We start from the raw sequence: 72089 nt of genomic DNA, 5'->3' as shown, positions 1-72089 counted from the left end.
GTCAGTTGAGACTGACTTTAGAGTTGAGATAGAGTCAATCCAATCCAAACCACATGGCTGAGACTTAAGATAAAAAAAAAAAAGAAAATGATGAGGATGCTGGAGACACAACCAGCACCACAGAACCACTACAGGTATCATCAAATAATGAAAATGAGAAATTAATAACTAGCAGTAATATTTCCTGAGTATTAATCATGTACCATGCACTACCCATAAATTATATTTTACGTTCACAACAGCTATAAGAGGTACTGTAATTATCCCCATTTTACAAATCAGGAAACAGAGGCATGAGATGTTTAAATAACTTACTCAAAGTTACACAGGTAGTAAGTAAGTATATTATTCTGAAGGCAGTGAGGACTGTCATGATCAAATTTATTTTAGAAATATCATTCTGGCAATAGCATGGAGAAAGGATTAGAAGAATAAGAGTGGATGCAGGGAGGTCAGTTGTCAAGATAAGTGGCAATGAGGACCTGAACCAGGGCATGGGCAGCAGGGAAGGCAAGTAGTAACTGGTGTGAGAAATATCAAGGAAGTTGAATCCGTGGACTTGGTAACTGTGTGTGGAAGGACAATATAGGAATCAATGATGAGTCCCAGACCTCCAATTTGAATGACTCAACGGATTCATTGCCATTAACTGAAATTGTAATAATAGCTTACATTTATAGAAGTGCTTACTTTGTACCAAGCACTTCCAGGGACTTGCTCATTTAATCTTCACAACGTCCTTATAATGCTACAAGACAAACGACCGCAAAATCTCAGTAGCACTCACCAATAAACCTTTATTTAGCCAATATGTATCTGTGAGCGGGGAATGGAGGTGAGCTAAGGTACAACTGAGGAAGTCTGACTCTGTCACACATGTATTTCATCTTCATCTTGTAACCAGCAGGTGAAAGAGAACTTCCTAAGCAGATAACAACATTTATTGCCAAGATGTATTTAATCTAAGATAGTGTGATATTGATTTATGGATAGAAAAATAAACCAATGGAATTTTTTTCCAAAAAAGAGTTGGTGAAGGAATGAAGAAATGGAAACTTTGTCATTGTTATGGGCCGCATAAACCAATACAACCAGTTTAAAGAACAATTTGGCAATATCTAGTAAAGTTAAAGATGTCCATAACCTATGACCCACCGATTCCACTCTTGAGTAGAAAGAGCAGAATGCCAATATACAGAAATCTGATACATGAGGTGGAAGTATGGATCAGTGGGGAAAGGATGGACTCGTCAATAAATGGCACTAATACATTACACATAGAAAGTTGGAGTTAGATCTGCATCATACACTAAAATAAAAATAGATTTCAAATGGATAAAATATCTAAAATTATCTTTATGAGAATGTCTTATGACACTGAGATAGAGAATGACTTATTACAAAGTCACAAATCATTAAAGGAAAGATAGATACATTTAAATATTAAAATTAAAAACCTCTGACAACATAGGCCAGCGTCATTGCCTTTAACTGACAGTCATTGCGTATCCAGAATATATCTAGAACTTTTATAAATCTTTAAAAATGGTAAACAACATAGTACTTAAGCAGGTAAGGTATATTAAGAAGCAAATTAAAAAAGAAGATGTTTAAATTGCCAATATGCATATGAAAAATTCCTCAATTTCACTAGGAATCAAGGAAAAACAAACTAAAAACACAATGAGATATTGTTTCACCCCCATCAGTTTGGTAAAGAATAAAAAGTCTGACATTATCAAGAGTTGGCAAGGATAAAGAATGTCAATATCATGAAATAAAAAAAAGGCTGGAAATTTTTTCTAAATTAAAGAGGACTAAAGAAGACTGAAGATACATGACAATTAAATGCAACATTCAATCCTTGATTAGAGTTTGGACTGGGGGAAATTTTTTAAAGAGTATTATTACATCAGTGGGAAATTTGAATCAGGACTATATAATAGAATTGTATCAATGTTTGATTTCTAATAATTACATTATGTTACACAGGAGAATGTCCTCATTCTACTATATATATATATTCAATATACTTATACATGTTGAAATATGGAAAACAAAAGGCAGAGAAATTTGAAGTGAGAGAAAGGGAAAGCAAATGTAGCAAAATGTTAGTAACTGTTGAGTTGAGATAAAGTATATACATGTGTTCATTGTATCATCTTGGCAACTTTTCTGTAAATTTGAAATTTTTCCCATAAAGAGGAGGCAAGGACATGAAAAAATGGAAACTTTGTCATTGTTATTGGCCATGTAAATTGATACAACCACTTTTAAAGAACAATTTGACAGTATCTAGTAAAGTTAAAGATATCTCATCCTATGACCCATCAATTCTACTCTTGCGATATTTTCTCAAATTGCACAAATAGATGTGTGTAAGACAGTTCACTGTGGTATTGTTTTTACAGAAAAAAAAGGAGAATAATTAAATGTTCAACAACCACAGAATAAAGAAAACATCGATTCCTACAATTCAGTATTTAGAAACGTGAATGAACTCGTCCTATGTGTATCGATATTTTTAAAAACTCAAAAATAATACTGAGTGAAGAAAACAATTTACAGAAGAATCAGTGCAGTAGTATACCATTTCCATACTGTTAAAATAGTTCAGAACAATACTAAATCTTATTTATGGATCCATACATATGTAGTCAGTGTTTAAAAATATTAGGGATGGATGATAAACATTGAAATTCAAGATAGCAGAGAGAGAGAGAAAGAGAGAGAGGAAATGTGATTGTGGATGCCCTCCCTCCCCAAATGGGGATCTTCCACTGAATCCGTCATTCTTAAAAAAATAATTTGGGGACAATATAGCAAAATGTTAACACATCACAAATCTGGGTGGTAGAGAACAGATGTTTGTTATATTACTCTTTCTTCTTTACCGTAAGCATAAAATATTCACAATATATTTTTGAAACCTTTGGCAAGACAGGACTGGAAAATACGTATTTTATTTTGCTTCTATAGGGGGCATGCTAGAAACTTGCTCTAAATTCAGGAGATGTAGCTCTCAGGAGAGGCTAATTTCAGAAGGTATTTCTTTCAAGGCAACAAGATTGCTGGGGTGGTTTTGTGCCCATGGAGAGCACTAAATTGACACTATGAGCAATGAGTTGAAACTAAAATGCTACATCTCTGTAGTTTAAAAATGTGTGCATCTGTATCTGCAAGAGAAAGAACAGTGGGTGTGAGCTACAGCCCCTGTAGAACCACATGCTTAAGGAAAGACAAATGGCCTGAAAGTTAATTGTGAATAAAACAGATCTGCTTACAGCTGGATTTTCCTAAGGAAAAAACCCTAGCTATTACTGAGAATCAGAGGGAGCATCAAGATGGGGGCCAGAGGGACTACCCCCCAACACCTTGCTACAAACAGGGATCTCTAGTCAAGTACCCACAGGCTCTTGAGGAAGCCCTGTGAGTGACGTACCAGATTTCCCTTTAAAATCCTCAGCAAGACCTAAATGTGAGACAGGAAACCATCAAAATCCTAGAGGAGAACACAGGCAGCAACCTCTTTGACCTGGACTGTAGCAACTTCCTGCTAGACACGTTGCCGGAGGCAAGGGAAACGAAAGCAAACATGAACTATTGGGACTTCATCAGATAAAAAGCTTCTGCACAGGAAGGAAACAACAAAACGAAAAGGCAGCCTACAGAATGGGGAAATATATTTGCAAATGACAATCTGTTAAAGGCTTGCTATCCAAAATCTATAAAGAACTTATAAAACTCAACATCACCAAAACAAATAATCCCGTTAAGAAATGGGCAGAAGACATGAATAGACAGTTTTCCAGAGAAGACATCCAGATGGCTGACAGACGCATGAGAGGATGCTAAACATCACTCATCATCAGGGAAATGCAAATCAAAACCATGGTGAGATACCACCTTACACCTGTCAGAATGGCTAAAATTAACAACACAAGAAACAACAGATGTTGGTGAGGACAGGGAGAAAGGGGAACCCTCCTACACTGTTGGTGGTAATGCAAACTGGTGCAGCCACTCTGGAAAACAGTATGGAGGTTCCTCAAAAAGTTAAAAATAGAACTAACCCTATGACCCAGCAACTGTACTAATAGATATCTACCCAAAGGACACAAAAATACAAATTCAAAGGGATATATGCACCCCAGTGTTTATAGCAGCATTATCAACAATAGCCAAACTATGGAGAGAGCCCAAATGTCCATCGACCAACAAATGGATGAAGAAGATGTGGTATCTACATACAATGGAATATTACTCAGCCATCAAAAAGAATGAAATCTTACCATTTGCAACAACATGGATGGAGCTAGAGAGTATAATGCTAAACAAAATAAGTCAGTCAGAGAGAGACAAATCCCATACTATTTCACTCATATGTGGAATTTAAGAAACAAAACAGATGAATATGTGGGAGATGGGGAAAAAGAGAGAGGGAAACAAACCGTAAGAGACTCTTAACGTCAGAGAACAAACTGAGGAGTGATGGAGGGAGGTGGGTGGAGAATGGGCTAGATGGGGGATGGGTATTAAAGAGGGCAGATGTTGTGATGAGCACTGGGTTTTGTACATAAGTGATGAATCACTGAATTCTACTCCTGAAACCAATATTGCACTGTATGTTAACTAACAAGAATTTAAATTAAAATTTAAAAAAAAATAAAATAAAATAAAAGCCTCAGCAATATCCAGCGTGTCCTATCTTGGAACGGATCTTGGAGCCAAGAACTGTGATTGCATAGAGCTTGTTCCTGCTTTTAAATACGAACCAGTTTTACAGCTTAAGCTGTCCCACTCTCTAACCTCCGAACAAACAGGGTATTTAAGAATTCATTCATTCGGTGAACACTCAGAATGGAGAGTGTCTCTTTTGTGCCAGGCAGCGGGCTGGACTGGGCAGCCGAGGATGACTGAGGGCAAGTCTGGGCCCTTAGGAAGCTTGTGGTCTCGTGTGCGAGGCAGACAAAACAGTAAGACGCAGTAAGAGAAGTGTTCTGGTGCTGGTGGCTACAGACTCCCCCGGGAGCAGAAAGGCGGGCGCCGGGAACATGGTGAGGACAAGTGCAGTTCCGCAGAGGAAGCAGGATCTGAGCTGATGTCAAGTGGCTGAGGGGGCATGTGCGAAGCCTGGCGTGTGAGAGAGCACGGTGAGCTCAAGGTTCTGCCCTTAAACCAAGAAGGATGGAAAAGTGAGATTCCCAACACTTTCAAGGCAAGCAGTACTGTATTTTAACAACCACGAGTTAAAGATTGTTTGGGCTGGAGATTTCTAAATTTGGAGGCTTCCATCTTGGACCAGTGAATGCTTTGATTTGCACCCAGCCGTAGAAGACCCAACAACAAACACCTATTTGAAGGAGCTGTTTATCCCTTAGTCCGTCCCCCACTTCAGTGTAACCTTAAGTGACACCTCAGATCCTGCAATGTCCAGCCACCCCAGGAGGCTGCTCTGGTGCCGGCAGCCGAGCTCACTAAGAGGTCTGGGTGCACTTGGGAGGAGAGGAGGCAGGAGAGGCCACTCCAGAGCATGCAGGAGACCTGCCCACCACCTCAGACTTCCTGTACATTATGGATTCAAAATGCTGAGATATGCACTCTGTCTCTGGATTCTAGCTGTGTGCCCTGAGACAAATTATGTAAACTCTCTGAGCCCTAGTTTTCTTATTTGTCAAGTGGGAATATTAGTAATCTCATGAGGTGGTTGTTAAGAGCTAACTGAAATAAAGCATGTAAGGCAGATCACACTGTGCACATCAAGTACCTAATAAATGTTCATTGTCATTATATTTACGTCTAATACCTTTTTAAAAAAATTCATGCCCTTGCAATGCTTTTTCATTCTATCTTTTGCATACAGCTACCAGATAGATTTCATCAAGCTTTCCTTCCTGAGTTTGTATTATGAAAAGAATAGACATATTAAAATGTTCTTTCTCAAACCACGTCTGCCCCCCTGGAAATCCTGACGTCAGTCTCCCGCGCCCTCCCCACCCCCACCCCGCCACCCCAGTGGTTGAGAAACCCCATGGGATCATTGCAGGCTTTTAAACTAGGGAGACACAGGACTAGATGAGGCTGTTTGCAATATGATTTCATTATCTTGGGATCAAACTTTTAACATGTGTCCAAAATAGTTTGTGAGCTCTGACGTCTTCATTTGTCAACCACCATAATTTTTTATTTCCGGGGAGATTACATTCAGGCTTACCATGTCTACTGTACTACTGTGGGCCCAAAGATGTTCTATTTTACAGGCTGTTGAAATAAGCCCTTGTTATTTTCTGGGCTAACACTCCGTGGATGAGTCAGATGCTCGCTTCTAAGCAGCGCGGCCTCTGCAAACAGCCCTGCCTTTAAGGGTCAGGCTGCTCTTCTCGCTGAGGGACCCTGGCTCAGATGCCACCTAATGGTGAATTTTGTGAGTAAAAAACAGCTCTTGAGAAACACTTGAAATGCGTCCTTGGGGATGAAACCCTCGGCTGGTGTGAGTCATCCCAGGATGAGAGTGTGATAGATATTTACTCGTCTTTGTAAAAGATGACTAAGTGTTTCCGGACGATTGGAGGCTGTCTTTGAAAAATAATTCCATTTTGTTTTCTTCAAATATAAATTTCGGGGTTTTCTAAACAATTAATGGTTTTTCTTTTCAAAAACCCACCCTGGCAGAGAAAGGACTGGCTTATGTGAGGGGAGGTGAGGACATGCTGCTAATATTTGCCAAGACTTTAGAATGTGCCAAGTTCTGTTGAAAGCACTAGGAATATCTTCCTTAATCCTTATTCCAATCCTGAGGTAGGTACTGTAATAAAAACAAGACCAATAACTATGATCTATTGCCATTGTTGTGGTTGTTATTTTGTAAATGAGGGAATTAAGATTCAGGTGGTTCTAGTATCACTTAGCTAGGAAGTGGTATCCTGGTAACTGGTGTTCTAACCCAGGCCTGTCTGGCATCATGAACTGTGTCCTTGCCCACTCTACTCCGGAATAATGGCTTCACTTCTCTATACCTGCTTGATTCCAACATTAGCTCATCCTGCAAATATCTGTCAAGGCCCAGAATGTGCACGCTCTTGAGTACTGGTTGAGCCATGATCCCGACATAGACCCTTCCTTCATGGAGTTTATAGTCTATTGGGAGAAAAAGGAAAAGTAAATAAGAAATTGTAATATAGCTTGGTAAATGTTATAGTGAGCACAGGGTGTTGGGGGCCATATATATATAAGTGGTTTATGGTGTAACCTTGGGGCAGTCAGGGTGGAATTCCTGGAGAAGGTGACCAAGGCAATTCCTATAAAATGGGTGGGAATTAGGCAGGTGCTAAGGAAGGAGGGCATTAGAGAAGGACGTGTCAGGCAGAATAAGCGACGGATGAGGAACCAGAGGTCCTGGGTGGGTGCTGAGGAGTGGGAAACTCTTTCGTGATTGGAGAGTTTCAGCGAGGGATCAAAGAGTTGGCTCATTTGGGGGCTGACTTTTCTCCTCTGTGTCCAGCAAGGTGCTGGCTACCTCATTCTGAAAAGAACACCACTTTGCAAAGGAGCTCTGAGAGAGGTAAGAAGAAAGCTCCACTTCCCACTCCCTACCCCGTAGCCTGAAATGGATGTATAAATGCTGTCCTGGGCTCTCTGGGAAGTTCTGAGAAGCCTGGTAATGGTGCTCTGTTACAAAGCTCCAGGCTCAGCTATGGCGGACCTGGCAGGCTGACCAATGTCGTGTGGTCCAGACATTATATACATCCTGACGCAATCTCAAAGCCAAAACTGGAGAGGATGAACCTTGTTTTCCTATTAAACATAACTGCAGAGAAGAAGGAGATCACTGCCACGGAATGACTGAACAGAACACTCCCTGTTGTGTGCTGCTAGTAGATGGTGTGGAGGAGGCACAGGCTCTTCTCTAAGGGGTGAGACTTTGGGAAAGTCACCTCTCCCTTTGTTTCTCCATGGGACTGCCCTCTTCATGGTCTTCAGAACAACTATGTTAGTTGTATGCTTATTGGGCAAAGCCATTTTACCAAAATAGTAATAAACCACGAGGAAGGTAATTTCCAGGCATGCGATGTATTTAGTCAACAGGATTTCGTTTCACAAAATGATTGGGCTTTTGCCTGGTCATTTCAGTCTTTTCTTGTTGGCTACCTGCCTAATTAGGTCACTTCACCTGGGCCCCAGGAAACATTTTGCACTTTCTCGATAGACATTCCAGACTTGGTACAGGTTGAACAGTACAGGTTGAACTGTTGTTCCATAGCCTCCTGAATGCCAACCTGATGTTTCTTTAGCATTTTTCTGTGTCTCTTAACCCAAGCTCCCCTCCTCGGCCCTTTCTTTCCTCACAGGGAATTTCTCTCTCAGAGATCACATTCCTTTGTTTAAGTCTTTGTAGCAGCCATGGGAGTCTCCCATCAGTGGCAGTGGTGGGGGACATATCACATGGGTCCAACACAGGGGAAATTGCTGTGGCATCTGGCTATGGAACATGGGAGGACCTGGCACCATTTTTCTATTTCTGACTCAGATTTAGCATCCTGCTAAACCATGTTCCTAGTGTGCTGGGTCACAACATGGACTCTAGCTCTGCCACTGTCTTACTTGAATAATCTTAGTTACTTAACCTCTTTGTGCCTCACTTTCTTCGTCTGTAAACTGACACCCTAACGGCACTTGGCTCACGGGGTTGTCCTGAGAACTGGTGAGCTACAGCTGCACAGCACTAAGACAGCGCCGGGCCCCGAGCAAGAGCTGCTGAGTGTTGGCTTTGTTCTGGCCACAGCTCCTGTGCTCTTGTCTGCCTCCTTCCTGTGCTTCCTCCAGACATGAACAAATCAGCCGTTATTTCCCCCATGTCTTACTTAGTTAACATTTGCGTACAGAAATGCGTTGCCAGGGAGTTAGCGGTTTTCATTTGGGAAGCGGCATTCCTTCACAGTGACTTCCCCAAGACTCCAGAAAGACCACAGAACAATGTGCCCGCTCTCCACTCATTCCTCCTGCTGGACAAAATTACACTCTAGTTTCTCTAGGGCCGCCTTCCAAAGGCCCAACTGAAGACTGTTCTGGTTATTGTGCCCATTTCATCTTTAGTGTTAGTTCTGAGCCCTCTCAAGTAAGCTCGAATAGTAGGTGTAACCAGTTTATATTAGATAGCTTTCTATTAAAATTTGTAATTTATGCTCATGGAGACCAATATTCTAGTGTGCCATTTTCCACTTTTCGGTCTTGTGGTCTGCTGCATTCACTTGTGGGTTTCTGAATGGAATTGGGATAGATGTCTCTGTTGGTGTTTTCCATATATTCCATAAACCTGAACAAAAACCCGACATAGCACTGTACCCCCATCATTTCCTTCTCTTTAGGAATGGCTCTGTGCAATAATGAAATGCTATTGTTTCTTCATGATTTATTTGTGACAAAAGAGCCAAAAATTATATCCTGCTGGAGAAAGATAATATTTGCCTTTAAAAACAAAATTCTATTTCTTTCAGATATAATATAGTTTGATTTGTCATTTTCCTCATGGATATTGCATTTTCATCTTTGTTTTTCTGAATGCTAATATTTTGGTTCTCTCTGTTTATCGTGGAGAAGATGAGAATTGAAGGCAAAAGCTCTCAATACTTGAGTTCAGCTTTACTTTTACCTTTGCAAAAGTGTAAGAGATAAAATGGCTTTTCCTGTTGCTAGCTCCCCCCCCCCCAACTGCCCTGTAGAAGGGACCACTGTAGACTTAACTGGAGTCCATGTCCTGGTGACTTTGCAGTTAAGAAATGCTAAGAGTAAGTACTGGCATCTTTGTTTACTGCCGCAGCTGTTTGGCAACAAGGAGAAATATTCTGAGCTGTTAAGAGGAGCCCATTAACACAGTGGATGTGACATCTGAGCAGGTCGAGATAGGTGCACTTTCTAGGATTAAGTCCCCTAGTCATTGGGTGGTTTCAAATTCATAACACTACCTTTCCATCATTGGATGGGAAACTAGGGAATCTCATATACTCCTTGGCAAAAGGCCTCCATGCCTCACCCTGAGCTGGGTGCTCCTTGACAGCGATATGCAGTAGGTAGTAGGCCATACTCCTCCACATCCCTCTCAGGGGCCCTTCGCCCCACTCTGGGCTCCCTACTCCTGTGGAGTTGGGGGCTGCCCAGAGCCCTTTTTTGTTGGGCCTTAACCTTGGCAGCTTTTACTTCTTACCCTTCTTTCTCGCTTCTCGCTGCCTTGGAGAGAAAAGATAAATATGGAACATTTGCTTTTGACACCTAGTTCCATTTCAAAACCCTTTGTCACAGTACTTATCTCTATCGATGATTTTAAAATTACTTTGTTGGGTTTTTCCAATAAAATAAAATATGTATAGAACTTGTACGCTGAAAACTACAAAATATTGATGAATGAAATCAAACAATATTTAAACAAGTGGAAAGACATATCATGTTCATGGATTGGAAGACTCAACATAATAAAGATGTCAGTTCTGCCCAAACTGATTTATTAACACAATTCCTATCAAAATCCCAGCAAAAATTTTTTTAGTAGATATAGACAAGTTTATTCTAAAATTTATATGGAAAGACAAAAGAATTAGAATAGCTAGAACAATTTTGCAAAAGAATAAAGTGGGAGTCACTCTACTCAATTCTAAGACTTACTATAGTAATTGAGACTGTGTGGTGTTGGTAAAAAGGCAGAAACAGATCAATGGAACAGAACAGAGAATCAAGACAGAGACCTACACATACGCTCATCTGATTTTTTTACAAAGCTGCAAAAGCAATTCAATGGAGGAAGGATAGTCTTTTCAACAAATGGTACTGGAACAATCAGACATCTATAAGCAAAAAAAGAAAGACAGAAAGGAAAGAAGGAAGGTAGGAAGGAAGGAAGGAAGGAAGGAAAGAGCCTTGACCCAAACCTCATACTTTAGATGAAAATTAGCTCAAAATAGATCATAGATTTAAATATAAAACATCAAACTATAGAACATTTAGAAGAAAACATAGGAGAAAATCTTTGGGACTTAAGGCTAAGTGTGAAGTTCTTAGATGTGATACCAAAAAGCACAATTCATAAAAGAAAAAAATCAATAAATTGGACTTCATCAAAATGAAAAACTTTTACTCTGCAAAAGACTATTAAAATGATGAAAACCGAAGATCCAGTCTGGAAGGAAATATTTGCAAATCACATATCTGACAAAAGATTTACATCTGGAATAAATAATCTCAAAACTGAAGAATTAAAAAAAAATACAAAAAATCCAATTAGAAAGTGAGCAAAAGACATGAATAGACATTTCACCAAAGAAGATATACAGATGGCAAATAAGAACATGAAAACCTGTTCACTATAATTAACCATTAGGGAAATGAAATTAAATATCACTACACACCTATTAGAACAGCTAAAAAGAAAAAATAGTGATATCAAATGTTGGCAAGGAGCCTAGCACCTGTATTATTTGAACATTGCTGGTAGGAATGCAAATGATACAGTCACTATGGAAAATAGTTTGACAGTTTCTTATAAAACTAAACATATACTTACCTAATAACCCAGCAATCACAAACCTGGACATTTATACCAGAGAAATGAAAAATTATGTTCACACAAAAGTGTGTACACAAATGTTCATAAAAACTTTATTTGTAATAGCCCCACATTGGAAACAACCCATATATCCTTTGGTGGGCGAATGGTGGTTCATTCATACCAGGGACTACTACTCAGCAATAAAAAGGAATTAACTACGGGTACATGCAACAGCTTGAATCTCAAGGAAGTTATGCTGAACAAAAAAATAGTCAGTCTCAAGAGGTTACATACCATGTGGTTCCATTTATATAACATTCTTGAAATGACAAAATTATAGAACAGATTACTGGTTGCTAGGTATCAGGCAGTGGGAGGAGAGGCCGGAAATGGGTATGGCTATAGAGGGGTAGCATGAGGGATCCTTGTGGTGATGGAACCATGGTGTATCTTGATTGTGATGGTGATTACACAAATCTACACGTGTGATTAAATTGTATAGAACTATATATATGCACACACACATACACAAGTGCATAGGATACTAGTGAGAACTGAATATTGTCTATTCAGCCAGGCTCACAGCCAAAATAGTTCTGTAGACAGCCTTTCTTTTCCTGACTTACTTCCCTCTCTCTCCCCACTCATACCCCATCCTGCTGCCAAGGGACCAGCGTGCCTTGCTGTGGAGCCCTCCTTTTCAAGGTTAACACCCTGGCCTATTCTCTTCATCCCATCTTCCCGGCTTTTCCTCCCTGCTCCTTCCATTGCACTGATCTCTCTGAAGACTTTCAGCATCTCCTCAGCCTTCTCCTGTCTTAAATCTCACCCAGGCACACCCAATCTGGAGAAGAGTCAACATAACTTCACCATCCACTCCTTGCAAATGCCATCCAAATCTTGTTCGCAGCCCAGAATCCATTCTCAACCCCTGTCTCTTATCTCCAGTACCTTGATGGCCATTTTCACCTTTACGTGCTGGTTGTGACACCAGACCTCAAATTTAACTTGGTTAAGCAGACGATACATCACCGGTAGACAAGCTCCAATTGTCAGCCTTCACACCATGGTGCCATTGCTTTTCGTGTCATCTAAGTCCATGTGTTTTTGCCCTCCAACTTGTATTTCACTTGCCCCTTATTCCTCTTTCCCTCCATGAGTATCTTAGTTTAGATTCTTACGGTTTTATATCAGCTCCTGGCAGTAGACCTCAAATTACTCTCCCACCCTCAGTCTGCTCTTGTGCTCCTTGATGACACCCCTCCACACCCCACCACCAACATTACTTTCCTAAAACACCACTTTCAGTATGCCATTTGTCTGCTTGAAAACTTGCAGTGACTTCACTTCCTAAAGGAATAACCCCAAACTCCCCAGTGTAGAACTCAACCTCCCTTTCACTGACCCCAATTTATCTTTACCAACTTGATTCCCACTATTCTAAAAGAAATTAAGCAAATATGCAGGCACACTCTCCACGCCGTAAACACATTGGGCAAGTTCTCACTTTGGTGCCTTCATTTGAGCTGTTTCTTCCACCCAGAATGCTTCCCACGTTGATGTTCGTTTCCTCGATTCCTGTAGATCCTTGAATACCCCTCCACTTAATTCTTAGTTTCCAGATAACATCCCCGAACCTGCCAGTGTGTTGATTTATCTCTCACTTCGCACACCGCAAACATTGATCAGGTTTGCCTTCTCCACTTCAGCATGTCACATCTGCATCCACATCCTATCACCGGTTCCTGAGGTCAGGAACCACACTGTACAGATATATAGTCACCAACTTGCCTAGCACAGCCCCTTGCGTGTAACCAGAGCTCCGGACATAGCTCCTGCTCACTTATGTGCCTGAATGATAGACATTATTTCTGTCCTCAGGGCACATGGCTACATCTGTTTCATTTTTCCTTAAACTTGAGGCCAAAGTCATATAGACTCTAATGAAACCACAGAAAACTGGATATGAAGTGATGAATACTCATGCTGACGAAGCTACTTCCCAGAAATCATTGAAACACTGCTTCTCAAGAAGCACCACAGTTCAGCCAAATGAGGTCTACCTCTGTCCAGCCTGAGAAGTGGCGACCGGCGTCCACACTGCATTGGCAAGGGAAGCAAAGCATTTTACAGAAATCAGTTCGATGAAGATGGAGGACTTAAAAATTGTACTTTTGGCAATTGAATAACCAAAGGCTAAGAAGTCAGCATTACCAGCTCTGAAGCAGGATGTAGACACTTCAGTAGAGGCAATGAGGGAAAATCCAACATCAGACACAAGAGGGTCCATAGGATGTGGCAAAGAAACATTACGGTGAGGGCCTCTGGATGGCCTCTGACACACTAGGGCAGTCCCCCAGTCCTGAGGTTAAAGAGGAGTTTGATGCCAGAATCCGGTAGGCGTCACCACACAGCAGTGTCTGAATGTTGTTCTCATTAATACAGGTAGGTTTGGCCATCTTTGGCAAATCCCTTAGTCATCTTCATAAATTCTCCAATGTGGGTGGAATATCTGAACAGGGTGGACCCAGGCAACTCTTCCAGAGTGGGCGGAGCCCAGTAAGGAGCCTCTCACACAGCCTTTCTTCATCCGCTGCACTTTTGCCCTTGTGTCTATTATAGATGCCTATCTCTAAACATGGGCGTGAGGAAGAGAGAGCGCAGGGGTGGGGAGGGCAGATGGTGAGGGAAACAGAATCGTAAGCAGACTCCCCACAGGGCATGAAGCCCTCCCCTGTGCCATGTAGAGCTCCCTCTCACGACCCTGAGATCATGACCTGAGCCCAAATCAAGAGTTGCATGTTTAACCGCCTGAGCCACCCAGGTGCCCCCAGACAACTCTTACTAACTACCTATTATATTCTGGACTTTTTGTTAGGCAGTTCATTCACATTATCTGCAGTTCCTACAGGTGTCCTGAAAGGTGGCCAACTATTAAGTTCATTAGGCAAATAAGGACCCTGAGGCTTAAAGAGGCAAGGCCAGCTGGGCTGATATTCCAGCCAGGAATCTACAGAGCCGGACTCCGCCCACCTCAGAAGCTCCCACTGTGTGGCCTTCTGTCCCTCCGGTCCTGAAAATCTACACGCAGCCTTCCTTCTCCATGCCCTTGGGGCCTGTAGAACAGGAGCTGTTTCTGAGATTAGCCAAGTTGTTTCTTAACACAAACAGCTATTTCATGTAAGGTAGGTTCTTGGTGAAGAGGTTCGGAAACGCTCGCAGGAAAGGACACGTCCCAGCAGAGCACAAGCCCTCCGGAAGGCAGCATGAGAAAGTGGCTCCGAGTGCTCGCTCAGAGACGACAAAAGGAGCCTTGACTCACCAGAAGGGAGTCATAAGAATAGTTTCCCTTTTTGCCTTGCAACCCCCCCTCCTGTATCCCCCCAACATTATCTAGTTTAATCCCTGTTTTCTGCAGAGTCCATGAGAGGGTAAGGAAATCATCAAGGCCGCACAGCTCCTAAAGAGCAGGGCCATTCGCACTCAGGTGTCCTGCCTCTAGAACTCATCGTTTCTCTGCTGTGGGGAAGATGCAACACTTTCCAGAAGACCCGGTTCATCCTCCCAGAATTGAAGTTGTGCCACCAGCAGCCTCAGGCTGGCCAGCTATCTGGCGTGATTCAGACACTAGGGGAGCTGTCTGCTGACCCTTAGACTCTCCAGCCCACCTATTTCCTAAGGCTTGGATTTTTTTTTTCTAATAAGGAACAAGTCCTTTTATTCCATAATTAGACATGTTGCAAAAGGCAAATACTGTTACAGAAGGTAGCAACATGGATTTAAATTTGCAAGAACATGTAAATGGGTTACACAGTGAAAAGAGAAGAGCGTGGGCTTTGGAGTCAGAACAGAGTTCAGACTTGGCTCTACAGATGTGAGCTGTGTGGCCTCAGGCTTGTTGGTTCACCTATCTGAGCCTGAGATGCCTCATCTATAAAGCGAGCAGGAAGATCACTTGAGAAGTGCACAGAAGTACCCGATGCAAACCCTGGGGGACAGTAATATGCTGAGTCAGTGATAATCATTCTTTTTATGACCATCACAACTTCTTGATATTTTTGAGTTCCCAAAAGGTGTAACCATACCGAAGAAATAGTAAATCTTATTTGCTGACTTCAGCTCCACCATTTGGTAGGTCTGTAATCTCAGGCCCATCACTTACCCACTTAGCCTTAGGTTCCTCACTTTACAACCAGAGTGTTATGTGAGGATCAAGTGAGATAATGCATGTGAAAGTGCCTTGTCACATGGGAAAGCCTGCATCAATATGCAGCTGTGGTGGATATTTGGAAGTGCAGGGTGAGTCCAGAGGTTGTAGCAGTTTAGTTACAAAGCTATTGATCACAGTACTACTCACAGGTTCTAGAATATTAACAGCAGAATCTTGCCAAGCTGTAAAGAAATTTTGCCTCAAATTCTCTGTATGTCTAGTAGTGTGTATATATGTAAATAGACACTTAAGTTTTCTAGGTCAGTGTCATAATACATTATATGATGATATCAGTCTAATTATGCATCACGCAAATCCAGCAATAGACTTGTTCCTTTGCTTTGAAGCACTTTCCAGCACTACCCCCAGGCCAATCTGGGAATAAGTCCTGCTGTCTATGCTGATTCACAAAAATAAACCATGACGCTGCAAGCTGGGTCACCAGACACCCAGATGGAGCCCAAGGTCACAGCTAGGCCCGAAAGCAGCATGCCCCTGAACGGGAGATTTCAAACGACCACGGTTGGTATGAAGGCATTCACAGACATGAGCTTCCTCTGAGGTGACTGGACAACAAATATGAAAGAGTCATTTGCAAGTTTCCCCAGACACATAAAGGTCAGGAAAGCACCTTTGAGGTTGTTGGCAGATGCTGGGTTACGGTTTCCGCTGGCAGCCCAGCTCCACCTGCGGGAACCTCGCAGAGCCTGAAGGGAAAGACACTGCTCACCAAATGCCTTCGCTCTTCCACTCTCTTCCATCAGCTAACGCAGCATTCTTACTGTTCATCTGTTTGCCCCACATTCTTGATCTGTGTCTTACTAGAGGATTCTCTTCCCACCAGAGAATTTGCCAATATGGCCTGGCATAAAGAGCAGTTTTACTCTAGAAAAGTCAATATAGCCTTTTAGAATGCAAATAAATGCAAGAAGGAAAAACCCAGACTGTTTTATGGAGCCACTGGCCAAGTGGATATACTTAACAGCTATCAGGCCCTTGAAATATGAAAATTAATTAAATTCAGTTTGATGAATGACAATAATCACTTCAAATAGGATAATGTGATAAATAACCCCTTACATAAGGAAAGGAATCATTTTAGTGCTACAGATGCCTTATTTCAAGGATGGCTGAAATGCAAAAACAAACAAACAAACAGAAAACAAAACCAAGTTTATCATGTGTTAATGGTAATGGTGTTAATGATAATAAAGTGCTGCCCTGAAGGCCGCATCCGTGAGACTCCTGCTTCTCAACACTGGGTTTGTTCTCACATTCCAGCCAACTGGGGTGTTCTAATCCCTAGAGGTATATACTTCTCTGAGTACTCAATTCCTGCTGGGCCTGTAACAGATTACCATAAACCTATTAACAACACAGATTTTTACTCCCTTTTGCTTCTGTAGATCAGAAGTCCTGATACAAGTCTCACTGCGCTAAAATCATGGCAAGCCTGTGTTCCATTTGCACAGTCTAGGGGAGAATCATTTCCTTGCCTTTTCCAACTTCCAAAAGCCATCTACATTTCTGGCTCATGGCCCCCTCCTCCTTCTTCAAGGCCAGCAACGTAACAGCTTCAAATCTCTCTCACTCTGACCCCTGCTTCCAGTTTAGTCCACACACATCTGGTGTACACACTTTTGCCCAAACCCATAGAAAGTACAACAGTAAGAGCGAACCCTAAGGTAAACTATGGGCTTTGGGTGATTGTGACATGCCCAAGCGGCTTCATGAGCGGTAACAAATGTACCACGCTGGTGCAGGATGTTGGTAGTGGGGGAATCCGTAGGTATCTGAGTGAAGGGAATAAGTGGGAAGTCTCTGTACTTTCTGCTCAATTTTGCTGTGAACCTAAAGCTGCTTTAAAAAAATAAAAAATAGGGCGCCTGGGTGGCTCAGTTGTTAAGCGTCTGCCTTCGGCTCAGGTCATGATCCCAGGGTCCTGGGATCGAGCCCCACATCGGGCTCCCTGCTCTGCAGGAAGCCAGCTTCTCCCTCTCCCACTTCCCCTGCTTGTGTTCCCTCTCTCGCTGTATCTCTCTCTGTCAAATAAATAAATAAAATCTTTAAAAAATAATAAAAATAAAAATAAAAAAATAAAAAATAGTCTTTTTTTTTTTTTAATTTTACTATGTTATGTTAGTCACCATACAATACATCATTAGTTTTTGATGTGGTGATCCACAATCCATTGTTTTCGTATAACACCTAGTGCTCCGTGCGGTAAGTGCCCTCTTTAATACCCGGGAAAGAATGATCTGAGCAATGTTCCTGGAAGGGTTTATTTGCACTAAACTATTAGCTCCTTGAGAGAGGAGACCTAACAATTTGACTTTCTATCCGGGGAGCGGCACTAATGCCTGCCCATGGTGGGAGCTAAACCGGAGTGAGGACCAGCGTGTGAGCAGGTGGTGGTGAAGCTTCACGCAGCTCATGTCCCCCCTCAGTGACAGTGAGTCCTTTTGCAGTGTGACACCTCCTTTTGTGGCCCAGAGCAGGAGGGGGGAGCCAGAAACCAGCACTGTTCATTCAGCCCTGTGCAAAGTACTTCTGATTGTCCCACGCCAGGCTCGAAAGAACCCCACAACGTGAACATTAACACTTCCATTTTGGAAAATGAGATGAGTGGGGCCCAGAAAGGCTAAGTAATTTGCTGAGCTACAGGTTGAAGGGCCTGGATTCAAATCCAGATTTGTGTGCTTCCTCGCCAAGCGACAAGAGTAGAGAAGAGCAGTTCTGTGTGTATTTTGAGCTTCGGATGTGGGGAATGATGCAGCAAGATGGTCCTGCAAACCAGGAGAGGATCCAAGAGAGGACTCACTGTTGAAGGCAGCCCCGTGTTGTCCCATCGAAGACTGGTTGCCACTGGAGGCATTCCCAATCTGGTAAGATGCCAGCCGTCCCTGGGGCTCTCCCCATAAAGGGGAGCCAGGGCTAAGCCACAAGGCCAGACCCAGCAGTGCTGGAGCTGCGAGGGGCCACCAGAGGGCACTGTGCTGATGTGGTGGCCCAGGTCTTTCAGAAGCCCGGCCCCGCTCTCCCAGCAATGCCCAGAGCAGTGCTCTGAGCGAAGCCAGGGATGGAGAAATGCCGTTTTGAACTAAATTGGTTTCCCTCCCTTGAGACAAAGTAATGCAGAGAATATTTTTCAGAAAGCAGTGGAGAGTGTAGTTTGCCTCTTGCAAATCACTAATTGTGGTTTTCTTTCACTGACTCAAAATGTCCTTTCGCTACAGCAGATATCAGGAGGCAGGGCGGAAAAGTGAGCATGTGCAGTCCCAGATCTGTCTCTGATTAGAAAAGTGGGTTTTGTGTTTTCTGAGGCTCCTTTTTGTTTTCTGTATGCTGGAAATCAAAGGCTTTATCTTAGGGGTCTGTTCTGAAGACTAAAGATAATGTACAGAAAAGGTAAGTCTGATCTTCTGCCCTTTGCAATTATTTTGGTCTTACAGTCCCTTTAACTCTTACATATTGAAGACTTAAAAAGCTTTGTTTATGCAGATTCTGTCAATCAATATTTACCACATTAAAAACTAAAATTTACTTTTCAATTAAATTTCTAATTAAAATATTCATTTCATTAGAAAATAATAAGCCCATCACATGCTAACTTTAAAAACATGTTTTTATGAAAAAAACTATATTTCAAAATAAAAAAACTAGAAGAATGACAGCATTTTCCATTTTTGCCAATCTCTTTAATATCTGGCATTCACTTATATGTCTTCATCCAGACTGTTGTAATATCACACATAATGTAGCTTCTAGAAAACTCTTCCGTGCAGCCAGGAAAGAATGAGAGTGAAAAATGCAAATAACTTCTTAGTGTTCTATGAAAATAGTTTCCATCTAGAACTCAGTAAGTGATAGTGATTACATTCTTCCCTGAGAGAGTCCATTCCAAATTTCTGGGTAGCAACTCCAGCCTGTAACATGGGATGCTCTAAGAGGTAACATGGTCCTTGGAGAAAGTGTCTGACAAGAGGGTTGTGAGGATTATTACTCACCATGCAAAGAACGTGATGAGAGGTGGACTAATCTATGAGATGAGTCAGACTTTGCACAGTTGGACAAGCCTGAGCTCACGGGCCTTCTCATGTATGCCAAGATGATGTCTATCTTGAACACACAAAATCAAGAAGTCCCTCCGAGAGCAACTGTTTAACCAAACACTTGATTTCAAATTTACATAAAGTCTGTCTTGCACTGACTTCCAAAATGTTTCGTTTCCTTTCTGCTTTTGATGATGAGACGCATTAACTGTGTTTCCATCTCCTCCCCAGCAGGCATCCAAGCCTGATGAAGACTTGTCAATCTCCTGCAGAGACCTGTGAGACTTCCATGTGCCTTGATTGCCCCGCGTCTGCCCAGGTGGGCGCAGGGCTTCCCCAGGCGCCTTTGGCAGGGGGGTGACACCAGCCAGCTCTGCAGCAGTGGGGCGGGCTGCTGTGTCCGTGGGTGTCTGCCAGATTCCTTCTTCCTCCCCCTCCACTCTCCTCCTCCTCGGCTGCTCCTTCCGGGCCATCCCCTTACAAAGCCCCCTCTTTTTGAGCCTTTGGAGGCTCAGCCCTCTTTGCGACCCTCATTTCTCCGGAGTTTCCTCAGTCTGCCCTATCTGCATCCTCTGTACTGACACACCACTCTCTCTCTGGCCAGTCCCACCTCTCCATTTAGATCCTTCTTCCCTCCCCTCTCCTTCATGCATTGCACACCTTCCTGTGCTGGGGCTGTGCTGGACTCTCACGCATATGATTCAGAGACAATCTACAAAGTCAGTAGCATTTTGACTCACTTTCCAGGTGAGAAAAATAAGGCACAGAAGAAGTAAGCAGCTTGCCCAGGTTCCCATATCCAGTTACCAATGGGACCAGGGAGTGACCCTGTGGCCGCCTGGCTTTCCATCTCATCACTGATGCCTCTTCTAAGTGGCTTCTTCATTTGATGCTGTCCATGTTCTCTGTCTTTCCCATGCGCCACCTTCTCTAGGTCTCACCACACACACCCCTACGATGTGCCCTCTGGACGCATTTTCAAGCAAACTACAAATTCACCGGGTACCCGTGATGTGCCAGGAACCACTCTCGTCCCCAGGGAGAGGGCAGTGAGCCGGCCTTATCGCAAGGATGGTCACTCTCTCCTTTCTGCCCTGACAGTGGGGCTCATTCAGGCTCCTTTGCTTCATCTGTCTTCTGCCGTTAGCCCAGAAACACTTTCATCTTGGACACAAAGTTAGCAAACCCCTCCCAGCCTTTCTTCTTGCAAAGGTCCCTCTGCATGCAATGTGCTATTTGGTTCCCAGCCTTTAAGATGTTAGCTGTCCCTGAGCCTCTCTGCTTTTCCTCACCCTGACCCTCTGTACCGTTTCGGGGTAGCTGTCCTTTCTGGAACCTCTCATGTGCCCACGGCAGCCTGGCGCCCCACTCTCTGCTGAAAGCGGCCGCAGTTGGCATGGCTGTGTGCACTGCAGGGTGACTGCCCTTTGGGGTCCACTGAGATGCTTGCACCCGTGAGGCCAAGGACAGGCCAGAGGCCCCCCCAAGCGCTAGGCCTGAGTAAGGAAGGGTCAAGTTCGGGAAGCAGAAACTAAGGTTAGGTGCCTCATTCATTCATAATCATTCATTCAAAATATGTATGGAGTGGCTTCTTTGCTTCCGGGGTTGTTCTTGGCACGGACTAATGAGCCTGCCCTGGTGGAGATTGCAATATATTGGGAAAGACAAGCCACAAGCAAATAAATGTGTATGATAATATCAGGTGGTGATAAATATTGTAAAGAGGAATCAAGCAGTATTGGGGATGGACCTGATGGAAGGGAGGAGTGGGCACCATTTTAGATAGTACGGTCAGAGAAGAGCTTTCTGGGAGGGGCAGCATTTAAGTAAAGTAATAAATGAAGTAAGAGAATGGTCCAAGCGAATACCTGAGAGAGAGATTTCCAGCAGAGGAAGCAGCTGTTGCAAAAGCCCTGAGGTGGGCGTGTGCTTGTGGGTTTTGAGTAGAAGCAGGAAGCCAGCATTGCTGGAGGGAGTAAGGCGGGTGGTGGAGGTAAGGGGTGAGGTGGGGAGAGCCAGAGCTCCAATCATGAGGGAGCTTATAGGCCATGATAAGCTGTTGGGATTTGAACCCAGGACTTCTGATTCCAGATATAGCGCTTTTTACGTTGCACCACACTGTTTCTTGAAGGAGTTTTCCTAAGAGATAGTCTGGTTTTGAAGGTCAGAAAAAGTGACAGTTTGGACTGTCTTGACGTTTGCTTCCCTACAGTTCACTTGCAAGCCAACCAACAGTCAGAGGGAAGGTCATGGACAAGATCAAGAATACAAAGCACCAAGCTTCCTAACACCTCCCTTATTCTTCCCATAGGGGTTCCCCGGGTTCTGAGTTCACAGAGCCCACGAGAAGAGAGGAATCTGCCACGAGGAGAGCCCGGAACCATTGGGCTGAGGAAGGTCCTGTTGCCTCAGATATATTGCTGCATTATCCTATGGACTGAACTGTGTCACCCCCCAAATTTATGCCGAGGCCCTAAACCCAAATGTGACTATATTTGGAGAAGGGGCCTTTAGAGAGGTAATTAAGGTTATAAGGGTAGGGCCCTAATCTGATAGGACTGGTATCCTCGTAAGAAGAGGCACCAGAGAGAGTTCTCGCCCTGTGTCTGTCTCTCTCTCTGTGTCTCTCTGTCTTTCTGTTTGTACATACAGAGAAAAGGCCATGTGAGGACACAGGGAGTTGGTAGTTCTCTACAAGTCTGGAAGAGAGACCTCATCAGTACCAACCCCGAGGACACCTTGATCACCTTGATCTTGGACTTGCAGCCTCCAAAACTGTGAGAAAATAAATGTCTGTGTTTGAGGCTACACAGTCTGTGGTATTTTGTTATGGCAATCTGAGCTGACTAACGTATACTCCAATGAGTTACTTCTGTTTTCTGTCACATCACTGGGCCTTGAGCAGGCCTGGCCATGGCCTACTTCTCCAATCCGATGGTGGGCCACCTCACTGTCAGATTGGAGAGGAGCATTCCCTCTGACTCCTGGGAAAGGCGGTTTTGCTTGCAGAAGGGCTAAGGAAGGCATAGTTCAGAGTCCAAGATGCCTTAACTTGTTTGTGGCTCCGTATCTCCATCTGTAAAATGGAAATGATCCTACCAGTGCTGTGGGGAAGTCTTAAGTATAAAATTCAACTGATTAAATGGTTGCTGACATTATTTATGCGTAAGTGTTGTACTGGCAAGAATATAAGTGTACGCATGTGTGATCTGTTACAGGAAATTTTCTCAATAATAATGTATGTGTATAAAACAGTTGTGAAAGCATTTTGGGTGTGTCACATTTTTAGATGAGGAGGGTGTTTTCCTATAACGTTAATAATCTTGTTATTTGTTTAATGTAAATGCACTGATTTTTGTAATCATTATCGCCTTCTAAGTATTGTCTCTTATGGTGGTAAAATATTTACAAGGCTCTAATATATTTGTGAATTTAATTAAACATTTAAAAGTATTGGATTAGGTTTGCAGTGTTTAAATATTTAGAGAAAATTACCTTATTAAATTTATATATTTTTATTTATTAGTTATGTACATAGTCTGAGAATATTTGGGAGACTGTTGATTATTTAATGTTCAAGGAAATGCTAATCATTTAATAAATGTATATGTAAGATTACAACATTATGTACCACACCAAGGTAACAAAACAATGGGAAGAAGTGGGGGGCTGTTAACAGTGCAGGGTAGGGGGTGTATAGAGAGACTCTAGAGGAGCTGCCAAATTTTTGAGAGGTAATGACAGAAAGAAGGAGGGGGAGAGACTTGCTGTATGCAAAGAAAACAAATCCTCTTGGGCATTTTCTTGAAGGGATGTAATAAAGATTCTAATTGCTTAATTACTCTTTCTGGTGTTTCCTTGAATGTGCCTCCACATGCTGTAACTGGACCACACAAGTACCTGACTTCACACAGTTTACAGGAGCAAATGTGTGAAGTAAATGCACAGAATTATTAAAATGAAGCCGTTTTCTCTGCAGTGTTATTCAAATAACCCAAAGGCTTCCCTTCTGGGAAGTAAGGACAGACTAAACTTAAAATGCCTGCAATGTGACTTGTCCAAGTTGGCTTATAGATGGCAGATGGTGGTGTTTAGGGGAGAGCATCTTCGTGAGGCCTACCCTATACATAGTACTTTGCTAGGTGCTTTTATACATGTTGTCTTCGGTAATCTTCACAGCACTATGAGATAGAGCTTAATGTTTTCAGGCTTACCAACTAGAAAATCGAAATTTAGAGAGATTGCTTGAGAACTCCAGAGCCAGAGTTCAGACATAGGACTCCCAGACTGTGAGACCACGGCCTCCCTGTTGCACTAAACCTTAGCCTTGAGTCTTGTTTGTGACCCATAGCCTAGTCCTCACCATTCTGTGGCTTTCTCTTTCTTGGGGCCTTGTGGCAAAATGAAACGAACCACAAGGTAAAACCCCTAACCTTTAGTTTAAGCTTGTGAATTTCAACCATCCCTAAAGAACAGGTAGTCAGGACCGAGTTCAACCACGTTTTGGTTTATTCTTGATTTCTAGCACAAATCTCTGATCGTCTAACCTTTATCTTTTGAGATTCTGGCTTTGTTCCCATATTTCCAGAAGTAACGAAATATATTTATGTAAGAAGCTATTTATAGATGTCTGCATTTGAGAGGTGAAGGAGAGCCAACATTGCTTTGAGTCACGATGAAGTTGGCTTCCATGACATCACTTCTTACACAGAGGATTAAAGTCATTTTTTCTGACAGCCTCTGGGGGGCCACCTGGAGCAGTTCCAGAATGCTTGCGTCCCCATCATCATAAGGGCCAGCACTGTCTTCTGGGCTCCCTACTGTCCAGCGCTGCATTATGCTTAGCATAATCACTGCATTCTTTTAAGCAGGAACATGAGTATGTGTTTTCAGAACACTCAAAATAACAAAATTCAACTATGAAGAACAAATTAGGGACCAACTCATAATTAATTAAAAGTAAATAATTAATAAAAGCTCAGTTTACACAAAACATCTAGTAGCACATGATACCTTGCGTTTCTGTAGGGTTTTATAGATTCCAAGAGGATTGCCATGTGTTTTCATATTTTATTTTGTCCTCACCACTACTTTGCAAGATGGGGCAAGTGTGTCACTCCCATGTTACAGATGAGAAAACTAAGGCAAAGATAGCTAAGTTCTTTGCCCAGGGTCACAGAGCTGGAAAGTGTCCGAGCTGAGGCTGGGTCTCAGCTCATTTAACTCAGTGTTAAAACACTCTATCCTTTATAAACATGCTTCTTTTTCAGATTTGCATTTTCCTTTGAAATAGAACTCAGATACTCAGGAGATATTTTGGCATATATTCAAATCTGAAATGGAGAACTGTTTCTAAGCAATGATTTGATTTTTTCCAAAGAGGACACTTGGAGGTCTGCAACATTCTGAAAAGAGTATCTGAAGATACACACCATCAGGAGCCCTAGCGAAGCTTTTAAAAACCACAGATAATCAAGCATGACTACAAATACGTTCAATAAGAATTTCCAGGTGTGGGTTTGTTTGTTTGTTTGTTTGTTTGTTTGTTTGTTTGTTTTAAAAGCTGAAGAGTTGATTCAGCCCAAACTAACAAGCACAAGTTCAAATGTGGCCAACGTTAGACAATCTGAGGACTAGTGAAGAGAGTCATCGATTTTCAAAGCGTGCTCAAAGACTTATGCCATTTCATGGGGCGCCTGAGTGGCTCAGTCAGTTAAGTGTCTGCCTTCCACTTGGGTCATGATTCTGGCATTCTGGGATTGAGCTCTGTGTTGGGCTCCCTGTTGGGGTGGGTGGGAGGAGTCTGCTTCTCCCTCTCCCTCTGCCCCTTTCCCTGCTTGTACACTCTCTCTCAAATAAGAAAAATCTTAAAAAAAAAAAAAAGACTTATGCCATTTCCTTGCAGGCAAACTTAATAAAATTAATTTGTACTTATCTCCTCCAGCAGAAAAGACAGAATGAATCATATACAATTGAAGATAATCAAGAATAAATTCCGCTTGGCTGTAGGGCATTGTTCTATATTTATATTGAAGATCTAGTTTACATGTTCCTTATAGAGTAATGTTTCTCACATGCAGATGACTCTAGTCATTATATAGTCTTCCTCAGAAGTCTTCCATCACTTGCCAGTGCCTCTCAAATCATGTTCACAATCATCCATGATCCCACCCAACCTGCTTTTACAGGCTTTATGCACTACCACCGCCCCCCACCCCAGGAAGCTATATGAGCCTCAGTTCACATCAGAGTGCTTACAATTTTCAAAAAGCACTAGATTTTGTTAGGTTGGGCTTTATCCATGTCCCTCAACTGAAATGCCCTTCCCTTTTCCCTTCCTCAATGTCTGTCTGTTAAACTGTGCCTTTTCTTTAAGGGTTAAGATAAACAGCTCATTTTCCATAAAACCATCACTTGAACTAGAATTCTTTCTTCTTTGTGTTCTGTTGGTGGTTCCTCTGTCTGTTCCTTGCTTATAACACCCATCAGTTTCTGACTTATGTCTTGGTGTTATGTGGTATAAAAAAAGTCAAGTAGTGAATTTAATTTAATGTGGTCCCAGGATTGGACTGTATCCAGGAACCTGGCAGAAATAAACATAAAACCTCTCTGGAGGAAAGCCACATAAGCCTCAAAAAATTCCCACTCATCAAGCTCTGAAGAAGAGGGGCCTGGAATCAAAGATCACAAAACACACCAAATCACCATGGATGAGAGGCAGCAAAAATGATATGCATCAAAATAATTCAGAATACAAGAGATAGAGGATCTCAAGACCAACCAGAAAGAAAGTCAACTCACTTATGAAGCAATATCACACTATAGTTTAGTGCAGTACATAAGCAAATAAGGTCTAAGTGGCAAGTGCTGTGGCTAAGGGCATGAGCTCTGGAATGCGCTGACTGAGTTTCAGTGCCCATTCTATCCTTTGCAAGTACATTTTGGCAAGTTACCTCTCTATGGCTTAGTTTTTTCATCTACAAAATATGATTAATACCATTTTCAATTTTTTTGTGCTACATGAAAAATGCACACATATTTCCTAGAAGAGTATCTAGCATTTAAAAATGGTAGCTATTATTATTAAAGGAATTGGACAGCTGACTTCTCATTAGCAACAACAAAAAGCAGAAGACAGTCAATCTAGCTGTCAACCTAGAACTCTTGATTTATCCATTATTTATCTGTATCTTTGTTCACTATTCCTTCTTTCATTTCAGAATGCCCATCTGTTACCGTTTTTCTTTTGCCAAAAGTACAATCTTTAAATTTCCTTTTGTGAGGGTTTATTGGTTGTTAACTCCCTTAAGTGTAAATAGTATATGAAAATCACAGTGAAACATGAACACCACAGTGAAAGTCATTTGAAACTCACCAGGTTTTAACAGGTTAAAAGTCTAACCATCTCAAATGCTTCCAAAGAGAGATATGTGGAAGTTCTCATACAGTGCTGACAGGGGTTTGAATCAGTAAAGCCAGTTTGGAAAAAAGTTGGGTATTACATAGAATTGTTGATTATGAATACATTCCTAAGTATATAATCTAGACACGTTTTTACATGTGTGCACCGATAGACATGTATGAGAATATTCTTCGAAGCATTGTTTCTAATAGACAAAATCTGACAATAATCTGTCTCCATTAACAGAAGTATGGATAATTAAAATGTTATGCTCGTACCAGCAGCACTATCATGATTGAACTTCAAAAAGATAAAGCTGAATGGAAAAAAAAAGTTACCACATGATTCCATATCTAGAAAGTGCAAAAACATGCAAAACTAAATTCAGTTGACCCATGAACAATGTGAGTACTGGGGGCGCTGACCTCTCACACAGCTGAAAATCCATGTATAACTTTTGACTCCCTCAAAACTTAACTAATAGCCTACTCTTGACCAGAAGTCTTACTGATAAAATATAAATGGTGTGTAATACATATTTTGTATATTATATGTATTACATACTGAATTCTCACAATAAAGTAAGTGAGAGAAAAGAAAATCTTATTAAGAAAATCATAAGGAAAAGAAAAATACATTTCCAGTACTGTACTGTCCTTATAGAAAAAACTCCACATATAAGTGGACCCACGTGGTTCAAACCTATGCTGTTTAAGTGTTGCTTGGAGATACATTTATATGGTAAAGGAATTATTAACACAAAATTCAGAATAATGGTTACCTCCAGGATCAGGGGTACATAAATAAGTGTGGTGGTATTAATAAGATTCTATTTCTGGGGTGCCTGGCTGGCTCAGTTGGCGGAGCATGTGACTCTTGATCTCGGGGGTTGTGAGTTTGAGCCCCATGTTGGGTATAAAGATTACTTAAAAATAAAATCTTTTAAAAAATTCTAATTCTTAGGCTAAGGAGTAAGAACTGAGGCAACAGTTTTATTCTTTCTTAATTCAAACATTTTTGTTTGTATGAAAGATCTTGTGAATAAAGAAAGCCTCATGTTTCGTTTGAAGAAAATTAATTTACATCAGACTTGAAGCATCTATCCCACAAGGCTAATAGAAAATTCCACCTTGGCTGTTATACGGGCTCTCCAATTTGAGAGTTATACAACAGTTTGTTTTTCCCTAACTTGAGGGTTATCCAAAGGTCCCGATGTTCTACATGAGCCAACACATCGAGGAGTCCCCTTTGGCCCAGGACGTAGTAGCTTCCTTCCATGTCCCACAGGCCCTGCTATGTCTGCCCCACGCTTGGCATGCAAGGATCCTTGGGGACATGGGAGCAGGGGAGGGGCCAGGGGTCCCTGGGCTTAGAATTTAGCTTCCTCAGCATATCATGCAGCTAAACCTTCTGAGACCTTTCCAACTCCCCATGTAAATTAGCCTCCATTCCTGGCTGTGTATCTTTGAACTCTCTGTGGATTCTCACATCAGTGCAAGCTTTCAAATACACACTAACTTTTTAACAAGTTCTCTGTTGTTAAAATTCTCCTTGTGGCTTTTATTAGCCTTGAGTAGCTGCCCCTATCTACTTGGGGACAAAAATGTCTCAGAGAAAGGATCTCCTATCACCACCAGAGGGTTACCCCGTCCCCACCTCACCCCCATTCTCCCCTGACGAGGTCTGTATTTTCAAGCCCTTTTCCAGGAAGAAAAATGAAATCTCTACAGAAAGCCATCTCCCTTGTCAATCTCCCCTCCCCACTTGTTTTTGGCCAGTTTGACATCATTTTTGCTGCAGAATAAATTGTAAGTCATCTTAATTAAATCCAACACAGAGAATCGGTCATTCAAAATAGTTACAAAACTTAATGCCATTTGCTTCTTAGGTCCCCACTGAAAAAGCAGGGTTGCAGTATCATAATTCCTCTAAAGCTGACACAACAAACATCCTTTCTCCCAGTTGAACAATTTATGTACTTGCTTGAGGGGCTATCTAATCTCTCAAACAAAAAACTGTATCTAAAACTTCGGGACACTCTTGCCTTTCACTTTGGTAAATAATTCTATTTTATTTTCTTCCTCAAGGACAACATTCTTTACCAGATGAGATGCTTCACCCTGACTGGAGAAAGGGAAAGTCTTGGAAAAAGAAAAAGCAAGTCATTAAGCGTGCACTCTCCCTCTCACACACACATACACACACGCCCAGGCACCACAGATTTAAAGACACAGCGACTCACACCCTCCATTACCATTCACCCCAAGGATGTGGGTTGTTCTCAGGTACCCCAACTTTATCTTTATCTTTATTCCCAACTACCCTTGGAGAGTTGTCGAGATTTCTAATCACCCTTTGAAGATCCTTATGAGTTTACAATATAAACTAATATTTTAGCTTTCATCCTTCCTCTAACACATCATTCCTTCACACTCCTGAGCTGCCGGGGCTGCTGCGTAGGTACCAGCCACGCTAGGCTCGGATGCCTGGCTGGCTGGCAGTTCTTTTCCACTTCACTTGCAGTGCAAGATATGGGGCCTCTGCAGGTTCCATTTCACCCCTTCTCCCAGCTGAGATTTCAGTGGGTTTAACCCTCCTGCTGATGTAGACTCTGACCATCCTTGCTCCATCAGAGCAATCCCTTCCTTGGTCTAGTTTAGGAGCCAGGGTGTAATCTGTGTAGTTCTGGTCAAAAGGAAGCCCAATGACTTTGGTTAAATGCTTAGAGCAGGAGATACCCTGTTTCTTCTCCTGGATATAAGTAAGGAAGCATGTAGCCTTAGGCTGCTTGTAATCAGCTTGTTCCCATGAGGGTATTCAGCCATCAGACCAAGCCAATACCTGGAGAAGGCTCACAGAAGCCCCTGCTCAGTAGCTTGAAGTCCAACTTCTCTTGGGATGTTACGTGAGATAGTGATTGTTTAAGCCACTTGGACTTGGGTTTTCTGCTGCTTGTGACTAATAAATATGCTGATATACTAAATCATCTCTGATCCTAGGAAGTGACTCCAATCATCCCAAGAGGGGCCTCCCTTCCCATGGCTGGGCTGGGTGGGCCTCCCTCAAAGGCCCAAATCCAAGTCTAGCCATTTCCTGCTTTCCTTTCTCCTGTCAATGTTCAGTGCCCATTTCTGGTGACCTTTATTTTCTGTCTCATTTCTTAAAAAACAAACATACAAAGAAACAAAACCCACAGAATTAATTTGACTTTTAAAGTTTAATTTAAACTTAATTTTTATTTCAACAATACATATTTACAAGTTAGATGGCTAAAAAGTTCTTAAAAGGAAAAGAGAAATTTCCACCCTATTGTCCCACCCCAAACTCTCCAGAGGCCATCCCTGCCCGTCCTTTTCATGGTTTCTTCTGGACTGCAGCTCTTATTGCTAAATAAGATTTATCTACAGCTTTTATCATTCTCTAGCTTTAGTTGTTATGAATTTTCTGTGATGGCAGATGGAGACCTAGACTTCTTACACCCTTCCCCTACATACATATCCTCTCATTTCTTAAAAAAGTTATATCATAGTATTTTGTTATTTACATTATTCTCTGTGTAAACATTATTCACAGCTGAGCCATGTAGTGTACTATGATTATATTTCTGTTCTTAAACAACTGTTTCTTTCTGCTAGCATTCAATGATCACAGTGTCTTTTCCTTTGCTTATTTTTCTATGTATTTTCACTAGTTCATCCCAAGTTCTTCAAGAAAACTACAAATCCCTCCAATGCATGCAAATCGATTAGTTTCTTGTTTTTCTGCTACCACCAACATCTTATGTCGTTCACCTTTCTCCTGTGTTGGATTCCTTGTTTCCTAGATGCCATGTTTTCTTCTATCTTGGCTTAATCGCTTATTTTGGAGGAGCACATCCTCCAGTGGGTTTCTGATAAAAAGTGCAAGGGTGATAAAAGTGTTGAGACCTTTCATACTGAAAATGTCTCTATCTACCCTCTCATTTATTTGTAGGTGTTTTTCATGTTTGGGCCCTCACCCCCTGCCCCCAAAGTGTAGTGGTCATTGACTGTTCATAGTTAAGAGTGAGACTCTAACAGGTTGACTAGATGCTCTCTGAATGGAAGGGATTAGTTGCAGTGTGAGCTTCCCTTTCAGGTAGGTAATAGGGCAGGTGCTGGCTTTTGTGTTGGGAAATCCTCAACAGTCTGTATCTGTTAGTCTTTTTCTTGGGTTGGACAGTTTCCCCACAGGGGGATCCTGCGGGCTCGTGTTTGACGGGATATGAGTCTATCAGCATTCTGACAGCTGAGTAAGGGAAGGGCCCTGGGGCTCTTGTTTACTATGAAGATATTCCCTTTCTCCCTAGCTTGAGGTCACCAACTCCCTCCCACACTCCACTCTGCCTGAGGTCAATAACTCCAAAGAGAAAATCTTGTGAGAATGAGGAGAGGTAGGTGCCTGGTGAGGAAAGGGAACTTTTATTCACTTTCTACCAATCTTCCCGGAGATTTGTAGGGAGAGTGGTGGCATAAGCACCAGCTAACCCTTCTTCACAGATATTTTTTAAACCCTTACAAGCTGTGTGAACTTGAACAAGCTTCTTAATTTCTCTGAGCTTCAGGTTCTTCATTCGTAAAATAGAAACATAAGACTTTGGTGTGAGGGTTAAATGGGGTTTACTGAATGTGAAGTGTCTGGCACAGTCTGCCCAGCATGGAGAGGGCATTCAATTGTTGGTGGTACAGTGGTCTGGGGTCTGGAGGTAGAAGTTGGTAGTCTCTTTAGCTTTGTTTCAGTGGCCAGAAAGAACCCCTTCCCACTATCCAGTTCTTTTCTATACTCCCTCAAAGGAAAGCCACCCTATGCATATTTTGCCAAAATATTAATAGAATTTCAGGGATACAACCACCTTTGCAACTTATCCTCTACCCCACCCTCTCTCTCAGTGCCCTGCCGAACACTTAGAGCAACCTCCTCTATTCTGGCTCCCATCCCGATAGATTAATGTGCAAGACTCAGAACTGCAGTGAAGTCAGTCCAAACCCAAATCCCAAGAGTAACCCCGTCTTCTCGGCTATTTCACACGTAATCCCTCCACCACTAGGCAATGGCCCAGTTCCTTCTCTTACTCTTCCTATCCTTTCTAGCCCCCTGGCAAGAGAGAGGCAAAGAGAACCTTCTTGCCTTCAGTGGACTAGAGCCTCCTTCCTAGTGCAAAATGAAATTTCTCCTTCTCCCTACTTTTCACCAGCTCTTTCTTGCCCCAGTCCTTCTCTCCCTTTTTCTCTCACTGTTCTTGTTTGGGACCTTGACTCTGCTTCGTCAAAGGGCAGCCTTCTTCACAAAGTCTTTTCAGTGAATTCTGAGGATGCTTTTCTTATCTGCTCTGGAACCTCCATTAGCTTTGTAAACTGGCTATATCTTAGGGGATTGAAGATGCAAGAGGAACTGGAGAAGCTGGGGAATCTGAGGTTATCTTAAAGTTAATTTAGAATGCCTGGTGGGACCAAGATCTGGTACAGAATCCGATGAAAAGAAGCACACAATGTGCTAAGTATTTTTTCCCAGTCTAACATTTTAGGTTGCAAGACTAGTGGAGATTTTGCCTGCTACATTTCTCATCTAGACTCAACCACTGAAAACACACCTAATAAAATGTTTGGAGTAGGACTTGATTGACCTTCGTTGGAAATGGTGTAAATACATGGTCATTTGAGACTATGTGTGAATGAAGGTCAGCACAAGGATACAAGAACAGGCCTCACCTCCTAACCCCTTAAACTTGTGTTTCCTTTTTCAACCACATGCATACAGGAATGCTGCACTTTGCCTTCTGTAGGTGATCTTTTCTGAGTGTGGACCTTAGTCTGTCCTTAAAATTTTCCCCAGCAAAGTAATAGAGCAAAGGATTGAGGCAGCTATTGGCTGCTGCCAAGGCCAGTGTGATGACCACTGCTTTATGCAGCTTCTCTTCACATTTATTCACTTTCCACACAAGCAGGTGGAGGGTTCTCAGTACGTGATAGGGCAGGAAACACAGGAGGAAGATGATCAAGGCAATGACGATGGTGATAAGTGCCTTCTTGTGAGAAACCCGCAGACTTGATTCTGGGACCTCCACCTTTAACAGAGCTCGAATGATCAGCAGGTAACAAATGCTGAGCATGAAGAATGGCAGCAGGAAGCCCAACACCAAGGCAATGTAGTTCATGGTCTGCAGTTTAACAATTTTACTGATATTCAACTCTAAGCATAATACAGCACTGCCCCTCTGCTCAGAGCCATTTTTCAGAAGCAATACCGAGGAAGCCATGATAAGGATCCATATGATCCCACACAGAGTCCAGGCATTCCTGATGCTGGTGACATGGAGGAGCCGGAAGGGATGAACAGTTGCCAGGAAACGCACGATGCTCAGCACAGTCAGGAAATAAATGCTGCTGTACATGTTAACATACATAGAATAAGACATAATCCTGCAGGCCAGGTCCCCAAATATCCAATTGGAGCCTCTGAGGTAATAGTCAGCTCTGAAGGGTAGTGTACTTGTGAATAAGAAATCTGAAATGGCCAGGTTTAGCATGAAAACATTCACAGATGTGGACTTCTTATAAGACTGCAGGAAAACGTAGATGGAAAAGCCATTTCCCAACGTTCCCCAGACAAATATTATCAGGTACACAGTGGGGTAAAAATCCCTTTTGAAGTTTTCAATTGTACAGTTCCCGTTGCTGTTGTTACTGCTGAAGGTGCCATTGGGTTCCATTTCTGGTATGGAGATGGATGGAGGCAAGGACATAAGTTTTCTCTCCATGCTGGATTAAAAAGAAAACAGACATAAGAAGTTACTTCTTGCTCACTACCTACATCTTTCCAGATTTTAATGAAACGGAGAAATACTAGCTTTTCTTTGCTACTTGAGTCAAAAAATACCAGAAAATTCTTTACTGTATGCTCCATTATATTTCACGGTAAATTTCTAGAGTGCAAACTAAACATTACTTTTATCTGACTGAAGCGGAAGCCTCAAACTTGGGAGACCTTTGGCCCAGTGCTTATGTAAATACTGCAGTCTAAATCTACCGGACAGCAGATGTCTCATCAGAATGTATGGAAGACAAAAGGAAGTGACACAACTTTTTCAAGTGCTAAAACAAAAGTCTACCGACCCGGAGCTCTTTATCCAGCAAAAATACCCTTCAAATATGAAGGAGAAGTCAAGACATTCTCAGATGATAGAAAACTAAGAGAATTTGTTGCCAGCAACAAACCTACCCTAAACGAATGGCTAAAAGAAGTCCTCTAGACAGAAAGGAATCAATAAAAGAAGGAACATAGGAACATCAAAAAAGACGTAGATCATGAAAAGCAAAAATATGGGTAAGTACAATAGGATTTTCTTCTCTTTTTGAGTCTAAGTTATGTTTGATGACTGAAACAAGAACTCCAACATTGCCAGTGATTTGATACGATGTAGGGGAAGTTTTAAAGATAATTATATTGTAAATGGGGGAGGGTAAAGGGACACAAAGGAGGTAAGGTTTCCACACTTTACTTGACTTGGTAAAATGATGACACCAATAGACTTTAAGTGATGTATGTGTAATGTAACGCCTAGAGCAGCCATTAAAAAGCTATACAAAGAGATATGCTCAAAAACACTAGAGATAAATCAAAATGTACTTCTGAAAAGTGTTCAAGTCACCAACAGGAAGATAGGAAAAAGAAAATAGATAATGCAAACAGAAAAATATAATAAAATGGCAGACTTATCCCTAACAAATCAATAATTACATTAAAATATAAATAATTACATTAAATGTAAAAGTCTAAATATACCAACTAAAATACAGATTGGCAGACTGGAATATATATATATTATATATATAAATTATATACTATATATAAGAAATTCACTTCAAATAACAGTACTGGCAGGTTGAAAGTAAAAGGATGAAAAACATATATGTCATACAAACATTAATCAAAGGAAATCAGGGATGGCTCTTAATATCAAATAAAGTAAACTTCAGAACAGAGAAAATTCTGAGAGAGGGACATTATGTAATGATAAAATAGTTTATCTGCCAAAAAGACACACCAGTTCTAAATGTGTATGCACCAAACAACAGAGTTGCAAACTATGTGAAGGAAAAACTGATAGAATTGAAAGGAGAAATACACAAGTCCACAGTTATAGTTGGTAATTTCAAAACCTTGTCTCAATAACTGATAGAGCAAATAGACAAAACTCAGGAGGAATATGGAAAACCTCAAATACAACATCTACCAACAGGAACCAATTGACATTTACAAAATACTCTATTCAACAAAAGCAGAAGACACACTCTTTTCAAGTGCCCACAGAACATATACCCAAATAAACCACATCCTGGGCCATAAAACAAACCTGAACAGATTTAAAAGAATTGAAATCATACAGAGTGTGCTCTATAACTACTATGGAATCAAACTAGAAATCAATAGCAGAAATATAGAAAATCCCCAAATGCTTGGAAACTAAACAACACACTTCTACATATTCCATGGGTCAAAGAGGAAGTTTCAAGGGAAACCAAATAATATATTGAACTGAATAAAAATGAAAATGCACCATATCAAAACTTGTGGGGTATAGCAAAAGCAGTGCTGAGAGGAAACTGTGTAATACTAAATGCATACATTACCAAAGAAAAAGTTTTAAATCAGTCATCTAAGCTACCATCTCAAGAAGCTAAAAAAAAAAAATCCTTTAAAAGTCAAATAAACTTGGGTAACCTGGGTGGTTCAGTTGGTTAGGTGCTTGAATCTTGATCTCAGCTCAGGTCTTGATCTCAGGGTTATAAGTTCAAGCCCTGCATGGGGCTCCACACTGAGCATGGAGCCAACTTAAAAAAAAAAAAAAAAAAAAAGGTGAAATAAACCCAAAGCAAGCAAAAGAAGGGAAATAATAAAGGTAAAAGCAGAAATCAAGGAAATTAAAAACAAAACAAAACAAAACAGAGAAAAATCAATGAAAGAAAGAACTGTTCTCTGAAAAGATCAGTACAATTGACAAACCTGTGGCAATACAGACAAAAGTAAAACTAGAGCAGACACAAATTGCCATTATCAGGAATGAAACAGGGGACGTAATTATAGACACTGCAGACATCAATAGTATAAGGGAATACTATGAACACCTCTACACGCATAAATTTGATAACTTAAGGGAAATGGAGTAATTCCTTAAAAAAAAACAAAAACTACCCCAACTCACCACATACAAAATGATAATTAGAACTACAGAGAAAATTACAATTTAAAACTCTAAAAAGGAATCTCCAAGTCCAGGTGGTATCACTGGCGAATTCTACCAAATTCCACCATATTTAAATAAGAATTAACAGCAATTCCATATAATCTCTTCCAGAAAATAGGAGAGGAGGATACACATCCCAATTTATTTTATGAAGCTAGTATTACCTTGATACTAAAACCAGACACAGTATAAAACAAAAGACTACAAACCAATATTCCTTATGAATATAGACACAAAATCTCTTAGCAAAATATTAGCAAATAAAATTTAGCAATATTACAAAAAGAATTATGCACCACAACCAAGTAGGGTTTATTTCATGCATTCAAGTCTGGTTCAATATTCAATATAGTTCACGTAAAAATTGTCTTTTTTTAGTGTTAATGTCATATTCATCTAGAGCAGTTTCCTCTTCCTTTCTTTCCTTCTTTCAATTCCTCTTTCTCTTTTTCCCTCTCTTAGGAAATGAATGATTACCTGATCAAAAGAGTCCTTCACTCTTTATGTGCACATTCTAGGGATGTATGGTCTAAATAAACAGGCACAATGTCTGAAATAATGGAAGACAAAGTTATTAAGATGTATTTCATTTTGTGGACACTAAAAGTGTATTTACATAATAGCTTTTATTATTACAGTTGTAAGAAAAAAAGAAAGGGCATTCTTTTCAAGGTAAAAGAAGATACCAATTTTGGCATGTTTCAAAGTCTCTAAAAAACTAATTTATTATATGATAACAAGTGTCAGCACAATATTTGATCTGAACAAGGCCAGGGTTAAATTTCCTTTGATTAAATTGAATTTCCTGCATGGGATTTATGAATTAAGCAATATTCCACTATTTCCATAACTTGTTTAAAATTTAAAATTATACATATAAAATTGTATTTAAAATGAATGATAACAATGAATCCTTTTTAAAGATTTAATTTTATGACATTCTTACTTTGGGACAAATCATAAGAATTTAATTTTTTAACTAAAACTATAATTTCCTGATCCTTAACTAACTTAAAGACCTTAGACAAATAGTTAATAAATAATCTTTGGGTGCCTAAACAATTTCTAAATAAGAAATAGATACAAAACAGTGGTTATTAATATAATGAATTGAACGAATATAAATTTTTACTTTATTTTTTACAAGGGTAATAGATGAACAAAATGTGTAAATGCCTTTGGATTATACTTTTTAATTATATTATACTTTAAAATTGTTTAGATTGTATGACAAATGCTAGTAGACAGAAAAATATCTAAATTAGTCTTTATTTTCTCTCCTCTAACTGTTCTTATGCTTGATGAAAAGGAAGGTTGATTACTTTGGTCAAGATGATAATTAATATAATTAATACAGAGAAATACAAGTATGTATACAAGATAATGAATATGATTTTCTGTTTGTTTATTAAGAAGGCTGAAATAGTTTATTCACAGGGCAAATTTAATGTATACACACGTTTTATTTAATAGATTTAATTTAATTTTATTTTTTTAATAGATTTAATTTTAAGGCTATAGTTTAATACTTTAAATTCATTACTTATTAGTGTATTTATACATTTGTGAATACCTAAATGCAAAGATATGAGGACATATTAATAAATCCTTTACTGTAGGTTGTTAAACATGAATAATGTACAAAAAGAGTAAAATTAGAATTATAGTCTTTTTAACATAAAATAATTAGGTTATTTTATACTCAGTAGTAAAGATTTTTTTGTCAATAAAATATTCTGTTAAATTTCAGTGCTTCTGATATACTTTTAAGTCATTTTTTAAAAGGTTCCTTGCTTTCAAAATAAAGTTTTTCATAACTATTGTTAATTTCTCAGTGTTTTTACAATGTTTCCTATAATTATTTCTTGACTCTACTTACGAGTAATATCTTCTCTCCTTAAGCAACTATTCCTGATTCTTTCTTTCCCAAATTCAGGATAAAGCCATTAATTTGTTTTTTGTGCCCAAACCATCTTGGGGTTTTACTAAAATGGCCAAGGGGTAATACAAGCTTTGTTAAAGGAAGGAACAATGGGAATAATTAGATTTCTAAAAATCCTCTGAATTTTAATTAATCTAAAACTATTGCGAGAGCGTTTTGGTTTGCCAAACAAGTAATAAAAAAGCCGATAAGTTACCCCCAAAAAGTTGATTATACTTAGGTAAAATATGCTAATACAAATATCTTTCAGGGATTACATACTTTTTAAGTTAAAAGAAGCATGTTTGCGTTTAAATGCAAAGATTACTATAACTGAGATAAAAAGATTTTTTCCCAGGTTTCTAGATTCATGAACCCTTTCTCCTTTTTGGTCATGACCAATCTGAACAAGCACTAGACTTTCTGATTCAGTTACATGGGAATCGTCAGAGGTCAACTTTTGATTTCAGTCTTTCATTAGACCTAGTAGCCACATGAAACCATCTTGTTTAAGAGCTATAGCAGCTCCAGCAAGGCTTCTAGAAGCCTTAAGTCAACTTTGTCAACTTAGTTCTATGGTCTCCACTAAACTTAATAGTCTCCCTGTTGGGGGCACCTGGCTGGCTCAGTAGGCAGGGTGTGGGACTCTTGATCTCTGGGTTCTGAGTTCAAACCCCACATTGGGTGTAGGGATTACTTAAAAGAAATAAATAGTTTCCCCTTGTTCCTTTGATTAGATATGACTTGGGACTTCTCAGCCAATCACATAACCTCCTATACAATTCTGTTGGTTTCCCTTAAAACATCATGATCCATTACTGTAACATTGAACCAAGCTACCCTAATTTCCTCGTGTGTGTGTGTGTGTGTGTGTGTGTGTGTGTGTGTGTGTAAAAGCCCATGACTGGTTATCTTAGTAACCGAGGTGTCCATACCTTGCATGGACCTTCTAGATTCTCCCTTGCATATCCCTGATTTAATTTTGTTGGTTCATACTTAGAAAGAAAAAGAAAATTGCCAAGCAGGCTATGCTATCTCTGATTTGAATTTACCCTTGAAATATAAGCTTTACCTTGAAATAAAATAAAGTCAGATGACTAAGTTAATTGCCTTTACCCAGACTTGCTGACAAAAGAATGAAAGAACAAATATTTATACTGATACATGGAATATGATTTTGGATTCATCCATGAATTCAAAATACGTTAGAAATAGAGATTTCCTGACACTACAAGACTCCCTGTAAAGTAAACAATGAATCAAAGAACCTTGAGATGCTTTGCTACTACCCAAAGAAACAGCCATAATAAAAGTAGAGTTTAGCAAGTCTGTTTCATGATATTACCTACAACAGCCGGGATAAACTGGTGATGGCATTAAACCAACACTGGCAGGGTAATCTGAAGGCTACTGCTAAGGATGCTCCCATGCATGCCCTATCTGCCGTCAACACAATGCTAGCAAGTCTGTAAAGGTAGAACATGGACAACCACAGTCCCAAGGCTCCTTTGAACATCTCCAGAAGGTCTATGAATGTGTTCTGGTTATTGTTTATTCTCAGAGTGTGTTAAGGCTTTTCTTTGCTACAGAGCTCTGTCTTTATGGTAGGAAAAAAAAAAATTGCTTAATTTGGGAATCCCAGCTTGTCTCTTCTGTAACAGACACACATTTCACTGATGGAGTCATCGAAGAACAGTAAAGCTTTAACTTTTACTTAGAAACATCGCTGTCCTTATCCACAGACAACAGGGAATGTAACAAGAACTAATGGAATTCTAACACCCTCAAACTTCTAAGGATTGAAGTATTTCCATTGGCCTTGATTACAGGCAATGAGATCAATCCCCCCTGGAACCCACAAATTATCTCCTCCCGAGTTCATAACAAGCTGCCCTTGTGCATTTGGGGATTACTTCCAATCCTTGATCCTATTCTATTGTGATCTAATGGATGACTACAGGGAAGTTGCTTTTCCAAAATATTCTCCAAAGCAGTCTCCGTGTGATCTGAAACGTAGATATTTGGTCTTCCAGAAAAGACATCAGAGGAAAACTTCTCTTGACCCTAGATGGAGAGGACCCTATTGCTATCTTTAACAACGGACACTGTATTAACACTCCAATATTTTAACTTTTGGATTCATGTCTCCCAACTAAAAAGACACACAGAACTTTCCCCCAACTACTGGAAGTCCATTCCTTTGAAAGACCTCAAACTGAAGATTTTTAGAAATTCTCCAGAAGCTGTTGATTTATAGAAGGGCAGATTATTGGGGCACCTGGGTGGCTCAGTTCATTAAGTATCTCCCTTCGGCTCAGGTCATGATCTCAGGGTCCTGGGATCGAGCCCTGCATCAGGCTTCCTGCTCAGCGAGGAGTCTGCTTCTCCCTCTGCCTCTGCTTCTCCCTCTCTTTCTGCCTCTGCTTCTCCTTCTCCCTCTGCCAAAAAAAAATAATAATAATAAAAAATAAAAAATATATATATAAAAAAGAAGGGCAGATTATTGACTACAGAAGCAGATAGCTTTCACACAAGACAGAACAAAATTAATTTTCTAATTCTTTAGCAACTTTTTCTTTCTCCTTACTACTCATTTCGTTCACCATTGTACTTTCCCTCTGTCTATTAACTAATATGATCTCCCTTATCTTCATCCTGGGACCCATTACCGTCTTTGCCACTTAAGAGAAAACAAAATTCTCTGAGTTGTTTTTTCTTTTTTTTTTTTTCAAGTAGGCACCACACCCAGTATGGGGCCCAATGTGGGGCTTGAACTCACAACCCTGAGACCAACACCTGAGCTCAAGAGTCAGATACTTAACTGACTGAGCCACCCAGGCACCCTTCTGGGTTGTTTGTTTTCTCTTAGATCATAGCTACTGTTCTGAATTTAACTGATCGCTGACAAAATTTAATAACTAAAACCAACCAAACAAAAACAAATAAATAAAAAAACACTTCAAGATGTAAATTTTCTTCTCCATATCCCTTCTGATAGTTAAGTTTCCCCTCACATAATTAACGCCAATTTCAGTCTTACAAAAATTGTATATTGACCCCATACCAACAAAATGCTTCTGCTGAAGTCCTTACAACCCTATCAGCAAAACCTAACACTTTGGTAGTGGGAACAAAGATTGGGTCTAACCCGGATAGAAATCATTACTTTATTTTCTTCAAAAACCTTCCAGCCTGCTTTGCAGGACCTGTTTGACTCCACTGAAGGCATCTGTCCACCTCAAATGACTCTCCACCCACAGATGCTCAAATAAAGAAAAGGGCTCATTCCTATTGTGAGAAATGATTCTTAAATTCCCAGTTACCACTTGTCTACTTCTTATGTGGACATCGGGCTTACACCTACCTGCCACACACTAACTTACCCTGTGTACTCAAGGTCATTGTTAGAGGATGTCAGATGTTTAAAATTACCACCCCTCCAGGAATCGTGTTTCCCTAAAAAGAACACACAGAGACATCTGAGAGAGGCAGGTAAAGGCTAATTGAGAGAAGTCTCTCTCAGGAGAGATAACCAATTGCCTGGTGTGCATACTGTGGAAGCAGCAACTACCAGAGTTGGAATAATGCAACTGGAAAGAATCACTCATAGCTTATCTCTGACCCTGGCAAGAGTCTTATTTATTTAAAGTATACAACTTCTGCTCTGGAAGCTGACAAAGACTCGCTCCTTGATCAAACTCTAGCTAGGCTCCTCTGGGCCCTCTCTCTGATAGGCTCCCAACCTGGTCTATAAAGACTTAATAAAGGATTAACAGTTTTTTGTTTTTCAGTGTTAACATTTTTTTAATTATAAACATGACAGTAGATTGTAAATGCTGTTTTGTAGTCTATAAACAATTTTTCTATAAACAAAATGTCATGATCATTTTCCCATTCAATAGATTTTCTACAAGATAAAAAAAGATTGCTTATGTAAACGGTAAGGATATAACATGACTCTAAGCCAGAGAACTCTGCCTCATGCCCAAACACATAAGGATTAATGGTAGGATGGAGGAGAAAACATTTCTGAAGGGGTAGATGGCCTAGCCTAACCACATAAATATGCAACAACTGTTCATCCAGTTTATGAGGGCTTCTCAACCTGTGTTTGCCACAGTCTTTCTTTTTTTTTTTAAACATTTTTTCATTTAAATTCAATTAATTAACATATAATGTATTATTGGTTTGAGAGGTACAGGCCTGTGATTCATTGGTCTTACACCCAGGGCTCATTACACCACATGCCTTCCTTAATGAAGGACTAACAGTTTTTTTTTTTTTAACAGATCAGGGCTACATCTCTAGGATGACCAAAACCTCCCCTTCTTGTAGAGCCTGAAACAACTCAAGGCCAACAAAAGAACTTACTGTTTGTTCCAGACAACACCTGAAGATAGGGCTCCTGTCTCCCAGCCTCTGTGGGAGGGTAGGATCCTAAGCTTCAAAAGTGTCAGTTAGCAAACCCAGATGCAATTCACATAGGCCAACCTCCCCTTCCCGTTTTTTGTAATTTTTCACTTCCCTGACTCTGCCGAGCACCTGTTTACCCCCTCTCTATTCCTTCATTCTTCCTTAAGAACATCCACTCACCTCTGTAAAAAATGAAGCTGAGTTCAGGTCATGTTGGACACTTCTCTACTGCAATAGTATATTACCAATTAAAATCTCTCCTTCCTTTAACTAGCATCTGACTTTGTTTATCTTTGACAAAGCCCAGGTTTAAATGTAAATTCGTTAGGCAGAGTTGTCATGGATAATAACACAGTCCTTAATTTCTCCTTACCTAGCCAAAGAGAATTTTCTGCTAGAGTAAACACTTATTACTACACCTGGATAAATATTACATAACAGCCTATGACTTGAGGTATGGGTGGAGGGAAGCTTCCTGGATGTCTAGAAAAGAACAGGAGGATTGCAGGGGACATGTTTTCATTATCAGAGTATGATAGTATGGGTCCCTGTTTTTCAGAGTCTGTTATATGAACTAATAACCATTTTTGTTCCTGCAAAGTCCTGCTTCCTTGAATCTTACCCCCAAATTATCTAATGCGAGCATAAATCCTATTATAATTCCTAACATCCTCTTTCTGAGATGCCCCAGTTTCCCTTCATGCGCATTCCCCCTTGACACAAGTCAATAGACCCAACTTTGTTCAACTACAGGTATGTTCCCAATGGCCTTTGACTAGAAGACACTGACTCTGAGAATCCACATAATGATCTAAACAATAAAAAAGGTAGGGTAAAACATTAGTTAAATTAACCTACCCAAAGAGATGGCTTGTTAATATATTTCTGATGCAGCAAGGATGTTTTTCAATTCTCCTTCAGACACTTATGTGAAGGTGTAACTCAGAAAACATGGTTGACATGTAAATGATGTCAAAAAAGAAAAACTTTTTTCTTTAATTCAGCACTTCCCAAAGTATCTTCCACAGAATATGAATTCCATAAGATGCTCTGTAAAAGACAAGCCTTCCATGTTTAAATCAGCTTGAGAAATACTGTAAGCTCTAGTGTTCCTCTCTTGGAGACTCATAATGCATGTTAAAGGCTCTATGGGGTTCCTGCAGGAAGACAGAAAAAAAAAAAAAAAGCCTGATTTACACACAGTATCCCTCCCTTTTTTTGATCCTAAAAACTCTTGTGCACATTAACACATTCTAATACCCCATAGAACTAATGTTCTACACAATCTTACTTGGGAAATGCTGATGTTATTATATAAATTTTCTGGAACAGAATTTTGATAGAAGAGAAAGAGAACCCCCACGTAATGGGCCAGTTCAACCAGCAAGTGTTCAAGTGTTTGGAGTCAGGGAGTTCTAAGCACTTACTTTTGGGTAAATTAGCATTTCTGAGCATCCATTACTTCATTTATAAAATGGAGAGTGCATTCATTTCCTAGGGCTGCCTTAACAAATACCACAAACCTGGAGGCTTAAACAAAAGAAATTTATTCTCTCACAGTTCTGGAGGCTAGAAGTCTGAAATCCAGGCATCAGTAGGACCATGCTCCCTTAGAAGCCCCTAGAGAAGAACTCTCCCTTGCCTTTTCTAGCTTCTAGTGGTTACCAGCAATCTTTGGCATTCCTTGGCTTGTGGATGCATCACTCCAATCTTTTGACTTTCCCATGGTATTTTCTTCCATGTCTTCACATCATCTTCCTACTATGTATTCTGCATTTCTGTGTCTTCTCCTCTTCTTACAAGAACACAGGTCATTCAGCTTAGGGCCCATCTTAATCCAGTATGACCTCATCTTAACTAAATCCATCTATAAAGATCCTATTTCCAAATAAGGTCACATTCACAGGTACCTGGGATTAGGACTTGGATATGTCTTCTTGGGGGGACATAATTCAACCCACAACAAGGATATATAACATCAATTTCATGGGGTTGTTGTAAGCATTAAATGAGAAAGAGAGAGAGAGCTTCACACAGTCCTTGGTACTGAGTAAATGCCCCCAGCTCCTCCACCCTCAGGAATGTAGGTAGAAATGACCTCGCTTCAATCTGTCATCCCACTGACCATGAGGATGATGAATTCAGTTCTCATGTTCATATGAAGTATAAAAAGTAGACTCCTCTTCGTGTTTGCTAGAAGGGCATACTGTACAGAAATACTGATAACTCTTGGATTATTCTGACATGTTTATGATGAAAATCTCTCAAAACCACTCCACTCTTTTGCTTTCAGTCTATTTCTACCAGGCAACCTTCTAATAACCCATCTGTTTCAACAGCCCTCTCTGGAAGGGTGGACTTTGAATCGTGAACTGAAAGATTACAATAAAGAGAATGTAGAACCCCCCATTATAAATATTCAAACCAGAATAACCAGAATTCTGGGTTAAAAATTATTTCCCGGTGAGTTTGACTTGTGTAAATTGATCTCTCTAGGCCTAGGAGTAGACTGACAAGATGAGAGTTCTCCTAATGCAGAGCTGAGGGCCACCTCTTATTTCAGAGATGACTACGGAGCCTTAGTTCTGATGACATGAATAATGGCTCTCTGCTTTTGATCTGTCTCAACAGTAAGTCGGGGTTTTCTTGCTTGGGCTATAGGGAGAATGGTGAGGCCATAGCTGGGATGAGGAGCACACACTCTAGAGCTCACGAGAAAGGTCAGGGGTACAGAAGCAGGTCAGAAAGATGGTCACGCAGAGGCTGGAAGTCTGTAAGCCTAACAGGAAAGGGAATATAGCAAAATGAGGAACTTGGAGGTAGTGTTTTAACTCAGTCTTATAGAGATTTAAAATTTCTATTGGTTGGCAGGGCTAGGACAGAAGGATCAAACTCCGAGTCAGAAATGCTAGAGGTAGTACAGGCAGCGCAACCCAAGTCTGTGAAGCAAGCGTGGAGCTGGATTAAATGCCACAGTTATGTATCTCGAAGGGCGGAGCACTAGAGCCAGGGTCAACACACAGAGCCTCAGGGGACAAAAAGACAAGGCATGAGAAAAATAAGACTGGTACGTGACCAGCCAGAGGGATTTTCATGTTCCCATGGGTTTCGTTACAAGTGGCCTTTTTTTTTTTTTTTTTTAAGGGATGGAGTCCTATCCATATGGCCCCAGAGAACCTACTCTAGTCTTAAAGACACTGACTTTGGAGCTAGGATTCTGATAGAATCTTAGGGAAAGCTCATATCTAACAGAGCAGGGAAGAATCTGAAAAAAGTAAAAATAGACCTAAAAACAACCAAGTCCTTAGACTTTTTGACCATGAAGACCACTTCTCCTATCTCAAGACCCATAGGACTTGTGAACTGCAATGAGAAGCGCAGCCTGTGAAGGTTGGGGAGCAGCCTGCACTCCTCCCTGACTAGGGTGTAGCAAGCCTTCAGGGACACTGTCGGCTATGGGTGCTGAGGAAAGTCCCTTATCATAGGCAGAGCATGGAATCCAGCAGGTATGACCACAGATAAAAGGTCATCAGAAGAGATGGTAACAGGTGTTCCACCAGGAAGTTGAGGGGTGTGGGGGAACCCAAACCACACCCTAGCAACAGGGCCTCCTTGAGCAACCGGGCAGCAAGGCAGAACTCATGGGGAAGTTCGTCTGTAAGCTGCAAGACCATTTAGAGCCAGACCACAGTGCAAGAAGAGGGTCAGTATAGGCAGGCCCTGAATCCTGGAGGCCCTGAGTTCTGAAGATCCTGAGTCCTGATGTCCTTGATTCCTTCAGGCCCTGGGTTTTGGAGGCCCTGAATCTGGAGGCCTGAATCCTGGAGGCCCTGAGTCCTGAGATTCCTGAATTCTAGAGGCCCTGAGTCCCGGAGGCCCTGGTCCTAGAGGTCCTGAGTCCTGAGATCCCTGAGTCCTAGAGGCCCTGGGTTTTGGAGGCCCTGAATCCTGGAGTCTGGAGGCCCTGGGTTTTAGAGACCCTGAGTCCTAGAGGCCCTGGGTTTTGGAGGCCCTGAATCCTGGAATCTGGAGGCCCTGGGTTTTAGAGACCCTGAGTCCTAGAGGCCCTGGGTTTTGGAGGCTTTGAGTCCTAGAGGCCCTGAGTCTGGAGGCCCTGGGTCTTGGACAGCCCAAGGGTTTGGGCACAGAGACTCAGGGATGCCAAGACAGGGGTCCATTTTCCCTAATGAGGTGGAGACCAAATCTCAGGAAAAAGAGAGATGCCCAACTTTAGAGTCAAGGCACAAAGTCAGGATCAGATCACTCCCTAGGGTAACTAAGTTCCAGAGCTGCTTCTATGCCTCTACCTGAGATTGGGATTAGTTCTGGGCCCTGGAGGGGACTGGAGTGGGAGTGGTCGATGGCTGACAAACAGCCTCAGTTGCAGGGGAAGGATACCCTACAGAAGCTGGAGCTTTGATTCCAAGAGCATCTTAATCCCTGGAAAGCTTAAGAAAGAAAATACAGATTCCCTTCCTAGAAGCCTCGTCTAACTAACAGCCACACGCTAAAAGCAGGACTAGCTCAGTTGCAAAATTCCATTTAGCTCAATACTTTCTCTGGAGAATCCTTTAAAACATTTTGATTGTTCTTTCCCGACCATATAAAATACATCTGACCACATCACACTTCAACATTTTAGACTGTTTTCAAAAAGAAAAAGAAAAAGAAATTGCCTGCTACATGTGGCTGTAGAAATCAGCCAGACCAATTAAGTACGTGACAGGAAGCTGAGAAATACATGAAGAGGTAAATTCAAGGAAAACTGGAACTAAATGGACAGCCTAATTAAGGCTTTGTCTCCTGCTGCTTTACTGGTGACGAAACAACAAAGAAGAAACAGCGAGAAGCAGCAGGAGATGGGGATTCCATATTTCAGTTATGAAGAAAACCAAATGTGTTGCATGGCCAGTTAGAATCTGCTGTGGACGAATAACTTCCATTGATGCTTGGAATGTTTGCACGGTCAGAGCAAAGCTGCGACCATCCAGAACATCGCAGAGACTATTTTCATGTGTACTTAGAAAAATACCTTTTTTTTTTTTTTTTTAAGAAAAATACATTTTTGGACAGGGCCTAAGGATCTCCTGTCACAGAGTCCCTCCCCCTACCTGCCACCCCTCCGCCGCCCCCATCAGCCCTGGCTGGGACTGTGCGCCCACAGGTGTGCTCACCTTCAGTGCTGAGATCTGGGCCTGTGACTGGTCTCAGAACCTGAAGCCCGAGGCACTCAGACACACCGACACGGACATGCCCCGGGGAGCAACAAGTGATAAGCATTACACGACCGGAGGCTGTGAGATTACGATAAACGGCTAAAGAACAGAGAATCTTCTGGAGAATAAAGGTCGGTGCAGTCGGCATCATCTTTACAAGGAATTAATGATGGGATTTTTGTGCAGCACCTAAGCTGTCAGCACCAGGACAGGAGAGCAAAGACGGCCGGCAGCCTCCCAGATTACCACTAGGTGACGTTCTGGGTCCTCCGTTTGGCCACTGTCTCTGGGACTTCTAACTCCCACACTGAGAATCCTTCCGGCAGGTTAACAGCAGGCCCTTGGCCGTCTGATTTCATCAGCTACCCTCACTTCCCTCACTTCAAGCTACCCGCCTTGGCCAGGCCTGCCTGAGGGTTCTGGGAAAGCACACGTCCTCTATCAGCCACAGATGTTTGCCCGTTCAAAATGAGCAGCATGCGGCCGGCGCTCTGCAAAGCTCCTTCTGTGTGTTAGCTCAATTAGTCCCCAAACAGCCCTAGGTAATCTGAATTGGCTATTTTATAGCTGAGGAAGATTACAGTGCAAAGATACGGAATAGCTTGTGTGCCCAAGTTCACTTGTCACTTAGTGGTGGGATGGGGCTTAAACCCAGCTCCAGCTCTCTGTCACAAAGCTCCTCTGCCTCTCTCTGCGCAGCAAATACTGGGTCCTGGGTACCTGACAGGGAAGAAAATACAACCTCAGACCTAAAGGAACCTCCAGAGTGGTGAATAAACCAGACAATGTAACAGACAAAGCCGGGTGAGAAGGGCCATCAGAATGAAATGGCATAGGAAACGGCCTTGGGGAACAAGGACGTTTTTAAGGTACTAAGGGGAAAGGTTGGCTAGGGAGAGGGGCCAGGGGTTCCAGACAGAGGACCAGGCTGTATGAAGAGACTGGTTGTTGAGAACACAGGGCAAGTTTGGGGAATGGCAAGTGATAACAGTCTAGGTGATGCATGAAAGGGAGAGGGTGGGCAGAGGGTGGTTTGAGAGTGACCTACATCCACACTAAAGGAGTTTGGGTTTTATTCTGAGGGCAATGAGGGCCCTTGAATTGCAGAAAGCAGATGTGTATTTTTTAGAAGGGTGATTCTGGTAGCAGGTGGAGGACAGTTGGGAAGGAGTCGAGCCTAGGTTCGGAGAGACTGCAAGGGATGCTCCTGTGCCTGTCCAGGGCAGAGGGTGTGGACATATCTGGATGGGACTGAGAGATATAAAGAAAAATGAGAGGTGGCCAGAGTTGTGGATGGACCAGTTATGGAATGTCAAGGAAAGTGGGTGGGGGTGGGCCGTGTGGATCTTCTCAGGTCTTTGCTGGGAGAATGGTGCCTTCCACTAATAAAAAGAACGTAAGAGGAAGATGCTGTTTTGCGGGGGGGGGATGAGTTCAATTTGAGTTTGAGGGGGAATGAGTTTGAATTTGAGGCTTTTATGAAGCCTGTAAATGGAACCGTCCCCTTGCAGTCTAGAGCTGGGGTGGAGGGGCTAAGGGAGCCTGCTGAATTTATGGCTCATCAGCACTTGATGGTGACTGAAGCCAGAAAAGTTGGAAGACCTCACACAGGGACATGAGAACAGAGAAGGAAAGAGGGCCAGAGACAAGACCCTGGGGGGACATCACCAATTAAGAGACAGGCAGAGAACAGGAGGCTGGAAAGATGGTTGACAAAGGCTGGTCCAACCCCAAACCAGGAGAGACGAATCAAGAATACAGTGTTAAGGAGGCCAGGAGAAAGACTGGTTGAAGGAGCAGGTGGTCAGTGGGGACAAAAAGTCTCAGGGGACTCTGCAATAAGAAAGCTATCAGTGACCAGAGGGGTGGGGTGGAAGCCCAAGGACAAGTGCATCAGTGGAGAACATGACTGCTGACCTGGGAGAGGACACTTTCCAGTTCTGCAGCTGTGAAGGGCATGTTTGCTGGAGGAAGATTTTGAGTCCAGGAGGGAAGCTGCATGTCTTCTTTTCTCTGGAGACACCTTGATTGTGACTCTTAGCCAAACTCCTTCCAGTGACTTGGGTCTCTTCCTCTCTTCATTTCTCCTTCTCTCTTCCAACTTCATCCACCTGAACTTCTAGACTAGAAGGTACTGTACCTGAAGGCTAGCAGACCTGGTCTGACTCCCAACCCTCCCACTTTCTAGCTGCATAACTCTTACTCTCTGCCCTTCAGCTTCCTCACCCTCAAAGTGTGGCTCTTCAAGAGAGCCTGTAGGATTGGTCTGAGTTGTAAATCAAGAATGTGCTCACTCCACACAGCGGGTGGTCCAGCAAATGCCAGTGTTCTCTTCTACCTGATTCTGCAACCTATTCGACTTTTTGTTTTTGCTTGTCCTCTCACACTTAAACTTCCTGAACTCCTGGGCTCCCTGTTGTCGTTTCTTTCTCATCTTCCTCTTTTATATTTATGGCAATAGCTGCCCTGCCCTCATCCCCACCATCTCATGGGAGCTGCCTGTGAATCATACAGGACTGGGAGACGGTCATCTGTTCTTGATCAACAGCTGGTTCTACTGCTCTTTCTCAAACTTCCTTCTCAGTTATTTGATCTTCAGGTCTTATCAGTGAAACCTCCACTCCTTCTCTGTCTTCTGTGGTCCTGAGTACTTGTGGTTTTCCATTTCCCGATTGTTCAGCCCTTCCAAATCCACTGTTATCTCTTCTTTACCCAATTGTGGACCACCACTGGAGCCCCACCGGGGTCCTCAGCTCACCACTCTCTATAACCCCCCAAGAACTCCCCCACCATGGGGACATTACCCTATCTCTCTGCCTCCAACTCCCAGAGGTCTCTTACATATGAAAATATCATATTTTCATCTTAAGATTTACAAAGAATTTTTTTTCTCAGTTACCTCATTTGTTCCACTTGACTATTCTTTTGAGATAGGCTGAGTTGGCATTTTTATCTCAATTTTACAAATAAAGAAAAAGAACTCTGAGATCTAGAAAATGCAAGTGGTTTCTCCTGAATTCTAACCTAAGCTATACTCTACAGGATGGCCTTATTTGGAGATTCTGTCTCTAGCTCAGATCTCACTTGGGTCTATCTTCCCTCTCAAATCAATCCCACTCAGCTGGCGTTGGGACCGAATGTTTGTGTGCCCCCAAAATTTATATGTTGAAGCCCCAACCTCCAATGTGACTGTATTTGAAGACAGGGCTTTTATGGAGGTAACTGAGGTTAAATGAGGTGATACGGTAGCATTCTGACCCAGTAGGACTAGTGTCCTAGGAGAAGAAACACACTCTGCCATGTGAGGACACAGCCAGATGGCAGCCACCTACAAGCCAAGAGGAAAGGTCTCAGAATAAAACCTATCATGTCAGCCTCTTGATCTTGGACTTCCAGCCTCCAGAACTGTGAGAAATAAATTTCTGTTATTTAAACCACCCAGTCTGTGATATTTCCTTATGGCAGCTGGAATGGACCAATATAGCTGGTGACCATTTGGGGGATGTTTTCTTTCATTTTTCTCTTTCTTTTATATCTCACATCCAATCAATGGACAGAGTTATCTCCATTATTTCTATATGATGTGCCTTGAATTCTATCCTTCCTCTTTATGTACAAAGTCACCACTGTAACCTTGGGTTTTGTTAGCTGATGCCTAGAAACCATTAGCATCTCCTGACCTGTATACCATTGCAAGAGTAAACCAGTTAAAACATCACAGAACCATGAGATTTGATGGTCCGGGGGAATTCTCGGCCCCGTCAGAACTCTCCCTTACCCCCTTACTTATGTCTACATCCTCCCCCTATGTCACCGTGAGTTTGAAGTTCTCCACAGTATGAGACTTCTGCTTTAATAATCACCCTGCAGTTCACAACCACCCCCCACAAATGCTCTTCATTTTCTCTGATGACTTTAGAGTATAACTTAGATTTTAGCCCCCAGAGCTACTGGTATACTGTGGAATGGCAAACAGGATATTCTTTATATAGCTCACAGAAATATTCAGAGGAGGGAGTTGGGGTAAGGTCTGGAGCCAGATCTGCCACTTACGAGTGTGGGGATCTTTTTGCAAGCGTTTTATCTTGTCTGTAAATGGCATGATGAATGTGAAGTATTTCACACAGTTTGAGCACTCAACAATGTTAACTATTATGATTAAACTTCAAATTTGGGGCCTAGAGAAAAGATTTAAAAGGCGAAACGGCTCTCAGAGTATTAATAAAAATATGAAAGTGAGCCTGAGAGACGATTTGATTTAAAAGTAAATAAATATGGTGTCTGTGCTGCGGGGAAGCAGTGGAGGACAGCAGGTGCGGGCAGAGACTCCGGATATGAGCACTGGTTCTTTCCCTCACTAGAGCTGTGACTAGTTACTAGCAAGTTACTAGCAAGTAACTGCATCCCCCTGTGCCTCCACTCCTCCTCAGTAAAATGGGGGCAGTGATAATACTAGTCACTCCTTGACAGGGTTACTATGAGGTTGAAGGGCAATGATGCTTGAATGGCACCCAGACCAGGGCTGGGACGAGAGAAAGCACCGTGTGGATCACAGACTGAGCTCCCCAAGTTGTGCAGAGAGGATGCAACCCTTTGGATCAGAAGATTCTACAACATGTTTGTCCCTCAAAATCCCAGAGGGCCCAGAGTGCTGAACTGATACAACCCCCAAACAGGGACGTATCATCGAGTGCCTGGTTCTTGAAATGCAAGACTATTAGCTTAGTCCTTACTTGAAACTGGCCCCAAATGTCATGGCAGACACGTAAAGCTTCATATACTTTCTTGCCTCCTCAGAACAGTTTTATGCTTTCAGAATTTTTCCAAAGGGATAAAGTAAATTAAGTTTTAGAGACCAAAATAGAAATAGGGACAAAAAGAACTGAGATTACAACATCTTTTGAATGAGGAACTGAGCTCGTCCCCAGACTTCCAGAATAAAGGGGGGGCAGGGAGGAGGGGTGAACCACACAGGGCCCCGTTTCCAAGGAGTCAACACTTTGGAACATTCTGCTGCTCCCATCCTTCCTCCGCCCTGTCTCTCCCAAAGTGCCTCAAAGTGCCCCAAAGTGCAAGTCAATTCACGAACCACCAAGCTAACACCCCACTGTCTTCCAAATGCCATTTACTTCCCCATGCCTTATAGCCACCAAGAAGTCAACACTTTGGCCCAGATCTGCTGTAAACCAGTAAACGTTGAATAGTGTTTATGGATCTGCAAGTTCCCTGAGGAGGAAATTCTCTCATTCACTTTCTCTGTACTGCTGAGATTCTCCTTAATAGCTTTGGGACCAGGGGGACTTTTCAGCCAGAGTCCTAAGGCCTGATAATTCACCCTGAGGGATAATTGGTTTCTGCTCCATGGCCGATGCAGAGTCTTACTGTCTAGTTTTCGTCCTCTAGTTAGGACTCCACATTTGGAAGTTGCAAAGCTCACAGAGCTCTGTCCTCCCAGATCCCACCAACCCGTGCTTGACTCACCCTGGAGCTCCACTGGCAGAAAATTCAACATGTGGTTGTTCATAGGATTGCTGCGGGTTTCTGGAGTAACTTGAAACCCCCGAGCAAGAGTCTTTGGATCTGGCCCATTTCCCAACTGGGGAAGACCTGAGTGAGCCCTTACTGCAAGGATGGGAAAGCTTTCACAAGCAGTTGTCGCAATAGGTCGGGATCTCTGTGGGCTCCCGAGTGCACTGAGCACTTTCTCCCTTGTAATTGTCTGACCTAAGTGGTTTCTTTTGTAACCAGACTTTCCTGCCCCCATTGCCATCTCTCCTCAGATTCTTCAGCAACCCGCCGGGATCAGAAAGGAGGATATTGCCGATTGATTGGTCCGTCTCCCTGAACTGCCTGCTGACTAAATTCCAGAATGTTCCAAGAAAGTTCAGAAACCTCCAAAATAAATTCTGCATTTCATTAATTTGGTTTCTTATTTTAGTTCTAAAGACCAGACACCTTATCATATTAACTTTCCTAATTAGAACATTTTCTTAAAATCACAGCAGTTGGGTTGTCAGCTTTTCGATGATTTCGCCCAGCTGCTGATCCTCATGTGCCCTTCGGTTTGCATTTGCCTTCCTCTCCTTCTAGCACTTTCCCCGACTTCTGAGAGCTCAGGGAAGCCACCAGAGCCTTCCTGGCCTGGGCTCTGCCTAAAGCTGCTGGGCCTTCTTGAAATGTTGACTGTTAGGCCCGGTTTGGGGGTGGGGCTGGACATGCAGCACCCACTGGCTGTGGCCTTCTTCCACCAAAAGGAGAACCTTGTTCAGACCACAGAATGTATGGTAAAATGACATCCACCACCACTGACGTACATGGACAGACAGAAGAAGAGGCACCTTAAGAACATAATGTGTATTGCCACAGCCGCCATTTGGGCAAAGGTCTGCGTGGATGAAAAGTGACCATGTCAAAAGTGTCAGAGGTCAGATATCAGCATTAGACTTACGGGTTAGCAAGATTTGCCTTTTTTCTACCCTTTGCTGACAAGCTTTCTTCCACTGTTTACTTGCTTGCTCTTCTCCTCTTGTTTGTACATTCTCCCTGTGAAGTTCCTTCCTGGATAATTTTCCTGTGCAAAAAAGTGCCGATGTATTTTGGACATATTTGGGGATAACTGCCCCTTAAAATTGGACTCTTTTCACAATTTCATCCTTTCCTGTGTATTTTGAGGATACAAATGCTTCCAGAGAACAATTTATCCCCAGGGGCATAGCAGTAGCTGAACCCTAGCAGAAGGTTGGCATCCGAGCATGTGAGGGGGCCTCTCTCTGCCCGCAAGAGTGAGATGCATTATCTCTCACATCCTTCTTTCCACCTCTGTCTTCTTAATCTCCTTGTTTCATTCTCTAATGTTCTCCCAAAGCTAGCTTTTCTTCCGTGTTCTTCCTTACCGGTAACACTCAGCCAGTACAACAAACACAAATTGAATGCAAAGAACTGAGTGTGTAAGGACCGCCCTGAGCCCCCTTGAAGATATGACTTCATTTTCTTTAAGAATTATTTTGACTAAGTGCTGTCTTTTCTCTGGCTCTTGTAACGTCTCAGTCCTTGTTTGTTAATAGAACATATGAACTTATGACACTGATTATGGATTTAATTTTATAAAAATATCTCAACAACTTTTTGTCCCCGAGTGCACTTCACCAGTGTATCTGGGAAGATTGGCGGTATCTGCGACTAACCCATTTTCTGACCTCAGGAAGGCCGCAGGGCCACTCTACATCTGCCTCTAATCCTCCAGTCTTCTCATGGCAAAGACAGAAGGAGGAGAGAAGGTCAGCAAGTGTCATCTCAGAAGCCATCACCCAACACAGTCCAATAATTTCCTAGGAATTGTGTCAACCTTGGGATTATCCTTGCCCACAATCAAAGTGACTATATGACATGACTCAGGGGCTCCCCCACACCTACTCATTCAAATTAAAACCGCCTCTCTTTCTCTTCCCTCCTACCGAGGCATTTCATATTCCACCATTAAATACACTTCTAAGAGCCAAGAAGTTATTTACAAAAGTAGCTTGTTAAACATCCTTTGCTTCCTGGAATGATATAGAGGTATTGTGATATCATAGAAAAGCTTTAAATCACAACAAGAGCAAAATCCTAGCTCTACCCCTTGAGAACTGTGTGAGCATTAGCAAGTACTCAACCTCTTAGAGTTATCCAGAAGGCCAAAGGAGGCGACACAGGTTAAAGCCTCCAACACAGCTGCACCGAGCCTGGCACCCATACACAGTCGATGCATTATCATGCTTGACACAACCCTGTCTGTTGCCAAGGTACGAAGAGCCCGAGAACTTTTTGTATGCCGGGTGTAGGCTATCTGTATAGGAGAGTAAGAAACCAACAGATAAGGAGACAATGTTCTGATATGTCTGGAAAAATGGAAAACCAGGGGAATTGCCCAGGAAAGCGTCCTAGGAAGCTGCCAGTAGCATGTGGGCAGCAGGCATCTGTAACCTAAAGAGGAGACAGTATGGAACAAAAGCAAACCATGGGCTTTCCTAAACTTCCCCGGCCTGCCTTGCTGCCCAGTGTCTCCTCCAAGACAGACCTGGCCTCATTATGCACCTGTCTCCACCAACACCTCTTTTCCATCACAGGGACCAGCTGATGGTTGTCCCGGTACAGGTTGTCATCTTTCCCCTGCACAAAGGACACGGTCTCCTGCCTCCACTCTTGCTATTCTCAGTCCATTCTCTACACAGTGGCTAGAGTAAACTTTCCAAAATGCGTATCTGACCATATGACTTCTGCTTAAAACCCACTATCACATCAGAATGAAGTTCAACACCAGGCATATCACAATGAGGATCTTGTCAGCCAGCATATTCTCTCCCCACAACTTCCCTCACTAAAATCCATTTCTAGCCTCATGGAACTTATTTCAATGCCCGAAACACACCTGGCTCTCTCTTGCCTATTCACTCCGAGCTCCAGCTCCTCTGGCCATCTCTTACCCCACCTCAGGTTTCTTTCTAGACATCACTTCTTCCAGAAAAAGCCTTCTCTGGCCCCTCCAGGTCCTGACTGGCTGCCACCCCAGCTGGCCCTGCAGCGCTATGGGCTTCCTGTCCCAGCACTTACCCCCTGGGGCAGCCATAGTTCCTGTCTATCCCCACCCACCAGATTGTTCTCCATTAATGGCAGGAATGGGGTCTCACCATTTTCTCCATGGATGAGTTAATATAAAGAAGTTAATAGTTTCAGCAGCGATAAACATAAGCTCTTAACTAACTCTCTACTGCTGCATTCTCAGGCCCTAGCACAGCTTGTGGCACATAAATGTGCTCCAATAAGCAACCAATGAATGAGCTGGGGACGGTATTATTCACCTCCCTCATTTTATGTTTCACAATAAATATCTTCTAAGGAAAAAAACTCCCAATGGTCTTCTGCAGCAAAATGATGTTTGCATATTTTTCCTCACAAACTTACTGTTTCTTTAAATATAGGTTCTGGGGACAAGAATACAGAATCAACAGAATGAGGGTAATGGGGTGCTGACAGAAAAGACCCAAATGGTGCTCTGTGCTAAACACTGTAGAAAGGGACACTATTTATGTATCTGAGTGTTGACAGCTGCTTTTTGTGTCTGCTACAGCTAACAAGGAAAACTGCCTTCAGTTCTCTCAGAGAATTTATAAGAGAACAAAATTATTGTCAAGGTAAAACGCAAAATAAAAAGAAACCAACTTCCTTTAAAGATTCTGTGATGCCCCCAAGTACTCTGTAGACAATCACGTTTTCTGTACTAGAGGTGCAAACAAGGTAAAATGCTATCTCTACAGCCTCAGAGAAAGACCCTTATGTGGGACATAGTTTTTCTTTAATGACAAAAAATTCTTGCTTCTATAATGTACAGTAAAGGTATGTGGACTGGATCCTTTTAAATTCTTTCAGCTTAATCTTTAAAGCTCTAGAGCAAATAGGCTCCACTCCCCTCTCTTTCCCTCCACCTGCTTCTTCTCTCTGTCCCTTCCCTGGCCTGTCCTCCCTCCCTTCTCCTCTTTTCTTCCTTCTTGTTCTTCTTCAAATCTGCTTCCTCCTTTCCTTAAAATCTCTCTTCAAAACACTAGAGATTCAAAAAGCTTTCTTTCCTGACCCTGGCTCTTCCTAAAGACCCTTCCACCTTTGTGATTCTTTGGTTCCAACTCACGGCTCCAAGCTTCCGTTTCTTTCTTTGTCAAGGGCGTCAGCCCATACCAGCACAAAGTCATCATTTCAATAGAAGTTTTCCTTTAAATATTGCCTGACATTGTACCGTTTTCTCCACGGATGAGTTAATATAAAGAAGTTAATAGTTTCAGCAGTGATAAACATAAGCTGTTAACTAACCTTCACATTTATTGATGAATTAATTTATTTATACCTTTCCGTCTATTCTTAATGGAACCCATGTGCTAGGTTTTGCGCAAGGACTCCATCCTCAAGCATTCTTGGTCAGCAGAGGGATTGAGACCTGCACATAAGTAACTCCAGTACAAAGAAGGCAATGGTCAGTGCCCCGAGAAAATCATGGATGCAGTGCTGGAGGTTCTGACAATCATTTGATAAGGCGCTATAGCAAAGCTGAGCAACCCATACAAATGCTTGCCTTTCTCTGCATTACCCAGCTTGGCTACTGCATTAAGGAGAGCCCCCTGGGTAATGGTACAAGCCCTTGTTTGGCTTTTATCTTCCAGGCTTAGCCTTGGAGGACTAGTGTGCCTCAGATGTCTGGTGTGTAAGAAAAACTTGAAAAATGGGAGTCCCTGAGTCTGGAATACACATGATATACTAAAAATGCCCAAGGTGATCCTGACACATAGCAATGAGCACATCGCAAAAAGATGTTATTTTTCTTCCAGAACAGGTGTTGTTTATGTTATGTTGTACCCCTTATGACCCCAGGCCAGTAGGAAGGCAGAATACTAACAGATGCTGGGCATAATTTTGATTCATTTGGAGCATTCTGGAGCCCCAACCTCTCTAACTTTTAACCAATGCACTGGAAACAAATCCATCTCTTTAAAGCATTAGTAAATTGAAATTTGTAGATTCTCATCGCAAGAGTTTATGTGGTTAAGGTGGATGATAGAAATTTCTAGAGGTTTTGGGGTGCCTGCGTGGCTCAATCGGTTAAGTGTCTGTCTGCCTTCAGCTCAGGTCATGACCCCAGGGTCCTGGGATGGAGCCTTGGGTTCCTGGGATAGGGCGTTGCGCTCCCTGCCCAGCCAGGGGTCTGCTTCTTCTTCTGCCCCTCCCCCCAACTCGTGCACACACACTCTCTCTCTCTCTCACTCACTTTCTCTCTCTCATATAAATAAATAAAATCTTTTTAAAAATTTCTAGAGGTTTTGTTCATTTTATGTTTCCCACAAATTATTTTTGCATTATTAATATAGTATACAAAGGGAGATTTGGGTGGCTTGCCTGAAATTGTACCTCTCCTTCCCTTAATATGTATTGATCTCAGGTATGTGTCAGAGACAGGAAAATATTTCAAATGACCTAGGTATAAATGACAGCTATTATTATGCTGGCCACCAATTAGAACAACCTGGGAAATATTTTGAAAAAAACAAAACAGAACAAAAACTACTACAGATGACTGGCTTATCTCCAAAAACAAAGTTTCAGTTATTCTAGGGATACTTTTTAATTTCCTCAGAATCAGGTGATTCTGGCTGAATATGCAGCTGAACAAAATTCAGGTCCCAAAGGCGTAATAAACAGATACACACATACGCTCTCACACATGCTCTCCCTCTCATTTAACCTCCGAGCAAAACCACTCACACTTACATTCTCAAATTTAACCTCCTCTCCCCCAAAAAACCTTCTCTCCACTGAATGGGAAAAAATACATTTTACATAATAAAATGACCTAATCTATGAAAAATAGTAAAGATGCTATCTGGTGAAAACCAGGGGAATGCTTGCGTGAGGTATGGTAAATCTCAACGCAACAGTATCCAGCTATTTAAAATTAGGATTGTGAAGAATTTACAGCAATGTAGAAACAGTTTATGCTCTAATGGAAAAAATGAACATCAAGTAATCCATGCTGTATGGACACAACTGTGGAAATCAAACTAAAATTATATGCAGACATGCAAAAAAGAATGGAAAGAAATACCCACCCCCAAATGTCAATAGAGACTAGCTCAGTGGTGGTTTTGCTTTCTTCTCCTGTTTTTGTACTTTCCCAATATGTTTTAAATGGCCATATATATGGTAGAAAAAAATTTACAGTAGAACAAAATAAACTTACTTTTCAGAAGGCATGCTTCTGACCATGAAGTGATCAGCAAGGTCCAATTCTCAATAACGAATGAACAAAACAAAGATAAAAATGCTCACCCGAAGGTCTCTGTGTTCCAGCTGGCTTCGCTCTGTCTCCTCTATTACTCCTGCTTTCCTCCTCCAAGTAATTCAGCTTGCTTTTTAAAAGAAAAGTGAAACAGCAAATTTATTTTATAAAAAGTTTCAGCTAACAGCAAGAGAATAAGGAACTTTGGTCAGCTGGCCTGTCTGGGCTTTATAGAACTTGGTGTGGGTGTTGGTCTGGCTTCCTTCTTAAGAAGAAGGAGAATTATTTCACTTAGGGACTATATCTAAAAGGAAGAAGGCTGGATTAACCCTGTCCCTCTGACGACTGTTTTTATTAGCATCTTTCATAACAGATCTTGGGAATGTGATGGGCTAGACTCAGGGGTATTAAGTGGTTATTAGTTCTCCTAAAAGGTTTTTGTGTCTGTAACAGTAACAGCAATGTGGCCTTATATGCCTTATAGGTATAGCACTTTAGAGCTGTTTAGAGCACTTCCCATCACCGACTTGCTTTTCCGACTTACTTGCACATGGGCAGAGACTTTCCCCATTCTGCTACAAATGCTCTGTTGGAGGTCACCAATGACCTCCACACTGCTCACATAAAAGGTCCTTGCTCAGTTCTCATCTTCCTTCCCCAATTCATTGTGCAATTAAAGGCCACTTTCTTTAAACTTTCTCCTTTTTGTTTCTCTGACTCTCCTCATTCTTTTTCTACCCCTTGGGCTGCTTCTTCTTGCCTTCCTTTCTGATGCTTTTCTTCTACTCCTTTTCTAAATGTGAGTTTGCCTCAGAAGTCTGTCTTCTGACCTTTCCTACCATATCGTCTTGCTTTTATTTATATGGTCCATATCCATGGATATATTTAACATGGCCTGCCCAAGCATACACAGCAGCATCTACCCCATCTAATCAAATGGCACCACAATCCTTCAGCAAGTTATTCCATCTGTAAGCCTAGAAGTCATTCTTAACTCCTCTTTTTCTCCCACAACCAATATCCAAGCCCAACCAATTCTATTCATTCTACGCAAAATGTGTCCTAAATCCAACCATTTCTTACTTCCCCCACCCCCATTAAAATCTTCATCATTTCCTGGATAGAATGCTGCAGTAACATTAAACAAGAACTAAAAGACATCCAAATTGGAAAGAAAGAGGTAAAACTACGTCTGTTTGCTGATGATGTATCTTATATGTAGAAAATCCTTAAGATTCCACACACAAAAAACTGTTGGAACTAATAAACAAATTCATCAGTTGCAGGATACAAAATTAACACATAAAAATCAGTTGCATTTCTATATACTAACAATGGACAATTCAAAAGGAAATTTTAAAAAAATTCTAATTACAATAACATCAAGAATAAACAGAAACAATACTTAAGAATTAACTTAGGAGACGAAAGACTTGTACACTGAAAACTACAAAATGTTGCTGAAAGAAATTAAAGAAGACATAAATAAATGGAAAGACATCCCATGTTCATGGTTTGGAAGACTTAATATTATTAAGACGTCAGTACTACCCAAATCAATCTACAAATGCAATACAATCCCTATCAAAATCCTAAAGATGTTTTTCTCAGACATAGAAAAATCTTTTCTAAAATTCATATGGAGTCTAAAGGGACTCCCAAATAGCCAAAACAATCTTGAAAAAGAACAAAGTTGGGGGACCACCACATGACAGACCCGACTGGCTGAGAGTTGGACTGACCTTGGCCACCTCCATCTTCTTGCAGATCTATCTCATCAAACAACATGATGAAGATGGTTTAGCGTACCAAAGAAGAAATGGGTTGGAATAAACTATGGAAACACTAACGCAGTATGCTCCATACAGTGATTATACCAGTTCCTTCGGATCCACCAATCTGTTGAGTCGTAAATGTGACAGAAAAAGTGATCCAGGAATGGATGTCAAATCAGCATTTGTGTTTTGCATCATTAAATGAAAAAATGAAAATACTTTCATATTCTTAAAAAATAAATAAAATTTAAAAAATTAAAGTAGTCAAATTCATAGAGACAGAAAGTAGAAGGGTGGTTGCCAGCAGCTAAATGAAGGGGGAAGTGAGGAGTTATTTAATGGGTGCAGAGTTTCAGTCTTATAAGATGAAAAATGTTTTGGAGATGGATAGTGATTGCACAACAATGTGAACGGACTCGATGCCACAGAACTGTACACTTAAAAATGGTAAATTTTAGGGCGCCTGGGTGGCGGTTGGTTAAGCAACTGCCTTCGGCTCAGGTCATGATCCTGGAGTCCCGGGATCGAGTCCCCACATCGGGCTCCCTGCTCAGCAGGGAGTCTGCTTCTCCCTCTGACCCTCTTCCCTCTTGTGCTCTCTCTCTCTCATTCTCTCTCTCTCTCAAATAAATAAATAAAATCTTTTAAAAAATAGTAAATTTTGTTATGTATGTTTTACCACATTTTTAAAAATAATTTTTTAAATAAATTGGATAAGTCTTTAAAAAAAGAATGCTAACATCCTACCTGTCTTCCCATTTCCACTCTTGTTATGCTACCCTAAGCTGGGTTTTGTTTTTTTTTTTTAAGATTTTATTTATTTATTTGATAGAGGGAGAGAGAGCACACAAGCAGTGGGAGCGACAGGTGGAGGGAGATGGAGAAGCAGACTCTCTGAGGAGCAGGGAGCCCCATGTGGGGCTAGATCAGACGACCCTGGGATCATGACCTGAGCCAAAGGCAGACGCTTAACATCTGAGCCACCCTGGCGCCCCCTACTGTCAAGTTTTTTAACAGTAAATCAAATCAAGGCAGTCTCCTGCTCAGAACTCTGCAATGATTTCCCAAAATTCTCAGAATAAAAATCCTCTTAATCAAAAAAAAAAAAAAAAAACCTTCCAGTCTACAAAGGCCTGACCTATCAGCCCGTAGTCCTACATATCTGTACAACTTCATCTCTGTCCGTTTCCTACTGCCATTCCAGGCACCTGGGCCAGAATGTTTCTGCCCCTTGGCTCCCTCACTTCATTTGGGTCTCTCCTTAAATGCCACCATCCCAGAGATGACTTTCCCGATCTCCCTTTCTTTTCTTTTTCTTTTTTTAAGACTTTCTTTATTTATTTGGGAGAAAGAAAGAGAAAATGAGCAGGGGGGAGGGGCAGAGGGAGAGAGAGAGAGAAGCAGATTCCCTGCCGAGCAGGGAGCCTGATGCGGGGCTCGATCCCAGGACCCTAGGATCATGACCTGAGCCAATCGATGAACCTACTGAGCCACCCAGGCGCCCCTCCTGATCTCCCTTTCTAAAAGAGCTCCCCACTCCACACACTCTATCCCCACCTTAACCTGCTTTATTTTGCTATATAGTGTTCATCACCATCTCTACTTCTTTAATACCATATATTTGTTTGTAAGTTGTTGAATTCCTATAATATGTTTGTGTAGACTTCTCCTTTTCCAAGGAGCAGAATAAGACTCTCTTCAATGGTTAGAAAGACAAGGAAGGAAAACCTCTTTTTTTTCCCCTCTACCTCTAATTCTGTAAACCTCTGGTAGAGGAAAAATCTCATCAAGACTTTCTTTTATTTTTATTTATTTATTTTTAAGATTTTATTTATTTGACAGAGAGAGACACAGCGAGAGAGGGAACACAAGCAGGGGGAGTGGGAGAGGGAGAAGCAGGCTTCTGCAGAGCAGGGAGCCCGATGCGGGGCTCGATCCCACGACCCTGGGATCATGACCTGAGCCGAAGGCAGACACTTACCAACTGAGCCTCCCAGGCGCCCCAAGACTTTCTTTTATTTTTAGACCAGTCTGGAATTTCTAAGCATTCCAAAAGCAGGCAGTCACTTCACTGCAAAGGACCCATTAGAAAGTCTTTCTTTGTACCACTTGGCCTGATAACATAGAGATGAAATCTCACTGTAATACAAGATTTCCAGGACGGCGAATGAAGGCATTTGTTTAGAGTAGAAACGGAAAAGATTCATTTCTTTAAACAGAAAAATAAAATCCTGAGAGAACAGAGAAATAAATCAACATATTTTTCTAATTTGTTGTTCCTGACAACCTTGAGAAAAAACAACAAAAAAGTCAGCCTGTTTCATGCGCAGCATGTTTCAGTGCTCAGAGAACTTGTCTGGAACTCTTCAGGGCCTGCAGAACTCCTGCAGGAAAGGTAGAAATCAGCTCTGATTTTGAGGAGATAGTTGATCCTGGAGGACAAAGTGAATCAGGGAAATTCAGGGTCAATTTCTTGCTGATTACACTGATGCACCAGTCACAGAACCTTTTACTCAGAGCTGTAGAGACATAAGCTTGAATCTAGCAGGTATGTTCTTGTAAACACAAACCTGGGATTCCTACAAAGTCAGAACTACTGTTAAAATGCTAGGGCATCAGAGAACGTAGCTTATTTTCATGATGCAAGATTAAACACCAAGGAAGAAGTCTGTGGGAGTCATGTTTCTATTTAGGTCAATAACAAAGGGAAAAGATAGAAGCGAAGCTCAGGGAATTTAGAAAGCACCAAAGTTTATGCATGGGACAGATGATAAGACAAACAGATAAAAAAAAATTACCCAGTGTAGTGGGCTGAATGGTGACACCAAAGCTATGTCCTCATCCTAAACCCAGAGTATTCTGAATCAGAGTAAATTTGTGTTTGCAGTGGCTCAATTTCTTACAAATCATAATCCTTGGATAAATGTTAACACAGTTAAACAGTTTTAATGTTTATTCCTTACTTACACTGGATAAACAGAAGTTTAACTATACAAAGGCAAAGCCAGCCTGATTTACTAGGACCGGAAGTGTGGTGACAGCCCCGGCAGCTTTCGAGGGATAAATCCACCTACACCCTACCCTCTAGGACCTCCTTCCCTCCGGGCCATCCTTTGAGCAATCACTCCTCAGGCATTGCTTGATGTTGAGTGAAACAAAGCCTACCCGGGACTTTACTAGTTTACTATTGCAATTACTAATTACTTGGCTGCTCCCTAGCATTCATGTTTTCAAAGTTTAAAAACCCAACCCAAACCAAACCAAAACACCCACAGAGCATCCATGAGAGTTAAAGTACTGCCCTTCCCCAGTGTGGGCTCTCTGGTACTTGGAAAAATTAACAAATATGGCCCTTGTATGGCAAAAGCTGTGACTAAGTGAAGAATCCTGAGAAGATGGATGCCTGGGTGGCTCAGTCATTAAGCATCTGCCTTCAGCTCAGGTCATGATCCCAGGGTCCTGGGATTGAGCCCTGCATTGGGCTCCCTGCTGGGCTTTGAGCCCCGTATCAGACTCCCTGCTTGGCAGGAAGCCTGCTTCTCCCTCTCCCACTCCCCCTGCTTGTGTTCCCTCTCTCTCTGTGTCTCTCTCTGTCAAATTAATAAATAAAATCTTTTTTTTTTTTAAAAAAGGCAGATTGTTAAAAAAAAAAAGAAAAAAATCCCGAGGGGCTCTCCTGGATTATCCAGATGGGCCCAAAATGCAGTTGCAGTTATGCCGGTAACAGAGAGGCTGAAGGACATGTGACAGAGCCACCCAGAGGAGAAGGCCATGTAAAGTGGTTACAGATGTGCAACCACCACCAAGGAGTTCCTGAAGCCACCTGAAACTGGAAAAGGTGAGGAACGATTTCCCCAGAGCCTCTAGACAGAGCACCTTGATTTCAGACTTCTAGCCTCCAGAACTGTGAGAGAATTAATTTCTGTTGTTTTAAACCACCAAGGTGATGGTAATTTGTTCCGGCAGCCCTGGGGAACTCATACACCTAACCTTCCCCAACCATGAAGACCTGAAATGCAAGGAGAAAGTGATCAGTTGACCAATAGGTTTAACTAATTCACAGTGGATTTTTTTTTTTACTAAAATAAAAATCCTTCTGTTTTAATGTTTTGATTTTTAACCTCTCATATTTGATTCTCCCTTCAAAGGAACAACTTAGCTTCCGGAGTGGGATCAGCTCTCTGGAGAGGCAGTTGGGCTGGAGTGAGCGTTAATGGCCACTCCAGTCCAGTTTAATCAGAGGGGCAGGGAGGAGATGGAGAGAAATGTGCTGTGTGTTGGTCATGTGACGCACAGCCTCCAACCCTCACACCTCCCCTTTGCAAAGTGCTTTTGAACACTTTGGTGATGAGTTGCCAAGTTAGAAATTCTAACAGGAGGTGAATTTCCCTTGCAGAATTTCCATAAGAATGAGAGTCAATAGACTCCAACTTTCAGAGATCCAGTCAACAGCCTTTGGGAAGGAGCAGGTCCATTTCCCATGGTACAGCTCTTACAACTGGGTTCAGGCTGAGCTTTCTGTGTGGAGGGAGGCAAAGTTATCTTTACACCCTCATTCCCCCATCAGACCCCTTCTTCTCCTTTTCGGCTACCCTTCACCAAGACCTGTAAAGTCTCTTGCTGTTTATCCTATGCCTTTCAGAAGAAATCACAAATAATCAAGTCACTTGGGATAAATTAGTGCCTACCAATGTAGCATCCTAAAAGAAAAAAAAAAAAAAACACCAACAACAGAGAATTAGAGCCTCAACAAAATGCATGGTATAGAAGAGAATTCGATGAAACTTGCTAGTTTAGTTTCAAATCTGTAATTGCTCATCAGTCCCTTCTGGTTTCTTCCAAATCACAACAGGTGTCATGAGCCCTGCTTAATGGGATCTCAACACTCCCTCCCTACCCTCCATGGTTTTGGTCCAGGCAGTGAGGGCCTTCTTAATTCCCACCTTGGCCTGAGGTGGCAGGTGGCCAGGCAAGAATCCTGAAGAGAGTCAAGAGATAGTCTGGTCCAATCTTGGCAGGTTAGTTATATGGTCTTAGAAACACACTGAGACCCTCTCCATAGTGGAGGGAAGGAAGGAGGGCACAAAGATAAGTAATACAAGGAATTTCTGGGCTAAACTTAGTTTCTTTGCACAAAAAACAATCATAGTGCCATCCCCTAAAAGACAATATTGTAGTACATTCCCTTCTAGGCATTTTTCTGTGCTGTTATTTGCATGTTTGTTTTTTCCTTTGTTTGACGTAAATTTGCATCCTGCTTTTTCCCACTAACACCTTAAAGCATTTTCCCACTTCAGATTAAATATTTTAATGATTGAATTCTATTCCGTCAACAGGATGCACCGTAGTTGGGAGATTAAACTGCTGTCAGGGTTATTTTTGTTCCCCTGATGCATAAACTTTTCCCAAATTCAGGGTGATAGACCACTGTGGATGCTCTGGGTTCGTTTCAATAATAGAATGTAAGGGGGGATTTTGTAACATGAAGTTTAACGTGGTGGATGATGGAAGAAAGACTCTTGAGAAAAATAGCAAATGTGCTACCAGAAAACCCTAAGGAATGTTCTGTTCTCTGCCTTCCCTGAGTTGAGTTTGAGTCTGAAGCCAGAGCTTTAAGAATTAATGCAGGTAGCTAAGGCTACCTGGGGGACTCTCTTGATCTCTCACCCTATGGCCAGGCTCTGTGCTAGAGCACCTGGGGTTCCCCCAGAGGTCCTGTGAGCAATTTCTGCCCAGTTCTGGGCAGAGTGGCAGAAGTGGTGGCGTTACCTGATTCCCCTCTCCGCTTGGCCACCCCAGGTCCTGCCTGTGTTCAGGCATTTAAACAATAGGCACAATGGCAGCATGGTGATGGCCTGATGTCACCCTGGGCCTGTGGTCTCTCCTCCCTTCACCCACAGACAGAAGGACGGCCCAGCTTGAGCAGGAAATAGAGAGGCATGGGAAGGTTGGGGACAAGAAGAAGAGGGCAAGAGCTAGTGGGAAATAGACTGTCGCCCCAGAGGAAGACCTCCGAGCCAGACCATTCACCTGGTCCCTTTACCACTGAGGCAGGCTCTGAAGCCCACTGGGCAACTGGAGCCTGGGCTTGCTTACCCTCAGCCCCGTTCCTCACTACCACCCCACCTTCTGCTCTGCTTTCTCTGTGGTGGGGCGGCAGGCTCAGCCCTGGAGGCAACACACCTCAGTCCCTCAGGTCAGCCCAGCTTTGGGCTGGATTTGGTGCTCGTGGAAGGTGGGGTGTGGAAGAAGGGAGTGAGGAGCCAGGGTATCTCTCCCCATTTGCTCTTCAGGGGGTGTTTCCGGTGGCAGTTGTGTCTCTTCTGTGGCTCCAGCTCCTGCCTACCATGGCCCCAGCTTCTGCACAGCGACCCCTGAGCTTGGGGAAGGCCATGTCCTCCCTCTGTCCCTGCAGCCTCCATGGTACTAGCCTCCCACTGTGCGAATCTCTGTGTTACCGTATCTGCCTCTGGTCTCAGCTCCTCCAGCACAGCCTAAACGTTCCGTGTTTTAAGTGCTCAGAGCGGGCTCTGTGTTCCTGGTTGGTCTCTGGCAACTATACCACTCCTGCCCATGTGAGCGGATGGATGGGTTTCTCTGACAAGCTCCTTGCTCCATGAGGGGCATGTGCTCACCACACTCAGAGGCCCCCACAGTCAGCTCCTGGGCACCCTCCGTGCGCCTGGCCCATGCAGGCATGCCCCACACATATCCACGTAGTCATTGTAATGACCCTTTGAGATATTGTCAGATGAGCCATCACCTAAATAATGAGGTGCCCACATTTCAGAGATGCCAAGTAATTATGCATCCTCCTACCATTAGCAAATGCCTGGGACACACACCAGAGATCCCTTTGACATTATAAACCATCCATCGGTATTAGAGGATTTCTACCTACAGAAAGGATAGACTCCTCTTAGCATTACTGAGCTTTTCCATGGCACTCATTCATTTAGCATTACAGCTTTCTTAATTTATCAGGATTCTCTCTGTCTCAACAGCCCTGAAAAGGGGGGGCAGCGTGTTCCTCTTCAATTGGGCATGCTCAGTAGAATGAACAAAGCGGATGGCCCATGAAAACATTAACACAAAATGCGTCATATATTCAAGTATCTAAAGAGTACTTTGCAACAAATGTTGGAGAGGTTGTGGAGGAAGGGGAACCCTCTTACACTGTTGGTGGGAATGCAAGTTGGTACAGCCACTTTGGAAAACAGTGTGGAGGTTCCTCAAAAAATTAAAAATAGAGCTACCCTATGATCCAGCAATTGCACGCCTGGGTATTTAGCACAAAGACACAGATGTAGTGAAAAGAAGGGCCATATGCACCCCAATGTTCATAGCAGCAATGTCCACAATAGCTAAACGGTGCAAAGAGCTGAGATGCCCTTCAACAGATGAATGGATAAAGAAGATGTGGTCCATATATACAATGGAATATGACTCAGCCATCAGAAAGGATGAATACCCAACTTTTACAACAACATGGATGGGACTGGAGGAGATTGTACTAAGTGAAATAAGTCAAGCAGAGAAAGTCAATTATCATATGATATGTTTCACTTATTTGTGGAACATAAGGAATAGAATGGAGGACATTAGGAGAAGGAAGGGAAAAAGGAAGGCGGGGGGGGGGACCGGAGGGGGAGATGAACCATGAGAGACTCTGGACTCCGAGAAACAAACTGAGGGTTCTAGAGGGGATGGGGGTGGGGGGATGGGTTAGGCCGGTGATGGGTATTAAGGAGGGCACGTACTGCATGGAGCACTGGGTGTTATATAAAAACAATGAATCGTGGATCACTACATCAAAAAACTAATGATGTATTGTATGGTGACTAACATAACATAATAAAATTAAATTAAATTAAATTAAAAAAACAAAAAAAAAAAATAAAGAGTACTTTGCAGTTGATTTAATAGCTGGAGACCTCAGAATTGCACAGGGCCCAGAAAATTGCATTATTTCATCTGAGTCATTAGGGAGGACAAAGAACCAAGACACTTAGGAACTGCACAAACCAATTCACTTTGCTTTTTGCAGATGAGCCATGAGGCTCCTATTGATGACTTCTCTGGGCCCAATTAGCACTACCCTCTGCTCCAACAGGGAGGGAGAGATCCCCCCAGAAGGAAAGGACCTCTGCCTGGCAGTCCAGCCTGGGCTTTGCCCAGTGGAGTGGAGAGACGTGGGTTTGGAGAGGAGTAGATGCTGTAGAAAAACAAACAGATGGGAAACATGCAGTGAAGAAGGCATTCTGAAATCCAAATTTTCCACACTCCAGGAATGTCAGTGTTTATAAATCCCTTCCCCTGGTATATATAAAAAGGCTCTTCTGTTTTGAACATGTTAGGTAATTAGGAGCCTGGAAGGATGAAACCCCAGGAAACCTAGTAGGATACATTAAGGAACCATCTTGCTATAAGGCTGTTGTTTTTCCTCTCTGTATGAAATAGCAGGAAAGAATAAATGTGCTTCTCCAATGGGCCAGAACTAGAACATCTCATATGTGTTTGTAGCCCCACTGTTTATACTTTGACTGACACATAGTAAATGCTCAATAAATATATGTGTGTGGATGAAGAAAGAAATGAAATAATCTTGGCAACTTCAAAAAATACATCTAGTCTTTGTTGTTTGTTTGTTTATCCATTCGTTCAGCAGACACTAAGCAGAGTTGTATCAGTCCCCATGCTGGATGGAAGTATACAAAGATACCTAAGACGTGGTCCTGCCCTCAGGAGGGTCACTGCCTAGTAGAGAGAGGCAGAAAGCGAACATTCCTCAGTACTTGTGCTGGTGGGGCCCTGGGGAAAGGAATGGTTAGTTCTAGGGCCCAGCTAACACTACAGGTGCCTCTGTATGAGTGACAACCCTTCTGAATATGAGAATTATAATAAGGCGTAGCTCCATCAGTTACCCGCAACCGAGGACTCTCTACAGAGTTGCCAGGGAGCAGAGGTTGGATTTCCATCCGACTCCCTCTTGGTCCAGGGCACAGCTGGAGCTGCTGCCCTAACTGGCTCTGGCAGGCTCTTCTTCTCTGGCAGAGCCCAGCAGAAAAAGTCTTCTTAGAGGCTGTGGGGCAGGAACTGGCTCTGGGACAGAAGCAGCTGCCCCAGGTGGAAGGAGGGCCTTCGTGGTGGAAGGAATCTTGGGAGAAACACCAGGGACTCTGTCGGGAGCAGCTGGCCAGCACCGGCTCCACCCTGCCTCGCCCTTTCCCACTCTGTGTGTGTGGGTGCACGTGACTTACCCTCTCTGAGCCTCTTTGCTCCCCAGGAAATGATAATAATAGTGTAGCAGCTAAATGGGATTGTTCTTCAGGATGACCAAGTTAATGCGTGTGCAGTGCTCAGCACAGGACCTGATAATACACAGTATTGTGCTAGGTTTTGGGAGAGGATGGGAAGATGAATTGAAAATAGAGCCTACTATTAAGGAGCTGAAAGAATCCTAGTTCAGAGGAGACACTTTCACAAAAATTATACATTCGATATAGAGTATAAACATTCGGCAGAAAAAAACAGATGAATTAAACTCCTTTAGTGTTATCTTCTAGGCAGGTATAATAGTCAATTTTATGTCAATGTCAATTTGGCTAGGCGATGGTGATCAGTTATTTGGCCAAACACCAGTCTAGAGGTTGCAGGAAGGTATTTTTTAGATGAGATTAACACTTAAATCAGCAGACTTTCAGTAAAGCAGGGTGTTCTCTGTCCATGCAGGTAGGCCCCATATAGTCAGATGAAGTCCTAAGGGAAAGACTAAGTGAGTTTCCCCAAAATAGGAGAAATTCTCAAGACTGCAATATAGAAACCCTGTCTGAGTTTCTGGCCTGCTACCTTATGAAATTTGGACTCAAGACAACATTAATTCTTACCAGAATTTCTGTCCCATGGGTTTTGAACTTGGCCCCCACATTTGCATGAGCCAATTCCTTAAAATAAATTTGTGTAAGTGTATATGGGTGTGTGTGTGTGTGCATACCCTATTTGTTGTTTCTCTGGAAAACTCTAATAGAGATGGTACTGGAAAATTGCAACACAGGACATAATTTTATGAGAAATGAGTAGGATTATACACAAGGAGAAAGATTCGGTTAGTAACTGTTCTTTTTGGGGAATACAGATTCATAGCACTTGGGGGGAAAGGGATAATTACAAAACAAACCATCTACCTCTCTCTATTGGCAAGTTTCTGTTTTGTGGCCCCCTCAGTCTCAGTTCTGCATTGTATTAAAGCAGGTCTTCTTGAGACTCTACAGTTCCACACAAACCTCTTAAGGGATTCACTTACCTGAAAAGAATAGACAAAGCAATTTATTTTCGCTGTTTGGCACTTAGCAGGAGCTGCCTGGCATTTTTATGCATGGTTTATGTCCTCTCTCCAACTCGATTATAAGCTTTTCTAGGTATTCTCAGCATGTAGCCTGCCATTCTAAACACACAGGTTCTCAATAAACATTGCTTGGATTGAATTGAGTCGAATATGTCCTCCC

At 42.1% G+C, this 72089-nt stretch overlaps 1 protein-coding gene across 8 annotated transcripts; it reads right to left on the bottom strand.

The window, feature by feature from the left end:
- Window positions 1-30447: 30447 nt before the first annotated feature.
- On the bottom strand, window positions 30448-60050 carry CYSLTR2 (cysteinyl leukotriene receptor 2). Of its 8 annotated transcripts, XM_027588017.2 has the most exons (4): window positions 59860-60050; window positions 43655-43953; window positions 41767-41839; window positions 30448-33976 (listed from the first exon to the last, which is right to left on the bottom strand). In XM_027588017.2, exon 4 carries the CDS (start codon window positions 33973-33975, stop codon window positions 32938-32940), a length of 1038 nt encoding a protein of 345 aa, XP_027443818.1. In that variant the 5' UTR covers window position 33976; window positions 41767-41839; window positions 43655-43953; window positions 59860-60050; the 3' UTR covers window positions 30448-32937. The 8 variants fall into 8 exon arrangements, with proteins under 8 accessions (XP_027443818.1, XP_027443817.1, XP_027443819.1 ...); XM_027588016.2 differs by lacking the exon at window positions 41767-41839; XM_027588018.2 differs by lacking the exon at window positions 41767-41839 and having other exon boundaries at window positions 43655-43846.
- Between the last annotated feature and the right edge of the window lie 12039 nt (window positions 60051-72089).

The sequence above is a fragment of the Zalophus californianus genome, chromosome 3, assembly GCF_009762305.2.
Source record: "Zalophus californianus isolate mZalCal1 chromosome 3, mZalCal1.pri.v2, whole genome shotgun sequence".
Taxonomy (NCBI): Eukaryota; Metazoa; Chordata; class Mammalia; order Carnivora; family Otariidae; genus Zalophus; species Zalophus californianus.
The sequence above is the reverse complement of the archived record's forward strand: the minus strand, read 5'-3'. Positions and strand labels throughout refer to the sequence as shown.

Bases quoted from the DNA above. Each gene is read 5' to 3' on its own strand.
- CYSLTR2 (XM_027588015.2), bottom strand. From the start codon at position 59,796: ATGGTCAGAAGCATGCCTTCTGAAAA. The intron at 33,977-59,770 runs GTAAGTTTATTT...TTTTTAATCCAG, and splicing joins AGAAGCATGCCTTCTGAAAA to CATGGAGAGAAAACTTATGT.